The sequence below is a fragment of the Arachis hypogaea genome, chromosome 10 (genome assembly GCF_003086295.3).
Source record: "Arachis hypogaea cultivar Tifrunner chromosome 10, arahy.Tifrunner.gnm2.J5K5, whole genome shotgun sequence".
In the NCBI taxonomy this organism is placed as follows: Eukaryota; Viridiplantae; Streptophyta; class Magnoliopsida; order Fabales; family Fabaceae; genus Arachis; species Arachis hypogaea.
In genome coordinates, this window is record NC_092045.1 from 105939395 (window position 1) to 106011483 (window position 72089).

General features: G+C 34.6%; 4 protein-coding genes across 8 annotated transcripts; 3 read left to right on the forward strand and 1 right to left on the reverse strand.

Annotated features, from left to right (window-relative positions):
• The first annotated feature begins 3015 nt into the window (after positions 1 to 3015).
• LOC112716304 (uncharacterized) lies at positions 3016 to 5070 on the forward strand. The gene is made up of 3 exons (XM_025768183.2): positions 3016 to 3494; positions 3880 to 3934; positions 4583 to 5070. Exons 1-3 carry the CDS (start codon positions 3188 to 3190, stop codon positions 4713 to 4715), a joined length of 495 nt encoding a protein of 164 aa, XP_025623968.1. The 5' UTR covers positions 3016 to 3187; the 3' UTR covers positions 4716 to 5070.
• Positions 5071 to 5708: 638 nt separating this feature from the next.
• On the reverse strand, positions 5709 to 7377 carry LOC112716303 (inositol-tetrakisphosphate 1-kinase 2). The gene is made up of 2 exons (XM_025768182.3): positions 6469 to 7377; positions 5709 to 6219 (listed from the first exon to the last, which is right to left on the reverse strand). Exons 1-2 carry the CDS (start codon positions 7256 to 7258, stop codon positions 5951 to 5953), a joined length of 1059 nt encoding a protein of 352 aa, XP_025623967.1. The 5' UTR covers positions 7259 to 7377; the 3' UTR covers positions 5709 to 5950.
• Positions 7378 to 43162: 35785 nt separating this feature from the next.
• Positions 43163 to 49312, forward strand: LOC112716305 (uncharacterized). 4 transcript variants are annotated; one of them, XM_072205335.1, is made up of 9 exons: positions 43163 to 43485; positions 44760 to 45006; positions 45862 to 46294; positions 46777 to 46869; positions 47066 to 47248; positions 47346 to 47448; positions 47575 to 47757; positions 48034 to 48635; positions 48722 to 49312. In XM_072205335.1, exons 3-9 carry the CDS (start codon positions 46247 to 46249, stop codon positions 49181 to 49183), a joined length of 1674 nt encoding a protein of 557 aa, XP_072061436.1. In that variant the 5' UTR covers positions 43163 to 43485; positions 44760 to 45006; positions 45862 to 46246; the 3' UTR covers positions 49184 to 49312. The 4 variants fall into 4 exon arrangements, with proteins under 4 accessions (XP_072061436.1, XP_025623971.1, XP_072061435.1 ...); XM_025768186.3 differs by having other exon boundaries at positions 45862 to 46038; XM_072205334.1 differs by lacking the exon at positions 43163 to 43485 and adding an exon at positions 44215 to 44625 and having other exon boundaries at positions 45862 to 46038.
• Positions 49313 to 61780: 12468 nt separating this feature from the next.
• On the forward strand, positions 61781 to 65141 carry LOC112716306 (ribulose-phosphate 3-epimerase, cytoplasmic isoform). 2 transcript variants are annotated; one of them, XM_025768187.3, is made up of 8 exons: positions 61781 to 62122; positions 62507 to 62511; positions 63495 to 63557; positions 63669 to 63775; positions 63893 to 63990; positions 64206 to 64298; positions 64418 to 64459; positions 64790 to 65141. In XM_025768187.3, the coding sequence occupies exons 1-8, from the start codon at positions 62006 to 62008 to the stop codon at positions 64943 to 64945; spliced, it is 681 nt and encodes a 226-aa protein (XP_025623972.1). In that variant the 5' UTR covers positions 61781 to 62005; the 3' UTR covers positions 64946 to 65141. The 2 variants fall into 2 exon arrangements, with proteins under 2 accessions (XP_025623972.1, XP_072061434.1); XM_072205333.1 differs by lacking the exon at positions 61781 to 62122 and having other exon boundaries at positions 62506 to 62616.
• The last annotated feature ends 6948 nt before the right edge of the window (positions 65142 to 72089 follow it).

The following is a 72089-nucleotide window of genomic DNA, read 5'->3' on the forward strand; positions in this document are numbered from 1 at the left end:
TATACAAATTGAATTTGTAAATATAGATGTGATATTTGTGATCTGATCAATCAAATTATATTTGTAAATCTGTAAATACGATTTAATTGATGAACACTCCTAATTGATGTCTTTGTTGAGAGTCCGTCCACTAAAAAGAACTATTTGCACCGAGGGTTTTGACAAGCAAATTATGTTAAAGTTATAATTTTTTTAGTGATATTAATATACTATTAGTATTATAAATAAATTCTGACGGAAACAAATAATGGACACTAAAAAAACATTATATCATGAAATGTTTAAATTCAAACATATTACATCATTTTATTTGAAAAAGGTTCAAACACATTCACATTTAAAAATGATGATTCATGCATGGTGGTGAAAAATAAGGTGGAGTTTTTGATGGTGGATAATAGTAACAAAGGTACATACAAAGACATATTATATTTTATGCAAAGTCTTGATTTTAAAAATATTTCATCTAAGCAATGACTTAAAATTTCATAAATAAATATATAAAAGATGTTATATGTGTATAAAAATTAACTACTAAATCAATAATTATAAATCTGTATATAAATATAAATAGGAAAAATTAGTACAAAAGATTATTAAGAGACTTTAATTAATAGAAAGGACTAATTATATCAAAATTATTAAAAAAGACTAAATAAATATTATACTAAAGAACGAAGGATCAATAAATAAGACTTGAAATGATAAAATTATTTTATTATTTTCTTTTTCTTTCTGTGTTATTTATTCTGTGTTTTCTCTTCTTTTATTATCTTCATTGTCACTGTGCTTTTTCTTTTTTATTTTGTTGTTATAAATTAGTAATTATCAGATGTTTTAGATAAAAAATAAAAACAATTTTAGACATGAGAAATCTATTATGCTACTGAAGCAAGATTCATCGAGCAACTTGCGTGCATAATAAACTTCTCCAATATTTGAATTCCTATTAATAATTTTGGTCATGAGAAATTCACTATGCTACTGAAGTGAGGATCAATGTTAACATAAGGTTCTTCATGAGGAAAGTGTTGGTGAAGAACAAAAATGTTTGAAAAAATTGAGGAAGAACAAGTATTTGGACAATAACATACGATGATTGCTGAAATTGAGACACCATAGCCAGTATGTTCTTCGTTGTTGGTTAACAGCACGGCGGCCATGGAGATGACAGAGAAGAAGAAAATACGGAGCAAAAGTTATGGAGAAGAGAAGAGAATAATAGAATAATTTTGTCATTTCAAGTCCTATTTGTTAGTTTTTTTTAGTATAATATTTATTTGGTCATTCTTAATAATTTTGATATGATTGGTCTTTTTTATTGATTATATTCTCTTAATGATACTTGGCATTAATTTTTCTATATAAATATATGTTGTTTAATTTATTTTTAATATATATTTTATATAAATAATTAATTTAGTAATTAAATTTTAATGTATACATATATACCTATCGTAGAGTTTTTTTTTTTTTTTGTTCGTATTCACCTGTCAATCTATCATAGAGTTTTATGCGTGAGTGCTTTAATTCTTTGAAGTGAAATGGACTGAAAATCCGAAAGAGTGCGTAGTGAACCTTCAAACGGAAATACCGTAAGTAAACAAACATATAGGTATGTAGCATATATAATTCATGAAGCCATCCAACCCTAAGATTCACCATTTTAGTTATAGAATTCTTACTAAATTAACTAATAATAAAAGAATATTTAAGTCTTCATTGTTCACGGGAATGGTTGCTTAAAAAAACTATAGCTATATATAATAGTTATATATTTTATGATGAATTATGATCATATATAAATCAATGAAAAAGGTGATATTGGTCAAATATTTTAAAAAGCGGCCAACAGTTGGACGATATAGTATTCATAAGATTTATTTCCTTCATTAACAAATCTTTTAAAAGATCAATTTTGATACAATATTAGTATTTTATATTGGCATTCAACTATATACATAATACTTTTTTTTTAATAGATACATAAGACTTTGAGATAGTAGAATATTAAAATGAAAATTTTTTGTTAGTGTGAGAAGATGTATTAGATATATGTCTAAAGTGTCATTTGGGAATAATTTCTCAGTTTACTATTTTTTTTTTATAAAAAAAAAAACATTACAAGCGGGGTTATGTTAAACATAAAATTTTGAGTTAATCCTAAGTGCAAATACATTATTTTTAAACCACGCCCACATTTCAGTATTTTTTTTCTAAATAATATACTTAAGACTCCCAGCATTTCTAAAGATTTTTTATTTTATCCCTCCATAAAAGTTTTTGACAGTTAATTGTTCGTCAAAATTTATTTTTTCAATTTTATCCTTTTGTTTCTCATATTACAAAACCCTCTCTCTTCCTCCAACCCGCTATTGCCGCCTCCACAAATATTTTTGGACTGCATACACTTGTTTTAAAAAAGAAATTTTTAAGTTCTCCTAAGTGAGTAGTTGGATAAGGTGAAAAAATAATTATCTAATTAAGTTTGAATCAAGGTGTTGAAACTTATTGCACTCAAAGTTACAAATTGATAAACTCTTCACTTTTTTTTTTTTAAGTATCTCTTAATCTGGTAGAATAAAAATTAATTTATTATGGATCCGAATTTTATTTAAAAATCTGTTATTGGTCAATAAATTATTATATATATAAGGTATTATTCGAAAATTTCTAACACTTTTTTAAGTAGACCAGTGAACTGACTAAGTTAGTTAATTTCTCACTTTGTTTCTTTTAAGTAATTCCCTTTTTTTTAGGTAATAAATCCTAAACTCTAAAGTCTAAACTTCTCTCTTTGTTATTTTATCAAATATGATTTTTGGATGCAGTCTTAACAAGGCCGAAGCCCAGTCCAAGCCAGTTTCTCACTTTTTTTTTTGGTCAGTCTATAATTTCGAAATAGGAAATAATGACGCTTCTTGGCCCAATAGAGGTCTAATTGTCCAAAAATTTCATCCCCACAGAATCATAAATCATTAAAAGAAAAAAGAATAAAAAGAAGAAAGCAACCAAAAAAAAAAAAACAGAAGAAAAAAGAAGCATCTGTTGTCTACCCGCCACGTAAACAGAGAAGAACCGCCTTAAAGGGAACCTTTTTATTCCCTTCACCTCTCTTTCGGTCTTTTTGCTTTCTATTATTTCCGAACTGATTAACTGACCACAAACACAAAAAAGTTAAAAAAAGATGCTGAGGCTCGCAGCAAAGAGACTTACCGGTGGAACGGCGTCGTTAGAGGCGGCGTCTCCGGCTGCTGCTACTTCAGTGGCACGGCGGTTTTACCACGAGAGGGTGGTGGACCATTATAACAACCCACGCAACGTCGGTTCCTTCGACAAGGACGACACCGGCATCGGCACCGGCCTTGTAGGTGCACCAGCTTGTGGTGATGTCATGAAGCTTCAGATCAAGGTTGATGAGGAAACCGGCAAGATCGTTGATGCTCGCTTCAAAACCTTCGGTTGTGGATCCGCCATCGCTTCTTCCTCTCTCGGTTAGTTTTCTTTTTCGTTCATATTCATTCATTGATCGATTGAACTTTTGTTGAACTAGTTTGGTGCGAGTATGCGACCTTAGATATAATTATTTTGGTTTTAAAATTGAAACTCGTGATTATTTTTGTTATTTAGAAGAGTACGAAAGGAATATTGGAGTTACAAAGGCAAAAAAGAGAGAGGAAGGGAAACCCTAGGGTTCGTGAATTTTGATATGTGGAGTGATGGTTGTGATCTTTTATGATGTAGATGAATATTACGTAGCTTCAGGAGTGAAAAATAATTGAATAAATAATAATAAAAAAGGGAAAAGATTCGGAGATTACTGGCGATGGTTCTGTTCTGCTCTGTTCTTAGTTTCTGTTTCTCTCTATCCTTCTGCAGCTACTGAATGGGTTAAGGGAAAGCAAATGGAAGAAGTCTTATCCATTAAAAACAGGTAAATATCTTATCTTAATTGCACTTTCCTTGGCTTGTGTAATTGGTGAAGTTTGTGCCGGTTAATTTTATCCTAATACGAGAAATGAATACGTACGTAATTGTGGCATGTTTATGAAATTATTAGTCACAAATAGTAGTAGTAGTATTATATATATATATATATGAGTAAAATGAAGTATTATGTTCATCATCGAGACTTTTTTTAGTCTCTTCATTTTTGTTGAAGGGGTATGTTATTCCAAAGTATGAAGAAAGTTATTGGTCATGGCAAATTTATGTGGTTTTGGTCCCGTATGATAAACATTTTTTTTTCTGAAAATTGGTATAATAGCAAGATAAATTCCATAGAAAATGAGTTTTTGCTTGTTTAATGCTGAAGTTAACATGACTGGTCAAATACATCATATTTTTTGGTGGTTTGATGGTTGAATTGCTAGCTTTAGAGGAGGATCCTTGGTGAGTCTAATGGCTGCGTAATAATATGTGCATCTTTTGCTGATTAGTGTTTTGAACCTTTTGGTCTGATGGATAATTTACCATCTTCAGGAGATTAGTTCTGATTTTTAACATGGTCATGCTTTCATGATTGTTAGTTTAGGATTGTGGTTTGGAGTCTTTTGACCCGACTTATGGTTATTGTCTACAGTGAAATTGCAAAGCATCTTTCACTTCCACCAGTCAAGCTTCACTGCAGCATGCTTGCGGAGGATGCCATAAAAGCAGCTGTTAAAGATTATGAATCAAGGCGTGCTTCCGCAAATGGTAGCGGAAAGGCCTAACTTGAGATAAATCTGCTAGTTTCTTTGTTTCTTCACTGTCTAGACTCTAGAATTATGAATGATGATGGAATCCACCATTAGTGTGGTTTCTTGATGGTATCAAATCAATGAGTTACTTGTACAAGAAGATAGGAGATAATCTTGGTTAGAGCTAGCCACAGCTAGATTGTATTATATTTATAAGAAATAACGCCAAGGTAAATACCTCTGTTGATGGGTATGTATGTTATCTGCATGGTTTGTACGCAATAGAATAAAGTGCATACTCTAATAGTGTGTGAATATTTTTTTGACCCTTAGATGATGGATTGTAGGATTAAATTTTAATGTTATAAAAGTATTATGTTTATTTAAAGTGTTTTAAATAAATAAGTAATATTTTTAAACAAATTTTTTTTATGAAAATTGCTTTTGGCATCTTCGTTTAAGTAGGTATTATAAAAATAAAGTAGAGCTACACAGTAATTACAGCATAGCACCACATTTTGACACTTTCCGGTTATACTGTCTTCCTCTCTTAAAGAAAAGGAAAAAAATGCTGGCGGTGTGTGTATGAAAAATGCAGTATGCTTACAAGATAATAGAGCAAGATTACTATCAAATGAGACTGCCTGTCTAAACAAGACAACTAATTTTGGTTAAGATAACTTCTAATATCTTATTAAATGGGATTATAATTCAACCAAAAAAAAGTCAATTATCCTCGTTCAATCATCTCTTTTTAATTCAATAACTTAGGTATGTGATGCCAAGATAAGAAAGGCATGTGATGCCAATGAGTTATAATTTAAATAACTTAGTCTTTCTATACTCATGCGAGTTCGAGCCTCTCTATTTTAGTAACAAAATCATATCTATTTTAGAAAAAAAATAATTATATGTTTGGGGAAAAGGTGCTTCCCAAAGTGGGGAATTCATTTCAACGGTTGCTATTTTGCGAGCATAAATCTCTGCACTTACGATGATGCTTTTGTCTCTCATATGTCTAGAACATAGTCACCTAAACAAGGGTCAATTAACAATTATTCTTGAAAGAGACATCAATTATGACAAAGGCAAACCAAAAAAATCTGAAACGCCAAAAGAAAGTTCCAAAACTAAGCAACGCTAGAAACACAAGACAACACAAAAGAAGCTACAGCGTTTAACCATCAAGGTATGGTCCACACGGTCTGTAAAAGCAAAAGTAGAAGACCACAACAACATTCATTCCTTCATTCACTTCCTAATTCTTCTCACACAGACACAACCGCAGCCTTATTACGCACACAATCCAACAAGAAATCAGTGATAAAGGACTCATAACATGGCAGCTTTGCATAACCAGGAAAATAGTTGATATCAATTACAAGGTACCTCGTGCAATACTTGGCATCTCTAATCACATCAATATTGAACAGGTTAAGCCCTGTTCTTTCCCTCAAAGCTCTTGCCAACTCCTTTATCAAACTCTCTTCTGGCATTTCAGCTCTCTCAATATTGCTCAAATGATTAGCACCATCCCCTATGTTAATACAAAAGAATACACATATCAGCATTGTATTGTTAGAAATATAATCATTCCTATCTTTTTATCTAATCGTTCGATTTCTTCGGATAAGTCGTTTTATAACCAAAAATCTTGTTAAATCTATAGTTGTGTTTCTGAAAAATTAATAATTGATATTTGTTAAACAACGTAACATATTTGATTAAATTATTATTTAACGATTTTCAACAAGTGACTGCAAGAAACAAATACGTCAATTATTACCATTGTTATCTTGAATGGTGAAGTTTGATATCTGAGAGAATTTGAGGGTACCCTTTAAGGCCTTGGCCTTATCTTCTGGTATGTCAGGCAAGGACGTTCTCTTAACGCACCTTACATGTTCCCCAGCAACATAAACCTTGAACACAACGCCGCCATGGTTTACGAACTCTTGAAGCACCACCGGGGTGGCGGCGCCGCCGGCGGTGTTCTTGTTCAACGTTTCTCGGAGCCCTTGGGCGTCGAAAACCAAGCAAAGCTCGTGAGATTTCATGGTTCCATCAGCATACAATGGCTTTGCAATAACTGGGAACCTCAAATTCGAACCCATTACCATTTCCTCCACTGAGTTCTTAGTTTTCTTCTCATCATCAACGACCACTTGGTGCGGAACACCAACGGTGGCGTTTTGGAGCGAAAGTGGCAAGTGGGACGCGGAATCAAGCATTGAAACGCGGTTTTGGAGTTTTTGAACGAGGTGTGGGGGATCAATGATGATGGTGGTGGTGGTGGTGTTGGCGCCATGTTTGGACAGGTATTCGTGAAAGTTAAGGTTGTTCCAATGTTTGGGTTGGAGCTTTTGAATGATGCAATGGAAACGAAGATGAGGGTGTTGTTGGATCAAGGGCTTGTTGATGTCGATTGGAATGAGTTGGATGCCTTGTTTTTTTGCGTGGTCAATTAGAGAGGGTCGTATCAAGTTCTGGATTTTTTTTTGTTCCAAAGCATAGCCTATGACATAGCTCTCATCATGAGTTTGAGTTTCATTTTGGGATGCTTGTTCTTGTGGCATGTTTGGGAAAATGAAGATCGGAAATTTGGAATGAATGGAGAGTTAAAAGTGGAGGAAGAAATTAAGATTGGAATGTGGGATATAACAAGTGTTAAATAGCGGCGCACTTGTATATGAAGCTCAGAGATGGCTTGAGTTGGATGCAGAAAAAATATTCTATTTATTTTTTAAATTTAATTTTGATGTAATGTTTATTAAATGTTTATTTTATTTTTATTTGTTATCTTATTTTTTTAAACAAAATTTATTATTATTGTTTTTTTTAATTAGTTATGTTTATCTTTTTTAATAGAATTATCTAGAAATTTTAGTTATTTTAATTTATTTTAAAATTTAAAATTAATTTAGTGATTAGTATAAATAGACAATAATATTATATTAAATGTATAAATGATCATCAACAAATCAATGTATTAAAATTAAACTTTTATTTTTTATTAGATATTATTAATCAATTTTTGAAAAACAATAAGCCAAATTCATTTAAAGTTATTCTATTATTTTAAATAAAATTATTTTAATTATTATCTCTTTAATATTATTTTGAGTTTTTGAAATTTATGAGATTACATTACAATATTTTAAATAAAATAAAAATTTAAGTAAAATCATGAAATTAATACTTAAAAATCATTAAATAATCTAATTAATTTGACTAAATTTTTAATATCAAAAGTCGATTTTATCCAAATTTTCACCCCTTTGAATAATGTGCAGTGATAACTGAATACAGTTGTGTGATTCAGTGAAGGTGGTTTTGTTGAACACACTACGAGATTCGAAAATGAAGGGTCGGCGGTGCTAGATCCAAGGAACTTAACCTTGGAATAAAAGTGTAATAAATTTTTAGTGGAGAGTCAACGATGGCGGTGATAATGTCTACGTTGTTCTTTCAATCCGGTAACGTATACAATTTTTTTTATAACTGATGTTATTTTAATATCAATATTTTTTATTTCATTAATTAAAAAATTAAATATATAACTAGTTAATAATAATGTTTTTATATAAATATAAAAATATTTAATGTATAAATAATATTATTATTGTTTTTTATTATTTTCTTTTACCAATATTCATTCTTATTTGCGTTTAGAAATTAATATAAACGATGTTATTATAGATGTTTTGAACGCGTAGTTGTTAAGGATATAAAGGAAAAATATTAGTAGTGATGTATTTATTATTATTATTATTATTATTGGATAACAGATATTAATGAAAATTTCTATCTTTTGGTGACTTAAAAAGATAAAGCAAAGGAAAAATATACAAGAATGTACTTGAAGGGTCTGAGTACATGTTTAGGTGAAGAGGAATAGAGTATTTGTTGGTATGTTAGAATGGCGAGATTAGATTTGAGGAGTATGAAGATAGCATCTGCAAAGACATTCGATACTTAATTTAGAGAACTATAAAAGTAAAGATTTAGTGTGTAAGGTTGAATGAATAACTAAACTTATTTTTTATAGTTGGCATAGGTTATTTTATCAAGTAGAGCTTCTGCTATTCAAGATTTTAATGAATTTGTTGAGATTTGGAATTGTTATAGATGGGCTGGTTGTAGAAGGCTCATGAGAGATCCGAATAGTCAGATCCGTAATAGTTATTCCTAGAGTAGGAGAGCATGCTAGCTTGATCTTATTGCTGATGTTGGTGAGTTCGGTTCCAGTAGATTAGGGTCTTGCGAGTCCATAGTTAGAATGTGGGGTTGTCTCTGTGTCTAATCGTTGCGTTTCTCGATGATGGGATGTGCCTGTTGTGCTTTTCAAGGCATCATGATGACACATAGTGGGAGAGAGAAGAGCTTGTTTTTCCATTTTTTCCCTTCATTCCTCTGCATTTTCTTTTTGAAAATGTCGGGGGTTTTATTTTTACCCCTTTATAATTGCCTTCTTCATTTCCATTTTTCTTTTCCTTTATCTTTTCAAACATTCCTGCTGCTTTCTGTGATCATTCCATTGGTTAACCGTTGCTGTTGTTGAAGGGCTGTGGTGCTGCGTTTTCCTGAGTCTGCATTGTTTGCTGCTTTTTTTTCTCTTTCGGCTCTTTGAGAACAGATTTGTGCTTTTTTCCACTTATTTTTACACTTCGCTCTTTTCATTTTGAGAAGTTTTGGGGTTTCTTTTGCGTTGTGGTAAGAGAAAATTGGGAGGGGTGCCACTGTTTTAATATTGGTTTATAAACTATAGATTTGGTCTTGGGATTGTCTTAGGATTTTGTGTTTTATGCATTTCTAGGTGGCGAGCTAATGGTAGTGCCTCCTTTAGATATAGGTATGGTGCGGCGGATTGCGGTTCAGGAAAATTCGGGTCCTATTTTTCCGACTGGGGGCATAACGGATTGTTACCAATGGGTGACTTACGACGTGTCGGGTACGCCTTCTAGGTTGGGTGAGGATGACCTCCAAAGGCTTCGGGAGGAAGGGGTCGTATGCGGAGGTGGTGAGGCGGAGCGACAGTATGAGCTTTTGCTTGCTGATGAAAATGAGAGTGTATGCTATCTCAATTTAGAATTTCCCTGAGTTCCTAATTGGATGTGGGTGTATGAGCCCTTGTTCATGAAGGTAGGGGTTCGGTTGCTCTTTTCCAAGTTCACTATGGCTCTCTTGAATTGGGTTTTTGCAAGCCAAGCCAGTTACATCCAAACAGCTAGGCTGCTATTCTAACCTTCGAGTTAGTGTGTAACTTTTTGGAGATCCCAACTCGGGTGGAGGTTTTCCTATTCTTCTTTATTTGTACCATTCTTCATAAGGAGGGGAAACATCAGAAGGATTATATCTCTTTCAGGTCTCTGCCGAATCATCGGATCTTCGGTCTGTTCAAGGATTCGTTTCACGTGTTCAAGGCGGAGTATTTCAAGGTCTGCCCTGTTCGAGGTCATCATCCTTTTTGGCTGACCATGGAGGGGGAGTGCCAAATCTCCACTTATTGGAATTTCGGAGCTGGGACTTCCTATCTGACGAGGATAACATATGAGGGTCTGTCTCCCGAGAACAAAGATATCGCCGATGTTTTGTTGGTGGTTTTTGGGGACAGGCCGTTGAATCCTCGAGATGTCACGGGGAATCCCGAGGCGGGCCGGTCTTATGTTTGGTAGGTTATGTTTTTTTACTTCCTAGTTTATATTTTGATTTTCGATGTCATAACTTATAGTTTTTAGTGCTATTGTATTTTGTAGTTGGTATGGCTGATGGTCAGACAACCTTAGCGAGGTTGAAGGCTGCCTTTGTTCTTAGTTCGGGGAGCGGGGGTGATAGGACTTCTCGTTCAACTCCTCAAGCTACCTTTCTTTGCAGTTCTCATACCATTTCTTAGGAGGTTGTGGCTGAAGGAACTCATGGGGATGATGATCACTAAGAGTTCCCGATTCTCGAGCCTGATAAGAAAGGTAAGAGGCCGGTTGAAGGGGGCAGCAGGTCACGATTGCTTACGTGATGAATCGTTCCTTTGATATGCCCGGGTTCATTAATCAGCATCTGCTGCTCAAAACCAAGGACTTTTTAAAGATTGTGGTGTCATAGAACAGGCTAAATCACTGTATCGCGCCCTCCTATGAGTTGATGCTCTCTTAGAACCTTCTTCTGGATGGCAAGCTTCATCAAGCATAGGCACGGTATTCTAAAGGCTCAGTTGGAAGCGTTTGTGGCCGTTAAGTTGAAGGCAGTAAAGGAGGCTGAGGATGCCAGTTCAAAGATTTAGTTTTTGTTTGACCAGGAGACTGAGCTCATGACTCAAGTGGCTGCGGCCAAGGTTGTCAAACTCGCGAGTCTATGTAAACTCGTGGCGCTGACCTAGACTCGACTCGTAGACTCGTACGAGTTTACCTGTTATACATTTTTTTATAAAAAAATATATATCATGTATAAGATATATATATTTACTCAGATATAGACATTCAAAATTAACAATTTCAACATCAAAACACATAATAAATTAACATAATACTACAATTACAAGTTACAACAAGTACTCTAGATCACACATTTAAATCCTTCACAAGTATGTATCTAGTTCAACATAAAACACACAATCACACAATCAAAGCTTTATAAGACACAACCAAAACACAAAAGAAAACAACAAAGCAACAATTAAATGTTCTAATAAAGTCTAAAACTTAAATCCTCCAATATCTTCATCTTCCATGGCATCAACATCATCATCTTCACCATCTTCATTAGAAACATCATTTCTTTCAGGCTCAGGTTCAACATGGCCAACAAAATCATCATCATCATTCACATGTTCATCTTCTTCCTCTATTAAATTTTGTTGTGGATCCCCAATAAACTCATTGTCACCTCCTTCACCCATGTTGAATTCATTACTATTCATACTTGGAATAGCAAATTCATTATTATTTGGATCATCATTAGTATTGTCATTCGTTGGCAAGTGAGAATGCTCAACACTTTCAGCAATATTTTCATTAACATCTTCAGTTATCCACTCATCATCAGAATGCACTACATCAAATTCAAGTTCTGGAGTTTTTCTAATTTGCTTACCCTTTAACTTCAAATTATACATTACATACACTAAATTATTCATTTTCTTTTGATGCAATCGATTTCTTCTCTTTGTATGAACCTACAAACATATAGTGCCAATAGTTAATAAATATACAAAAATTAACATTAAAATGAATAATGAATAGTTCTAACATATAGTGCCAATAGTTCAAATGCACTCCAATTACGTTCACAACTAAATGAACTACAAGTTAAGCTTAGAACTCGGATAGCAAACTTCTTTAGTTCTGGACAACTATCTCCATAGAAGTCCCACTACTCAGCAGGTAGCATGGTCTTCCTACTACTCTTTGTAGTTTCATTACCAAAGAGGCCTCTAGCATAATGAAAGTCAGAAAGCTGTAGACCAACCTTTTTCCTTTCTTCCTGGTTAGGAACCGGTTTTTTCAAATAACTATATAGACCAATCTTAATGTTAGCATCATCAACCATGAAATTAGGTTCGTAGTGATAATGAGGATTAAGATAATACGCAGCAGCATGCAATGGTCTATGCAGTTGGCTTTTCCACCTTCCATCAATAATTTCCCATATAGGTTCATAACTAAAAATAACAATGCAAATGAACAAAAATAAGAAAATTAAATAAATAACTGAATATAATAAAAAAACATGGTAACATGATACATTGATAATCAAATATTAAAGCTTTCAATTAGTCAAGACTCAAGATTACCTCTTTTTAACACAACCGAAGTTAGTCTTGATTGTTTCTTTGGCTTTTCTCATGCCTTCAAAGATGAAACACATGGCTGGTTTTTCATCTGAATCAACCAAGCGAAGGACTGTAATGAGAGGAGCAGTAGCCTTGAGGCATATGACAATATTCTTCCATAGCCTATTATCCAAGGCCATGTTTTGGACTCTTATTCCTTCAGGCGTTGATGCAACCTTAGTTGTCTTCCAATCATCAGAAATAAACATAGTCATCAACGGTTCTTTATTATCATGAAGACAAGTGAGAGTCAAATAGGCAGTGGCGAATCTTGTGGCACCTGGCTGAACCAAGTCCTTTCTCTTTGTAAAATTCCTCAACATGCTAATGAGCATACTCCAGGAGTAGATAAAAGTGGCTATTTTTCTTCCCTTTTTTATGGTTGTTTCATGTACCTTTAACTTCTTTTCAAAATTCTCCAATATCAAATCAATGCAGTGTGCAGCACATGGTGTCCAGTACAAACTTTTTCTAGTCTCCATCATTTTTTCTCCAGCAGCCTTATAATTAGCAGCATTATCTGTAACAATTTGGACTACATTCTCTTCGCCAACAAATTCTACAGCATCTTCTAGCATTTTGACAACTTTATCCGTTGTTTTTGATATGTCAAAAGTGTCCAATGAATAAAGAAAAACTGTTCCTTTAGGGCTGTTCACCAAGAAATTACAAATACTACGCCTTTTTTAATCAGTCCATCCATCCGACATGATTGAACAACCAGTTCTGTTCCACTCTGCCTTAAACTCGGTAAGCATTTCATCAACATTGGTCACTGCTTTCTTTAATTGGGTTTCTCTTAACTCATGGTAAGAAGGGGGGTTTGTAGCCAATTCCATATCTCCCAACCATCTCACTAAACTTTAAAAACTCGGGATTCTTAATAACATTGAAAGGAATAGCACTTTTATAGAAAAATATGGCACATTGTTGATCACATTGTTCCTTTAGATCCTTCTTCATCATTTGATTTATTGTTGATTGAACTTGAGCCCCTTTTCCTTTTGTGATAAAGTTGTGAATATCTTTTCCCTTTTGTTGAGAATTGTCCTTCTCCTTTTCTGTTTGTTCAGGATAATCCTCATCATCATCGAATCTTCTCTTTTTCAATGATGCTTCTTTAGCCTCCACACAGACTTTCAACATCACAGCCTTAACTTCTTCAGGTACTGAAGCACAAGGCTCTGAATCCTCTTTAGTACCGGCAAGATGATGCTTGAATCTATAAATCCCTCTGCTTATAGTTTTTGAGCAATAATTACACTTCACTTTTTTACCATTTCCTTGAACATCAATCCCATGTTTCCATCCTATATCACTTCTATTTCCAGTTGCATTTTTTCTCCTAGAAACAACAGGTGTAAGTCTAGGAATACTAGGAAGCGAAGACCATGTCCCTAAACCAACATTTTCAGACATTTTGTATTTTTATCCCTAAAAATCAACAACTCAGATAACAAATTTAGATTCAAATTATCCACTAACTAAATTGAGATTCAGATTATCCACTAACAAATTCATATTCAGATTATCCACTAACTAAACTAACACAGTAACACTAACATTTCAGACTTTAGAGTTTTAGTCATATATTCAGACACATTAACAAAAAAACCACTAACTAAGTAAGTATTAAGTAACAGTTTAAAGTTTAAACCAGACAACCAGTAAACCACAGTACCACACATTTTAACCATGAAGCATGAAGCATGAAGCAGCATCAGTTTACTAACTTATTAAAGCATGAAGCAGCATCAGTTTAATTTTTTTTTTAACTTATCAAATCTCATTAACCAATTCTGTGTATGATTTAAACTAAACTAAAAAAATTTAAAAAGTTAATATCAAAAGTTCAAAACCAAAATTGCAGAATTCATACCCAAATTGTTAATATTTGAATTTGTTTAAAACAATTACCTTGGAAAATAGGGCAAAATTGAAGCAGATCGGCAGTAAAGAACAAGGGCGACAAACAGGGGAGGGGAGGCAAACGCAGTGAAGCAGAACAGGGGCGAGTGCAACGGCCGATGAACGCAGAACATGGGCGAGTCCGACGGTCAACGAACGAAGAACAGGGGCGGTGAACAGCATGCCGTGAATCGTCGAGTACTCCGACGTGGGTGGTGGGCTGGTGTCGACAAGGAACCTTCACTGCGTGGTGGTGGGCTCTGCGACCCTGTGTGGGATGAGGGATGAGGGATCCGTCCGGTGTTCGGCCTTTGCATGGCGGCGCAGACAACGGTGCCGGTAGATGGTGGCGATTCAGCGAAGTTGGAGAAGAAGAAGAGAGTGAACAGTGAGGGCTTGGTGGAGTGTGTACTGACTTACTGGGTCTGGGTTAGTGGTTGCTGTTGGTTTTTTTGGGAGGGGGCCAAAACGATGCCATTTTGGCAAAAATGGCACCGAATTCAAACTCGCTGACTCGCTAGCAAACTCGCGAGTTTGAGCGATTCTGTCCGAGTCTAGCCGAGTCTACCCAAATCTATCCAGAAATGAGTTTGTGTCCGAGTCAACTCAATTACACTACCTAAACTCGTACGAGTTTACAAGTTAACTCGCGAGTTTGTCAACCATGGCTGCGGCACAGAAGTTGGCTGCCGATGCGGAGAAGGTTGCCACTACTGCCTAATCTGAGGTCGATGCCGCGAGGGCGAAGGTGGAGAATCTGAAGAGGCAGAATGCGAACTTTCTCGCTGATGCCAAGGCTGCCATTTTGCCACCGAGGAGGCCTTAAAGGCTTAGGTCTAAGTGTTTGCTTTAGATGTGGATGTGTCCGTCATGGGAGCCTTCCAAACTATAAAGGATGGACAGATCATGGACCTTGAGTGATTTTGCTTTGTTTTTTTATTTTGTGCAAAAATTTGCTAAGTTTTAAGCCATGTGTTTAGCGTATACATTGTTTTTATGGCCTCTTAGGGCCGTTTGTGCATGATTTGGCCTCGTGGTTGGTCGTTTTTTGATTAATATGCTTTGTTATTTTTGGATATCTATTTAATTGGCCTCGGAGGTTATCGATTGTCGGGGTATTCGCTTTATTTTTTCTCGAGTTTCCATTTTATTCGTTTTTGGATTTCACTCGTTTGAGGACGTATTGAAAAAACTTTGTCGGAGAAATGAAAAATTTTATTAGAAATTGTTTAAAGAAATTTGGGCCTCGTTAAAACCTCCCATTGTTTGTGGTAGAAAAGAATGCCCGAAAATTGGTCTAAAACGAAAAAAATGGCTGCAAAAAGAAAAGAAAACTAAAGCTCTATCGATATTTACAAGTTACCAACCCGAGTATCCCCGTTCATGAGAAGTAGCGTTGCACGTTCATGGTGTTCCACAATCTCGGTAACTCATTCCCGTTGAGTCTTTCTAACTTGTATGCTCCCTTTCCAATTACGAACTTAATTTGGCAGGGTTTCTCGTAGTTGGGAGCTAACTTCCCTTCTCCCAAGATGTGGGGACCCATGTCCTGGCGTCGCAAGACCAGAAGTCCTTGTTTGAACTCACGCTTTATCACGCCCCGATTGTACCTTAGGCTTACTCTCTGTTTTAGGGTTAGCTCTTTCAAGTGGGCTATGCTTCAGTCCTCGTCAACTAGGTCCCTTTTGACTTCTTCATTGGGTCCTCCCACGGTCCTTCTTGGTCTTGGCTTTTTGACCTCAACAGGAATCACAACTTCTATTCCATAAGTTAGTCTAAAAGGGGTTTCTCCGGTTGAACTTTGTGGGGAAGTTTGGTAAGACCAGAGCACGGAGCCTAGTTCATCTGTCCATAGTCCTTTGGCCTCATCCAGCCTCTACTTTAGTCCTTTCAGAATAACCTTGTTAGCCGCTTCGACTTGGCCGTTCGTTTGGAGGTGTTCTATTGAGATAAACTTTTGTGAGATGCCTAAGCCTTCTAGGAACTTGCGAAAGTACTTGTCCGCAAACTGAGTTCTATTTTCTGATATCATGACCTCCGGAATGCCGAACTGGGTTATGACTTACCTCTAGAAGAATTTTTGGCATTGGGGTATTATGTTTGTGGCTATGGCTTTTGCTTCGATCCACTTGGTGCAGTAGTCAATGGATATGATTAGTAACTTTACCTGTTCTGGTGCCGTGGGGAAGGGACCCATGAGGTCGATTTCCCAGGTCCCAAATGGACACTCAGCCGATATGGTGCTAAGTTGCTAGGGGTTGCTTGGAGGAAGTCGGCATATATTTGGCATTGTTTGCAATGTTTTACTAACTGGAGTGCATCTCTGATGATTGTCAGCTAGAAATATGTGGGTTGGATGACCTTTTGTGCCAAGGTTTTTCCTCCGACATGGTGGCCGAAACATCCTTCTTGAATTTCGCAAAGGATGTAGTCCATTTGGTGGGGTTCTAAGCATTTTCAAAGGGGTTGGGAGAGTCCTTATTTGTACAGTTGCCCAACTATCCAATGTACTTAGCAACCTCCCGTTTTACGCATTTTGCATCCTTGGAATTTGTCGGTAATATGCCACCTTCCAGATAGGTCGTGATGGGAGTAGTCCACGAGGGTTCTGTGGAGATTGGCAAGTTTGTTGGGCCTTCTGGAAGAACTGCAGGCGTCCTTACGATCTCTTGTTTCAGGGATCGATTCCTCGTGTATGGCTTAGTGATTACCAACTTGGAAGGTAGGTCTGCTCTAGCATTCTTTTCTCGTGATATGTGTTGGGTTATTACCAAAGTGAATTCAGCGGTAAGCTCCTTTACCTTAGAAAGGTACTTTTACAGCAGGGGATCCCGTGTCTAGTAATTGCCCTTGAATTGGGAGCTTATGACTTGGGATTCACTACAGACTTCCAAATTTTTTATGCCGATCTCCTTTGCTAGTGATAACCCGGCAAGGTGTGCTTCTTATTTGGCATAGTTATTGGATAACGAGAACTCGCAACGAATCAATTACTTAATCATTATTCCATTATGACATTCCAAAATTACTCCAGCTCCGTCGGAGTTATTGTTTGAGGATCCGTGGATATGGAGTTTCTAGAGGTCTAGTATTTCATTTCCTGGGGTCATTTTAGCAAGGAAATTCACCATTGATTGGGCTTTGATTTCGCCCTGGGCTCAAAACGGATTTCGTATTGGGAGAGCTCGACAGTCCATGAGAGCATTCATCCAGGGGAGGTCTGGCTTCTGGACTATTTCTCGACGATCCTTTTTTCATGAATTTAAATAAGGAAAGTGCCTTCTATGCTGAGACTCCAGGAAGCGTGATAAGGCGGCCAAGCGACTAGTTAGCCTTTGGACGTCCTTCAATTTTTTCAGGATGGTTATTTCGAGGATAGCCTAACATTTTTCTGGGTTAGTGTAACACCCTCACTATCAGAATGTCACGCTTCCGGCTGTGCCACTCTGATAGCTTGGATATTACGAAAACTCTAAACATATTTAATACTAATATAGGAGCCTGTTTAAACTTAAAATCGCATAACCTTTCTAAAACACTTTTTCATTGAAAACATAAACATATATGTACATACAAACCAGATACAATACCTTAATTTATATATATACGTAACACTAACTTACAAGCATACATATCATAAATTCCTATCCCTCTTCCAAAATTAATAAAAATAAAGGCAAGGGAAAAATAATAACTAAGATAATACAAAAATACCGAATAACCAGAAAATGAACATAACTCTTCTGAAGCTTTCTTGCCTATATCCTGAAAAGGAAAAACCTGTAAGGGAGTGAGAACATCGTCTTCGCTGGTTCTCACTATAAGGTTACAGAAATTGCTATAACAAGATACGTAAAATAAAACTATTTTTAAAGTACAGTGATCAATATTCGTCTTACGTGCCTTTTTGAAATCTAAAGAATTAACATCCAAAAATCCATTTCAAAAGAGAAAATCAGCTAATTATCCAAGGCTTGGAAAACTTTCTCCTTTGTTATAAAAATCTTAAAATCTTTCCTAGACAGTATGAATGACCAACCTGTCCCCAAACATAGGTTCATTAAGTCTATGCTGAACCAGTTTGATTTTTTGTACTTTACTAAGACATAAACATGAAAGTAGTTACCTATGCAGTATAAATGATCATCTTGCTCCAAGCATAGGTCCATTAAGTTTATGCTAAACCAGTCAAATACTTTATACAGAACTAGACCTCAAACATACCAACCACGGCCACAGGCCCATCTAATCCAACACGGCCCCTGGCCCAAACAGCTCAATCATCAACCAACTCATCACAAACCACCCAATCAAACACAATCATAATTCATGTAGTTCAAACATAATCAAGAGCAGTTACAACAAGTATAATAGTTAGCAGTTAACATAATTATTCACATAGGCAAACCAATTATAATATGCAAACCCAAACAATGTCACATAGATGCAAATGATGAATGTCAGTTCTACTGGCTATGATATCACATTGTCGGTTCAATTGCCAACCCGACACATTTCCATGGAAATGTTGTCTTTCGGTCACGAATAAATGGGAACCCCTTGGGATAACGTGCCCGGCACACAGTCCAGGATGTCAGTGCCTGCACACTCCTGTGATCCGAAAGGATGTGAGAGGGATACTCTACCTCCGACCTCACATCTACACGTAAGCGGGATTAACCACCATCCTTAGGCAGGTGCCACAATCTCGACAAGCAGGATTAACCACCGTCCTTGCCAGGCACAAGCGACTTATCAACATTCTCATCAATATCAAATCTCTCAACATAAGCGGGACGAACCCGGCCCTTATGCCTACCAAATAATAACTCGTCAATCTTGATGATATCCATAATAAATCACGCTCAATATCTTATTTCAAAATCATTCTTGGCCCATTTACTTTTAAATAACAAACGTATTCAATTCACATCTTGTCAGGAATCACTTTTCAAAACGGAGCCACTTTCCACATCTTTCCAAAACTTCCAAATAATCTCAAAACCATGCCAAATTCAAAATCTCTTTTAAATTACTCAAAATCATTCATTTCTAAATCAGAATGTGGTCATAAAATTTCTCAGTGGAGTCTCAAGACTTCAGGGGAGAATAACCTAACTCATTTTCTTAAATTCATTGAAAACCTCTGAAACCTTAACTTCTTGATTTGAACAAATAAAATAGAATTTAAATCAGAACCAAGTCATGTATCCAATTATTCCGAACCAATTTCAAAACCAACTTACTTAAACCAAAACTAAATCATTTAAATCGAAAACCAATTTCAATTTCATTCTTAAATCTGTTTCCAAAGGCTCGGAAATTGTTTCAATTTTACTAAATCAAAGTTTTAGAGAATACTTCAAACTTTTCCTAAAATATTGTAAAGTGAAATTAGTTAATCACAATCCAAGTTTCTTTTAAATCCATTAAAACTCCTCCAAATTTGCTTACTTAATCAAATTCCAAAACATAATTATTTTCATCTTTAAATCGACTTTAAAACATAATTCTTTTTCTAAAATAGTTTACATTCAAAATATAATAATTTTCTTAATAAAAGAGTTCAAACCTAATTCATTTATCAGTAATTCAATTCAAAGCATAATTCATTCTTTTAAAATATCGTTTCAAATAAAGTCTCAAATTTTGTAGAAATTTCGGCTACATTTCCCCTAAAACTTGGACTTTGCCACCCTTTCCGGGTCCCAACCAAACCAATCATCAACCATTCTCAGCGGGTTTAAAACCAAATCAGTTTTCAATAAACAAAACTTAGACTATTAAAGTCATTTCAAATCAACCAATCTAAAAATCTCAAATTTATCAAAATCAGACATTATTTCACTCAACAAGCAACCGTATTCAACCAAGACATAATCAGACAATTCATAAGACTCACATAATTACCGAAAATACATTTCGCACAGCATATCTATTTATAACAAATTCCAATTTAAAATGAATTAAATTTTATAAACAGCCCCTACCTCAACTCGTCAAAACCATAACCCAAAACGTGTCAATGAAACCTTTTAGCTCAACCCGAAACCAACAGCAAACGCAAACTCAATCCCTGATCACTTTTGCAGCACTTACAGCAATTTAATAATGACATGCAATGCTCAGAACACGACCCTACATTAACAGAACCTCAAAGTTTACAACCAAACATAACAGAATACTAATGCAGGGGTTTCTGAAACATATATACTTACCGAACTAAGAAAACAAAATAGTGGTGGTCACTGAACTGATTTAACAGCAGTCCCGACAACCACCTCGAGCGGCAGCGACGACTAGAAGTCCCGTGACAACGACTGTAACAAACATGCAGTGATGATAAAGATCTTGAAAACTCAAAGGAAACGAAAACCAACTTAAAACCCTTACTGGCAGTTGCTATTGGCAACAACAGTTTTGTTCACCGGCAACAGGGGCTTGCCCGGCGGCCAGAGGTTCAAGCAACAGCGGATCTGGCGGCGACGGGTCCTTCAGCGGTGGCAAAACGTGGCAGCTCTTATCTCTCGCATTTTGGCTCCTGACGGTGACGCACTCCACGACGGCAGAGCAAGCATGATCGGCGACGGTGCGGGATGGAGGTGACGGCACGAACGGCGGCGAAGCGGGTTGGAGGGGATGGCACAAACAGCGATGACGCCTTCCTCTTCTCCCCATCGCTCTCCTCCTCCTCTGGTGTGTGACGACGACGCGGCTGCGGTGGCTTCTCCCCTGCTCGCGTCTCTGCTCTATCGACGACGGCCAAGGCGACGCGATGGCATGGCCCACCAACTCTGGCGCCCCTCCACCAGCACTCCCTCACCTTCAGATCTCCCTCTCTTCCTCCCCCTTTCCTTCTTTCCCTCTTCCTTTCTTTTCTTCTTTCTTTCTTTTCTTTTGTCTGAAGCTGATGAATGTTAGGGTTTGAGGAAAGGGTTGTTGTGCTGAGAGAAGAGTGAGGGTGGGTTAGGGTAGTAAATTAAGGTTTGTGTATAAATTGGGGGTTTTTAGGTTTAATTTGAGTAAGGTAATTTTAAATAAAATTCAAGTATAGAGTATTGATTTTAAAAACTAATTGAAATTTCTAAAATATTATTTGTTGTATAAAAATACTAATTGATTCTCAATCAATTTCTCTAATTAAAAATACATAGTAATATAATTAATTTTATTTATCCCTAAAACTTTAAGTATTGAATTATGAAAATGTAAAATATTTAAATTAAGTCATATATAAAATTCTTATCATTTGACGACTACTAACTTTATAATTTAAATATAGGGAATAACTCAATAATTATAAAATTAGATAAAATCCTAATTTAAATAGTCAAATCTCATTATTTTTGAATTTCTAAGACTTAAAATTGTAATTAGGAGAATAATCCATAATTATAGAGTTTGGATGAAAACTTTAGTTTATTTCAAATCCAATCAATCAAATCTACCTTTAATTATTTTTAATAAAATAATTTCTGAAACTAAAACTGTAAATAAATATATATGACTTGAAATTAGTTCGTAATAACTTTTCAAAAGTTTTGGGACTTATAGTTAGCTTCCACACCTCTTTGTGCGGTCAAGAAGCCCAAGAATTTTCTAACCTCCATTTCGAACTCGCACTTGGCTGGGTTAAGCCGCATTCAGTGTTTCCTTAGTATTACGAATATGCTCGTGAGGTTAGAGATCAGTGAGTCATCTGAGTCTGTGTAATCGATGCACATTCGCCATTTATCGTTTGCCTTTTTAACCATGACAATGTTGGCCAACTAGGCAGTGCAAGGTATTTCTTGGATGAAGCCGGCCTCGAGTAGGCCCATGACTTGTCTTTTAACTTTTCCCGCTCTGTCTGGTGACATTCTTCTTTTTCTTTGGCTAACAAGTCTAGCCTTCGGGTTAATGGCCAGACGATGTGACATTAGGTTTAGATCTATTCTTAGCATATCAGCGAGTGTAAAGGCGAACATGTCTATATTTTCTTTAAGCATCTTGATGACTTGTCCTTTCAAGACAAAAGGGAGGTTCTTGTTGACAAAGGTGAATTCCTCCTCTGTTTGTCTAATTTGAAGGTTTTCCATGTCCCTTTTCAACTCCGGTCTCGGCTGGTAAACCTGCTGGGAATCTAGGTCAGCAAGAAAAATTCTAGCCGTATCACGAGATCCTTTTCAAAGCACTAGGCCGGTGTTGCTACATTCTGCTGCTACCATCCTATCACCATAGATGGTTTCGATCGTTCCATCGTCAACCTAGAACTTCATGATGAAGAACTTTTTGAATATGACCGGTGAGAGGTCATTAATGGTCTTTCTCCCGCGGATAATCTTTTATGTCATGGAGTCTTGGAGTACCATGAATTTGGAGAAAAATGTTTTCATTTGGTTTTCGGTTCCTATATATGGTGATCGAAAGCATGATTGAACCGTCTGATTTGGTGAAGTTATCTCCAAGGCCAATTACCCTGTTGAGGTGGTTCGGTAGGTTTTCATTTCAGAGCCCTAACTTATCAAACGCTCCTCTGAAGAGGATGTTGGAGTTAGTTCTGGTATCTATTAGGATGTGTTTCATCGTCCCTATCCTCACCTTTGTTGATATGACGAAGGGAGAGTATTCCTCTGACGTTCCCTTTTGGCAGTCTTCCGGGTGGAAGGTGATTGTCAATGGGTCAGGGATTTTTCTTGGGGCAACTGCTAGTAGTCGAGGGTCTTTTTTTAGTGTGAATTTAGATTTTTCTTACACATTTTTGCCCGTGATAACGTTGACCACTATTGTCGGGTCCTCATCTCCACTATCTCAAGAAACAATTTTTATCACCCTAGGGTTTTGCCCTTCATCTTCTGTGGATTTTTCTCTTTCGGCTCATCGGGGTTCCCTGATGATTTTGGCGAACTCAGGGAGTTTTCCATCTCTGATGGCTTATTTAAGAACGTCTTTGAGGTCGCAGGAGTCTTGGGTTCTATGCCGATATCCCCTATGGTAATCACAGTATATGCTTTTGTTACAACCCGTGTGTTCCTTCAGTTGCCTAGGTTTTGGAAGTATGCCTGGTATACTTCAGTAAGTGGAGCGGGCAGAAGGGTGTAGTTTGCGAATCTTCCTACCTGTGGTAGTCGGTTGTAAGTTAGGGGTCTGAATTGTTCTTTGTTGGATTCTTTGGGAGGTGGGTTGGTTTGAGGTGCCGTGTTGCCATGATGCCATTTATTGGCGGCCATGACTTGGCTTACCTCCTCGTCATTTATGTATTTCTGTGCCATGCTTTGGATTTCATGCATTGACCAGACGGGTTTCGTTATGGGGTGCTTCTGAAAGTCTTCATCCATCAAACCATTAATCAAGCACAGGTTGGTTATCGAGTCCGTTAAACCGTTGATGGTTAGTCACTCATCATTGAATCTATCTAAGTACTTCCTAGTGGACTCTTTCGGGCTTGTATAACGCATAGCAAGTTAATCAGGTACTTTTCTTTGGCTATACGTGTGGTGAATTGTACCAGGAATTTCCAAGAGATGTTGTCGAAACATGATATTGAGCCATTCGAGAGCACGTTGAACCACTTGATGGCCGGGCCGGCTAGGGTCACCGGGAAGGCCCAACATCAGACGGCGTCAACTATTCCTTCCAGGTTCATCTTGGCCTCAAAGGCTGTTATGTATTCTTAGAGATTTTTGGTGCCGTCATACTTCATGTTGGTTGGCTTGTCGAACCCTTTTGGTAGCTTTACTCTCAGGACTTTCTTGGTGAATGGGGTTGCTCCCATTACCACGGATTCAAGTTGCCTTCGCTTAGAGTCTTTCTCCATGGTCCTCCCAATCAAATTCTCAGGATCGATTATGATTCCTACGCCTCTCGTGATGTCGATCTGGAGTTCTCGATCTGTGCTCTCTTTTGGGGGTGGTTCGGGAGGGCACTTTGCCCGTGTGCTCTGGTTGGAAGTGTTGGTTTGTGGCAATCCGACCTTCTAGAGTTTGAACGCGGTGGAAAAACTTCTAGATTATGCGATTTGTATCTTATAACGACCCGTATTTTTAAAAGTCTAAATAAAAAAATTTATTTTATTGATTTGAGCTCCTTATTTTCAGAAACTAATTTATTAAGAATAATTAAATTGATTTTATGAATATTTTGAGTTTAAGTTAATTAATATTTTTATAATTTTATTGTAATTGAATATTTTACATAATTAAAAATAAAATTTGAGTAATAAAAAAAACGATGAAAATTATATAATTTAATTGGAGTAGTTAGTGTTTTGGGTTTAAATTTATATTTTATAAGGAAGATTAATTAGATTATTTTAGATTTTAAATTGGAAATAGTTAGTTAAATTTATTAGTATGTTGATAAATAAAAAATTGTGTTTACAAAATAATTTTACGGTATTATATTTCAATCTTAATTATTATATTATCTCAAAGATTTTGTAAAATTGCTATACTACTAGTGTGTATTTTACTCTGATCCTAACCCGAATTTTATCCTAACCCACATTCACTCACAGCCATTATAACCTTTTACCCCACCCACACCCACACAGAAAGAAAGAAAGAAATTAGATAAGAGGGAAAGAGAAACGAAGAGGGAGAAGAAAGGAAGAGGAGGGGGAAGAGGGAGACGGTATGGTGGGCATCACTACCACCAGCGCTGCCGTCGAGTCACCACAGGGGAGAAAGAGAGAGAAGTAAAATCGCGAAGAGAGAGAGAGATTGATGGAGATGTTTATGCCATTCATCCTCATCACTGTCATGCATCGCCGCCACCACCGTTGGGTCTGTTGCCGTCAAGTTCGAAGGAGAAAGGGAGAGCGACGCTGAGAGAGAGATATCGACGGAAGCCAGTGAAGCGCGTGAGAGAGAGAGGAAGCCGATTCTGTCACCACAACCGCACCGAGTCATCGTCATCATCGTGGGAGCTCGTTGCCGTCGTTGGCGGGTGTCGCTGCCGCTGCTGTTGCCAAAGCCACTGTGTTCATCACTTGCTCAGTTTTACCCTATTTTTAGTTCCCCTTTTATGAGCCGAAGTTGCTGCTGCCATGGTGATGGTCGCGAGGATTGTTTGTGTTTAACAAAACTATTACCGTTGCTTCTCCGTTCCCCTATTTCTTTTGAGTTGCAATTGCTGTTGAACCACCAGAGCTTCGGGCCGCCGCCGTCACTTGCAGTAGCTGTCAAAACTGTTGCCGGATCAATTCAAAGGCTATTGCTTTGTTCTTTTGTTGTAGGTCGAGTTCCGATAATTTTATGATTGAAATAAAAGTTGTTGCTGTTGTTGCGGAAGTAAATAGAGCCGTGGATGCAGCTGCCGCTGTTGTGGGCCGAGGAAAAAAGGGGATCGTTGCATTTAAATTTGATGGTTTCGACTAACTGAGGTAGAAAATTCATTTTTAAAATTAAAAGTTTTTAATTTAAGAATGTCCAAAAAACTTATTAAGTAATTACAATTTTGATAAATGTTTTGTATGACTAATTGATGAGAATTAGTTGAATTGTGGTTGTGAATGGTGATTAATTTGGTGTTATTTGTTAAATTAAAATATGATGAGTTAATTATTTAAAAAACTGTCATTTTGATAATTGATGAATTGAGTTTGGATTATGGCTATGATTGTGACTGGTTTCGTTGTTGCAAGTGATTAACTAATGAAATTGATTTTGGTTTGAGGCTGTGATTGTTATTGATTTTCTGATTGCTTTAAAATCACCAGAAGTTTTGATTTGTAATTGATGGTAGAGTGTTAGTTGATAAACTAAATTATGATAAACTGATTATTGGGAATATGTTGTTTTGATAACTGCTGATGAAAGGTTGGTGAATTGTGAAAAAAGAGGGAACCCGTAAGGGTGGTTTAAGTCCATTTTTAGGAAAAGTTATATCCGAACTTTTTTTAAAAATATAAGGATTTAATTAAAATATAAAGATTAATTAAAATGAATTATGTGAATTGCGTCTTAGATACTTAATTGATAGGTTTGGTATGTTGTATTTGAATTTCATTTGACTTCTTTAGTATAATATTTATTATTAATAGTATTTATGTGATTATTATTACTTGTAAATCTTTGATATATGATTTTAATGAATAAAAACAAAATTTTCTTGAATTTTCTTTAAAACTGGAATGCGATATCGATATAAAGGCTCAATATTAAATAGATAATAAAAGAAAGCAAGTCAGTAACAATTTACTTTTTGTACGATCATGACGTGTTGGAAGTTGGATTGTTACATATCTTCTCCCAGGCCACCGAATGGCCTGCTTCTGTTAGACCGATGATCTTCTTCTCGTGATCGCTGTCTCGATTGACTATGTGTCACGCGGTTGTGGACCACGCTGGCCAACCTTTTGTGGTTTGGGGGGTTACTATGGTTCTAAGGCTCAGGCTGGGTGTTAGGTTCTAGGTTTTGGTTGGGTGGCTCCTCTTGGACATCTGCCATGTTGTCGGGGTGTCAACGCTCCCCATAGACGACACCAATGTACAAAAATGTACCTGAAAGGTCAGAGTGCTTATTTAAGTGAAAAGGGATCGGGTATTCATTGGTCTGACAGGATGACAAGGCTGGATTCAACGAGCGTGGGGGTGGTACCTGCAAAGGTACTCCGACACCTAAGTCAGAGAGCTATGGAAGGAAGGGTTTAGTGTGTAAGGTTAAATGATGGGTTAAATACTTTTTTTGTCCCTAACGTCTTGGGTCAAAATAAAAATTGCCCTGACCTTATTAATATCATCTTCAAAGTTACTGAATGTTTTAAAATCATCCCTTTGAATCTAAAATTATAGTTGATGGTTGTTGAAGTGTTATTTGATCTGAAATTTCTGTTGATTTATTTTGTGGTTGTTGTTGTTGCTGAATTGTTGCACAAAGAAAAGGGTTCAGGTGGAAAGAAAAGGGTTGGGGGTAGTGGGTACATGGTAGTGATTTAGGATGATGAACTGGTAATAGAGAGAAAGAATGTGTGATGGTTATGATGGAAGTGGTGATGACGATAAGGGGAGAGAGAGAGAGAGAGAGAGAGAGAGAGAGAGAGAGAGAGAGAGAGAGATGCGTAGCGATGGTGATGATGATGCAGAAGTTAGTAGTGAAGGTGGAAAGGTTTTTTTTTTTATTTTTGTTTAAGGGCAAAATTGTATGAAAAATATCGTTTATAGACAAAAAAATGAATTTATAATGTTTTGTAACGTTGAGGATATTTTAATAAGAAAAAAAGGTCAGGAACGATTTTGATTTTGACCTAAGACCGTAGGGACAAAAAAAATACTTAACCCTTAAATGATCATACCTGAGAGAGCAACTAAGCTCTCCTTTTATAGCCAGCGTAGGTTGTCTTATCTTAGAAAGTAGGGGTCCCGCTATCCAAGATTCTAGTGGAATTGTTGGAATCTAGAATTGTTATAGATGGGCCCGTTGTAAAAGGCCCATGAGGGACCCGGATGGTCGGGTCTGTAACAAAAAAATTTAGGTAGAATTATATAGATTCTGTATAAGATTTACATAAATACTTGCTAATCAACAGGAGAAATGTCGATAATGATAAATCGAAGGCCGTTATATAGTTGCCAAGATCAAAGGAAGATTCGACACAAAGGGATGTGGAAAAGAATTTAACACTTCTTCATCTACCTCTCTTCTTCTTCATCTTCTTCCAAGAAGCTTGATGTCAACAACAATGACGACACTTCAAAGGTCTCTGAAAGCACATCGTTAGGTTCAGGGTTGATGATCACCAAGCCTACTGCCACCAGAAAAAAGTGCATGGTAATTGTTCATTTTTCTTCTACAACAACAACCGCAACGACAGTTGGCGGCGGTTTGCAAGAAACTAGCGATGTTTACATTTCTGTTTGTTCTTCGTTTGAGTGAAAGGTTTCAAGATCCAAATCTGTTGGTTGTGAAAGCTTTTTCAGTGACTTCTTTAATAGAATCTCAAACGGCTTCCGTGATTGCACTCTTAGAAATGTTGAATGAAGGAAATCATAATAAACAACATGATGATGCCTAATTCTTCTTCTTGGGTTTCTTCCGATCATGCAAGCGTTAGAAGTTGAGTAGTTGGGCATTTGCAAGTCCCATGAGAGCTTTCACCAGCAGCAACAAAGAAAATCGTTTTTGGCTTAGGATTTTGTTTCTGGTTGATTTATTATAACTCCGTACATGAAAGTTCATCAAGGGCTCTTTTTTATTATTATTATTATTATTATTATTATTATTATTATTATTATTATTATTATTATTATTATTATTATTAAATGAGTCTATTTTTTATTAAGATTTTTGTTCATTGTTTATATTTAATTTTTATTCTGGTGTTTAGTTATGTTTTTTGCAATTTCTTCATAGAATTCGGTTCTTTTGAAGGTAATATTTTTTTTCTGTTACTAAAATTCTTGTTAAGATTGTGCCATTATTGATAAAATCGATTTCTCCTTGGTGATTTTTGCTGGAACTGAAAATTATTTTCAGGATTAGAGTTTCGTTCTTGTCAACTACACATTTTTGGTACCTCAAAGTTGATCATTGGCTTTGCGACAATGATAAAGATTTCTTCTTCTTCCCCTCTGTGACGTCGAAGCGGAAGTGAGGAGGAGAGTGTTATGAGAGAAGTAGGTAATACAACGGCGTCGTTTCATTCAATGCCACTCACAGTCTCACCCTAAAAAATAACGTTGCTTTAATGCTGACCTAGAACTTAACGTGGCAGGTCAGCTTTTGTTAACGCCGTTCGTAATAAAATTAACAGAAAGACTAACATGACTAAACTAAAATTTTTGGAGGATAAATTTGATTAAAAAATATTTTGGAGATCAAATTAGAGATCGCGTTATTTTTTAGAAACTAATTTGACTATTCTAACTATTCAAAAGTGTAGAATCTCTTGATGCTAGAAAAGCATCCATATTTGTTATGCATATAACCTCACAAAAACCACAATTTAAGTTAGGACAAGAACACACCTAATAGCAAAGAATTCACAATGAACCATAGAAGTATAAAATTTTTATTACAAAATGTATTTTCTTTTTCAAAATTTAATAGTAAAAAAATTTGTATGCGTGTGGTGAAAAATATATCATAAATTATTCTGAATTAGTAGGTGAAATTATTATAAATGAAATTTATTTGAGATATATTCTCATTTGTATTTTTATTTTTTTTACCAAAAATAAGAAGATTCAAATCTGTAATCTTTTAGGTGAGTATGAGGAGACTATGTTATTTAGGGTGTGTTTGGGGGTTTACGTTGAGAAATAGAAAAGCCTGTTTGAGCGTCTTGAACGTCTCATTGTTAATGTTTGGCAACTTTTTGGAACCCCTAACCCAGAAGTGCTTTCACCTCTGAAGGTACGTTCACGTGAAGCTAAAAATTCTAGCTTTTGCGTTCACGTTGGGAAGGTTAATTATCGTCGGAGGAATTAGGTAAGAAATTTATTCTCTATCTACCAACTGTACCCTTCATTTCTTCTATAAAAAAAATGAACATAACCACATAATTTCACAGTAGTTCTCTATATGTTCTTGTTACAGATCTTTTTTTCCATCAAACTCTTTCAGATTTGTTTCCATCAGATTTGTTTCCATCACGGCCAAGGTAAAGATTTTAATTTTTTTATTTTTTTAATTCTTTCTTTCATATTTTAATTTTTATGTTTTTTATTGTATTTTTTTATTTATATGACAACTATTGTTGATATAAATTTTTATTTTTATTAATTTTTATGATATTTTTATTTTTTTATATAAATTATTTTTTCTATCCTTTATTGTACTATATTTATGTTGTGTATAAAATTTTTTATTATTTTATTTAATTTTATTCATATAAATTTTATTTACTTTTTATTATAAATTTTTTGTTCATATGATATATGTTGTTGGTTGTAATTATTATATACTATGTTTGTATGAATTTTTTTTGTTTTTTTAAATTTTTATTGTACTTCTGACAGTACTTTATTTTTGTTTTTATTATATATTAATTATACGTAACAAAAGAGTTATAAATAATAAAAATTTATAGTCCAAAATGATACTAAATTAAAGAGTACTAACGGCACTAAAATAAATTATAAAATATTTTCTTTTTTTTGAGATTATAAAATGTATAGTACTTTCTTTTATATTTTTATTTTTCATTGCTTTTTAGTTTATATAAATTTTTTATCATTTACTGTTCTTTATGTTTAATATGTAAAGTGCCTTTTTTATTTTTATTTGACTTTGTTCTTTTTTATTTTTTACTTATTTTTATTATTGACCTTTTTTATATTAGTTTTTTCATGGTTCTAATCTCTCATTTATCTTATTAATTTTTTATGATATTTTTATTATTTCTTATTCATATGAATTCTACTTTTTTCTCTTTTATGCACTGTGTTTATATCTTATACAAAGTTTATTTTATTTTTCTTGTTTGATATAGTTTATATGAATTTTTTTATCTTTTATTATATTTCTTTTATTCATATGATGTATATATTGTTGGTTTTATAAAATTTTTTATTGTTTTTTATTTACGTGAGTTCTTGGTTTATATTTTATTATACTTTATTTTCGTTTCGGCTGAAATTTTATATTTTTTATTTGACTATGTAAAATTTATAATTATAATTTTCATATATTATATTTTATTGTAACATTTTTTATAATATAGATTAATTAATCCCATTAAAAAGGACAAACTAAATAAAAAATTATTCATAAGTATTAATAAAATTATGAATGTTGGATGCCAAAAAAAATTTATAAAAATAAAATTATTGTGAGTACGATATAAAAATAATATTAAATTAACATTCTCACGTTATTACTTGAAATTAAAAAAAAAGTAACATATTTGATTAAATATTCTTTTATATATATATATATATATATATATATATATATTTAAAATTTATATTTTTTTAATAGAATAATGAGTAACAATAAATCTCTAAAGACAAAAGCAACATGGAACATGGAGACTATTAAACAATTTATCCAAACATGCATATTTAGATCAAGTTGCTAAACAGCAAGGAACTACTCTTATAAAAAAAGGTTGAAAGGATGATTTGTCTCAATTTAATGAAAAACTAGAAAACAATATGATAAGATTCAATTAAAAAATAAGTGGGACGATCTTAAGAAGGATGGTCAGCATGGTAAAGCTTTTTGGCAAAAAAACGGGTTTAGAATGTGATTATACTAAACATACCGTTGATGCACCAAATGAATGGTGGGAGAAAAAACAATTGGTACATAGTAACTTATTATTAAAGCAAAAATTTTAACTTTAATTTTGGTAATAAATCTTGTGTTGATTAGTTGTACACATGCAGAAAAATTCCTTCTATGAAAGATTCAGAAATAAAGGACTTCCTTTTAAAGATGTGTTTTTGTTTTTTTGAATAAATGAGCTCAACACAGTAATGTGGAGCGACAGAACAAAAGAACTCAAATAATAAAGCAACAAACAACCTGAACACAATCCCTATTGTTATCTTTGGCATTGCCATTAGGGGTAGCAAACGGGCCTAAACCCGCCGGGTCGGCCCGCGTAACCCGCCAAAAAAGGCGGGGTGGGCTGGAAAATCGGGACCGCCAAATAGCAAAAGCCCGCCTAACCCGCACCGCTTAAACCGCGGGTTTTGGCGGGCTTTGGCGGGGCGGGGCGGGCTTCCCCGCCGGGCTAAGGTTTTTTTTAGTGATGGAGTATTTTTACAATTTTTTTCCTAAAACCTAACTTCCCCTAACCTAACTTACAAGAGTATGAAGATAAAAATTGAGTGTTTTGAATTATGTTTATGTTATTTTGGAGACAATATTTATAATTATGTTTTGGATTATGTTTATTTTGCTTTGGAGAGAATATTTATACTTATATTTTGAATGAAAATTTGGTTTATAATTATATTTATTAGATATTTATAATTACAAAGACTTTAATATTTGTGAATATAAAAAATATAATTTTTATGCCATTAGAAATTATAAATTTATTAATATAGTTGTGAAATTATATATATTACTTAGTAGTTAATAGTAAAAAAAAAAGAGGAGCTTTGGCGGGCTAAGCCCGCCAGCCCGCCAGCCCGCAGTTAGGCGGGGCGGACTAGGATTCTAGGACCGCCTAATTAGGCGGGGCGGGGCGGGCCAACCCGCCAAAGGGCGGGCTTCTGGCGGGGCGGGGCGGGCTTCCCCGCTTGCCACCCCTAATTGCCATCAACAACAGAAGGGATCAGCACTACGCCACTTTCTATAATTGGTCAAACATTTGTGAAACACCTCTTGAACACCTGCTTCATTGTTGTTAAATATCCGCCCGTTTCTCTCAAGCCAAACATTCCATATGACTGCAAAAAAACATATGAGCCACTTGTTGCGCTCCTCTTTCTTGCTAATGACTCCCGTCCAACTCTCAAAGTGCTCTTTCAGTGAACCCGGAACACACCATAACCTCCCAAATTTAGATAGCCATTCACACCACACCTGCCAAGTAAACTCACAACCAAAAAACAAGTGGTGAATATGTTCCATATCTTTTTTACACAAGATACACATGTTATCATCGTGGTTAATAATACCTAGTCTATGTAATATTTCTTTAGTATTTACTCTTCCTATTAAACCAAACCAGATAAATAACTCCATTCGTGGCGGAACCAAACATTTCCATATAGTTCTGGTGAAACTGTAGCTGGTAATATCCTCTAGTAGCGTTTCTGACTGCAGTACCTGCACAAAAGAGTTAGTTGAAAAAATGCCTTCTTTGTCAAACTTCCAAACAACTCTATCTTGCGTATCACGTGCTATCTTTATTAGTCTTAAAGTCTCATGTAATTGATCCACTAGTTCCAACTCCCATTGATATAATTCTTGCCTCCACTGGAAGTTCCAAATCCACTCTAGCCCATCCCAAAACCCACAATCCCCTATAACAGATCCTGTTTGGTTTGAAACAGAGAAAAGCCTTGGAAAACGCATCTTAAGCGAACCATTTTGTAGCCAAACATCTTTCTAAAATCGAGTCCTCCTTCCATCACCCACCTCTATAGCTAACCCAACAATCATCTTATCTCTCACATTATTGTCCTCAAACTGCAACTGACAGATATCCTTCCATGGTCCTCCTCGACTAGGCAATGTCTGAGCGGACAATATCCTATTGGGGTTCAAGTTATGACAAGAGCATACAACCTTCTTCCATAATAGACACTCTTCTTTTGAGAAACGCCACCACCACTTGAAAAGGAGAGCTGTGTTCCTCATCACGGCATCACCCACCCCCAATCCTCCCAACTTTTTAGGAGTCTGAACCACTTCCCACTTGACAAGTGCTATTCCATGTCTGCCTTCCTCCTTGCTCCATAAAAATTTTTTCTGCAACGAAATCAACTTTTCTGCCACTGCCTTCGGCATCTTGTACAGACTCAAATAGTACACCGGCAAGCTATTCAATACAGACTTAATCAAGACTAGCTTACCCGCTTTGTTAAGGACTTTTGCCTTCCATAGACTAAGCTTCTCCTCGACCTTATCAATGATCGGTTTCCACGTGCTGACCCGCCTTGGGTTTGCTCCCAAGAAAATGCCAAGATATCTGATTGGAAGGTTCGTCTCCTTGCACCCCAATAAATTGTACATATTGTATGTCCATGGCTGTTCGCAATTGATTGGGATGAGACGGGACTTATCGAAGTTTATACTTAATCCCGACATCATCTCAAAGCACCTCAGCAATCTGGCAAAGTTTCTGATGGTCTCCTCCTCCGGTGGACAGAATAATATAGTGTCATCTATAAACTGAAGATGTGACAGCTCTATATTATCCTTGCCAACCAGCAAAGGCGAAATACGTCTGTTCCTAACTGCCTCTCCCACCATCCTATGCAAAACATCAACTACCAGAACAAACAAAAATGGTGACAGTAGATCACCTTGTCTCAGACCCCTCTCCATCTTAAATGGTCTAGTTGGTGAACCATTTATCAAAATCGACATCGAGGCTGTACCAATACACTCCTTCACCCATCCCCTCCACCTCCAACCAAAGCCCATTTTTTGTAGCACAATATCCACAAAGCTCCATTTTACCCGATCATACGCCTTCTGAAAGTCTAATTTAATGATCGCCGCTTTCTTCTTCCTCGTCTTTAACCATTGTACAGTTTCGCATGCTATGAGTGCTCCATCATGAATTTTCCGTCCCTTCACAAACGCACTCTAAGTCTTCCCTACTAGTCCTGGCATCACTGACCTCATCCTTCGGACCATCACTTTAGAGATTACTTTATACATGCACCCAACCATGCTAATCGGCCTTAGATCCTTAATCTCCTTGGCGCCAATGAACTTAGGTGCTAGTGCCACCCACGTGATATTCGAGTCAGTAGGCAACCTTGACGACCGAAAAAAGTCCAGCACAGCTGATGTGAACTCAACACTAATATCATCCCAACACTTTTTAATGAAATTCATGTTATACCCATCACTTCCTGGAGCCTTGGATGATTCACAATCCCAAACTGCCTCTCTATCTATTGTAGGTATTCTCTCCAATGCTGCTGACTCTTCTTCATTAATCTGATTTACTAAACCATCCCTAAACCCTACGATCGGCGATCTCTCTTGATGATACAAATCCTTATAAAATTCTCTGATAGCAATCTTGATCCGAGCTTGATTTCTTATCAATCTTCCATTGATTACTAAAGCGTCAATTCTATTATTCCTCCTTCTTGCCGATGCCAAGTTATGAAAGTACCTAGTGTTTTTATCCATGTCCTTCGCATGTCTGGATTGAGACATTTGCTTCCAGTGTATTTCTTTTTTCACATACCACTGCTTGCAGCAACTTACCAGCGCATTCCTTCTAGCCTCTACGGTCCCATCATACACTCCATTACCAGTCATGTCATCTATCTTCTTAGTCTCCTCTTCAAAACGCTGAATTTTCTTATCCATGTCACCGAACTTGTCCTTGTGCCATCTCCCCAAAGGCATTGTTAAGGCCTTCAGTTTCTCTGTGAACAGCATCTCGCCAAGATTCCTCCATGCCTCCCTGACCATTCTTAAAAATCCTTCATGTGTAAACCAAGAGTCTAAACTTCGAAAAGGTCGTGGTCCACATCTGACTTTGGAACCCTCGACTATGATTGGGCAATGATCCGACAAGCCTCTCGATCCACCTTTTAACCGAATCTCCGGGAATTCCTCAATCCATTCCACACTCAATAGAGCTCTATCGATTCGACTGCAAGAGCGCCCTCTGAACCATGTAAATTTGCGATCGTTCAGTGGTAAGTCCACTAATTGCATATCTTGGACCCAAGCCTTAAAATCTTCTGCAGACGCTGTTAATCTGTTCTTATCTTTCCTCTCTTCAATCTGTATAACTTCATTAAAATCTCCCATGTAGCATATTGAGACTTGACATAACCCGGCTAAAAAGCTCAGTTCCTCCCACACAGCCAGTTTTTCCACTCTAGTATGAGCACCATATACTAAACAGAAAGCACAATTGAATTCATTTTTTTGATAGGACTCCTTCAATACATAACCATCTCTCCCCTTTGTAACAGTTATTCATTTTAAACAGCAATTCATCCCACATTAATAATAGACCTCCGGACGTGCCTTCCGACCCTACAAACTCCCACACCACAGCATCACTCCCCCAAATATTAGCTATATCAAACTTAGTCACAATTTGCATCTTAGTTTCAACCAAACCTAACATATTCAGTTTTTGCTTCTTTTTTAATTCTTTCACCATACTCGACTTTCCAACACCTCGTAACCACCTAACATTCCAAGTGCTAAAAAATCATTTTAAAATATTATTACACACCTTATTCAGTTTTTTTGGGTCTGCATCTCCGTGCCTTTTCTTTCTGCTTTGCCAACCTCCTCTTTTGAGCTAGTGCTTCGTTTTGCTCTTGAAGAATGGCCATGATGTCATCTTTGTCGTTGTACTGCACTGCTCCTAATTCAACCGCCAATTCCTACGTCTTCCTGTTTTCAAGCATCTACTCCTCCCGTTCCAAATCTTTTATTTTACTGTTTCCCTATTTTTCGGCATCAATATCCACCACTGCCCCAGTCCCAGTACCGCTTCCATCAAGTCCCGTACCACCGACTGTCATACAGTCACCCATGGCGTCTCTACCATCCTTCACAAAGCTTTGTTGAAGGTCCGTAGTACGACTAGTATCTATCCGGCTCACTACAGGTCTGCCCATGGCTTTCTCCCCTGGCCCACGATTCCTTGGGGATTGAAACCTCACTACCGGCAGCACTAGTCGGCTCTCCTCATCCATCGTGCATTCCATGAAGGGGTTCTCATCGCGCGAAGCTCAAGCGCCGCCTTTACCATTGCAGGCCCGCTATCATACTCGCCTTCAGAATCCCATCGCTTCTCCGCGGTTCTGACTCTCCGTTGCTGACCAAATCAGGCACGCTGTCCCGAATTTGATTCGCCTGATCCACCCGATTCTGAGCAGCATCGCAAAGCCCAGGAGTGGATGAGAGCTCTACCCGACTTGGAATGACTCGACCCGAATCCACCAACACCAGCCCACCACGTCGAGCATCTTCAGTATGCAACGGGCTTCTGTTTAAGCTAGTTAGGCTCAAACTTCCTCCATTTGCATAATTTGCACAAAACACTCTATTGGGCCATCCAACAAGCCTTTTTTGCTCTCCTTTTTTCCTCCAAGAGTTACCTGTCTTCAGCCCATCCTTGCTGTAATCCCAAGTAATAGTATTTTCGGATTCAACATCATTTATTAGCAAATCATTGTATCCCTTCAAATCAGCACTTCCTTCTAAATTAGGATCGTCGGTTTCTTTTTATTTTTGAAATTGAATTAAATTGCAATAACTCCATTCATTCAATATGTTTTCAAAAATTACTATCCTACCCTCATCCACTTCTTCTTTCCTTGGCATCGCCGTCATCAGCTCAACCACCAGATCCCTGCTTTCCACCGGCACTATGGTACTCGAACTGCTAGCAACCAAATTCTCGCATGATTTTAAGGGATTAGAACTCCTGACCTCTCGAAACTTACATTCCCGTTCGTAACTCTCCTATCCCACCTTTTTAATTAGGATGTCGAATCCACTAGTTCCAATTGTGATGTGAATCCACTCTTTAATTGTGTCCAAAATACAAGTATAGATTTGTACCCGTTCCACACTAAACGACAGGCATGATTCCGTGGCTTCGTCACACCCATTAACTTCTCCCCACTGGCTTCCTATTATCTTGAACGTCTCTGCTGACCACATGTGCAGAGGGACCCCAAAGCACTCTAACCATAACCTTCGAGTTTCGCTGCGCTCCTCCTCATCCCATTTCCAGACGTTATGAAAAAGTTGCAGCAAGTTATTCATTTTGAACGTGTAAGCTTCTTCTGCACTCAAAACGCTATCAAAGGTCATGAGTGCTTTGTAGGTTCTAAGTTCTCGTACTTGTATAACCTGAGGGAAGTTCTTTCCAATTATAGTCTTTAAGGATCTATAGTCAATAGTCTTTGTCGTTCCGCCTACTAGACTCCTCTGTAGCCACTCAAGATTCTCCTTTGCCACAGGAACCTCCATCTTCTTTGTCCACTCATTGCCACGTGGATCTTCTTTTTTCTCTGCTTCTTCCTGTTTCCTCTGCTCTTTGATATTCTTACCTGAAACCCATGTTGAGATTGATGATGAACAATTTTTCGGCCATCGCCCTCCACTTTATGTCTCTTAACATTTTCCACTTCATTTGTTCATCTATACCTCGCTTCTCTTACTGAAACAACCTTTCCTCGTAGCCTCATTCTATTTATCTCCGCAATAGCTTTTGTGGCTCCACCCTTCGTTGTATACCGGATGAATGCAAAAATGTATATATTACCATCTTTTATTTTCGTGAGAGATAAATATCATTTATTCGATGAACAAGTGATACAACTCCCTCTTTGATATGTCTTCAAGAAGATGATCTACAAAGATAGAGAACGATTCATTTTCCAACCTACAGTACTCTTCTCGATTCCAAACCCTCGGATCTCTACTAAATTGCCTAATTCTACCCTCCTTGTGTTTCCCAACCCCCATCTCTCTCTCTCTCTCTCTCTCTCTCATTTTTTCCCAAATACTCACTCTTTTTGTCACTTTCTTTTTCTCAAATTTTTTTCTCTTATTTTGTTAATTTGCTCACATTACAATGACCCCTTTGAGAATTTTTACACCTTTAATTTTTTCAAGTACACATCTCCACTTATAGCATACTCAACAAATTCTTCCATTACTAGCCTTAAAGAAGAATTGAAGAAAGGGTTCCTTTTTAAAGATGAATTAACTATATTATTTAAAGATGTTATGGCCGATGACAAGTTTGTTTGGGCTTCCTCATCTGGAATGTTACCTAGTGGCATAGAAGAAGATGGTGATGGATAATTGGATATTGACCATACTTTGAGGAAGATCACGTTGATATAGAAGAATGGTTTCTGGATATAGTAAAGAAGGTATAGGTGCTAGTGTGGAAGTTAGTTCTGAATTTCAACACATAAATCTTAGCTCTTCTCAAGAAAATAACAGTCAAAAGAGTATGGAAAAAAGAAAGAGAGATGTGGTTTGTGAAACAGCAATAAAAAAAATTTAAAGTCCCTGCCTCAAAGCAAATTGCAGATGCAATAAGTAGAATTGCCTTTACATCTGAATCACACTCAACTATTGTGTCCACATTTCTAGTACCTGGTGCATCTATTGGGAAAATAATGACTGAGATTCAAAAGATAGAAATGATCACTAGTGATCCCGATTTTCATAGTTGTTGTTGTCAACTAATGATGTTTAAACCTGCTAGAGAAATGTTTATATCCTTACAAGGATACAAGCAAAGATTGTTGGATTGGCTCAAACATGCAGCATATAATCCACTACCATTTATGCAAAATTAATTTTTTTTTTGTGAGTTTTTCATGCAAAACTAATTAAGTTATTATTGTACTCCATTTTAATTTATCCATGAATTTTTTGTTATGCTAGGATAAGACAATAAAAAAGTTTGTGTGTTGTTTATTTATTATTTTATAATATAATATTTGTGGTACTTAATTATTGTTCTTATTATATATAATTTATTTCTTAGCTTGGTATTGATAAGAATTTATTTATATTTTTATGTAGGACTTAATTTCTGTTAATTAATTTGGAATGAACATAGAATATTTATTTGAAGAGTATGAAAAAGAACAACATGAAAAATCAAAATTACTTTCCATTATAAAAGAAGAAACAGATGAAATTATAAATATTTTTGCATTAATTGGTCAATATGTAGTCAATTATCTGTGCAAAAAACCATGCAAAATTAATGAACAAATAGGGTATTTATGGGTGCAAGAAATTTTATGTGGCCATGGTATTCGTTGTTATGAAATGTTTCAGATGAAAAAACATATTTTTCCTATTTTGTGATGAATTAGTTGAACAAGGATTAAAATGTACAAGACAAATGGGAGTTGGTTATAATGTTCTTAAATACGGTTGGTCATGGAGTGGATAATAGGATGATACAAGAAATGTTTTAACATTCTAGAGAGACAGTAAGTAGACATTTTTATAAGGTATTGGTTGCTTACTTGAGATTATCTATTAGATATATTAAGCCATTGGATCCTAAGTTTCAGAATGAGAATGTTCATAGCAAAATAAAAAATGACCAATGATATTGGCCATTTTTTAAAAATGCTATAGGAGCAATTGATGATACTCATATCCCATGTGTAGTTAGCCCAAGTGATCAACCCAAATTTATTGGAAGAAAAGGATATCCAACGCAAAATATAATGGCTGTATGTGATTGGGACATGTGCTTTATTTTTGCTTTACCTGGATGGGAAGATACTGTGCATGATGCTCGTATATTTGATAATGCTATTACAACTCCTACCATGAATTTTCCGCATCCTTCCCCAGGTTAATTTTTATCATTTTCTTACAAATAAGCTATATTTACTTGGTTATCATGTAACTAATTTTTTTTTCTCATTAGGTAAATATTATTTGGTAGATACGGGTTATCCAACACCGAAAGAATATATTGGTCCATATAAATTTGACGTTATCATCTTGCAAATTTTAGACGTTCTTCTGGATTTACAAATCATAATGAAGTATTTAATTATTATCACTCAAGCTTAAAAAGCACAATAAAAAGGACTTTTGGAGTGTGCAAAAATAGATTTGCTATTTTGCGACATATGTCCAAGTTCAAAATTAAAACTCAAGTGCAGATAGTGTGTGCAACAATAGCTATTCATAATTTTCTTAAAAGACATTCTGAAATAGATACTGAGTTTAATCAATATGAACATGCAAACATTCTTGATGGAGAAGATAATAGTTATGTTGATGAAAGTTCAGATCAAACTCTAACCATTAGCTCTTTTGTAGAAATAGATCATGTTCGAGACTTGATTAGAGATCAAATTATTAATCACATGCAGTAGAAATAATAATGTTCTTATGTACTAATTTTGTATAAGATATTCTTTTTATGTATTTCATTAGTGTTTTATCTTTTAATTTAATATTTATTAGTGTTTTTATGTATTAAAATATATTTTGTTAATTTTTATATGTTAGTTTAATTTAGTAAGTAAATATTAATTTTATTATAAAATAAATTAATAAGATATATTTAAATATTTAAAGTAAAATAATAGAATAATATAAAAAATTATTTTAATTGATGTCTCTTTTTAGTAATTTTTCATATAAAAGTAATTTTGAGTAGTATAATCCAAACAATATTTATTTTACTATAATCCATTTTGATATAAAGATTGTTAAACATAAATCACGTTAATACAAACTTACTTTTCATCAAAATCAAGTTTACAAAATTAATTTTATGCAAACCTCATTTACAAATTGTAATCCAAACACACACTTAAGCGATAGCTCATTGGTCTTTTGTATTTTTAATTGATGCATTGTTATTTGGAAAAAAAATCGTATATTTAGTTTTATAATCAAACTTTTTAAGTAATTAATTAAATTTTATAAAGATATAATAAACTTACATTTACAACTAAAAATAAAATGCATATAAAAAATATAAAAATAAAGTGATTACATATTTAATGAATTTTTTATTTTGATTATTATGTTTAAAATTTTTAATTATTTTAATGGTTGATTAATTTGTTAAAAAAAATATGTAAAACACGTTTCACACACACGAATAATAATAATAATAATAATAATAATAATAATAATAATAATAATAATAATAATAATAATAATAATAATAATAAATTTTAACAACCAATTTAATTCATGGAAATTTTTTTAATCACAAATATTGGAAGGTGTTGATACCTTGTCCTAATTTATAAAGTCAAATTCAATAAAAACAAAAGGTCCATTCTAAAAGATGATTTTTACTGGATACCTACTTCTTTGAGAGATTGGATACGACTAAAGGGATCGGCTTATATTTATCTAAATAAGTAATTATATTTCCAAATTTTTCCTACTATCTTTACTCTTCTAAAAGATAAGAACCGAACAAACTTCCAAAATATAAGATAAGATAAAAGTACTGCCACTGCCAGGAAAATCATCAAACTTTACTATAAATACACTGACATCTGCAGTATAACTCATGTTCTAATATACTGAAAATCTGCTTAAAGTCCTTGTTAACTTAAGCATCGGAGTCTTTCACCCCCTACTTCCTCACGAGGAACTCGGACAGGCAGGGCAAAGAATTCGATGGTTTCAGAACGACCATTAAATAGTCCCATAACAAAATATATTTTTTAAGTTTTTAAATAACTGCTAAATAGTCGGTTTCTAATTTTAATTACAAATTAACCCCATATATTTTATTTAATCATAAAAACTATTTTTTATTTTATAAATTATTATTTTATTATTTATCTATTATGTTTATTAATAATAAAAAACAAAAACAATAACGAATTAGATCTTCTATTGAACATAATAACTTTTTGGCAATCCAATCGATTAAAAGTTTATCTTTGATCCATTACATATGTCGAGGATTTTGAAATCGTGTTTCTTAGAAAATCAATCGATTGGATTAACAAAACAATCGAATTTCAGGTTTATCACAACTCAATCGATTTATAAACCATTAGTCACGGCCCGATTCAAAATTTATAAAAACGATTGAGTTATGGAAACCTGAAATTCAATAAATTGTTTTGTTAATCCAATTGATTGATTTTTTAAGAAAGACAATTTCAAAATCCTCCAATGATGTAATGGATCAAAGAAACTTTTAATCGATTGGTATTGCCAAAAAGTTATTACGATTAATGGAAGATCTAATTCGTTATTGTTTTATTTTTTATTATTAATAAATATAATAGATGAATAATAAAATAATAATTTATAAAATAAAAAATAATTTTTATAATTAAATAAAATATACGAGGTTAAATTATAACTAAAATTAAAAACGGACTATTCAGCCGTTAATAAAAATTTAAAAAACATGTTTTGTTATGGGACCATTTAACGGTCCAAACGTTTTGTGACTATTGAATTCAGTGCCGACAGACGGTATCTTGATATCAACAAGTCGAAAAAACCTAAATCTCATGTTACATTTCAAAAAATAAAGAATTATTTTCACGTGAAATTAATAATTTAAAATTGTTCATTTATTTTAATGTGAAGTTAATAATTTAAAATTGTTAATTCTCTTAGCAAAACCTAAAATATAAAAACAAGAAAATCATAGAAAAATAAATAAATTAATTAATAAATAAGATACATAAAAGAAAGAAGAAGAGGCAAAGTGAATGGCCAATTGCCGTAAATGCCTCTCATCAGAAACAAAGCGCAGCAAGACACGGAGGAGAACGGTGAGGCGACGGGTAGAACGCCGGCGGCGCGACGCAAGCAGAGGAAGGCCGCTACCGCGGCGGCGCTGGCATGACCCCAAGCGGCAACGACAGCGACGCGAATCCAAGGCAGCGGCGGCGCCAGCGAACCGCGGTGGTACTGGTGCGACGACGGAGAGGAGAAGCAGCGGTGGTGGACGCTGGTTCCGGTGGTGATTTGTGGCAGGTACTCCTCCTCCTCCTCCCTTTCTTTCCATTTTGCTCCATGTGTTCATGTTTGTGTAACTGTTGCGAAAATGAATTATATGATATGAATTTATCACCAATGTTTTTACTGCAAGATTTTGTTTGAAAATTATTGATGAGGATCACATCTTTCAATTATTTAGGACATTTTTTATTTAATTGATTTTTATCCTTGTTCCATTTTTTACTTTTGAAGTCTTCCTTTTCGTTGAATTTCTTTAGGGTTAAGTATACTTTTTTATCCTTGAACTTTGGCAAAAAGTTTTAAATATACCCCTAAATTTTATTTTGTTTCAATTTTGTTTCAAAAGTTTTCGATTTATATCAAATATATCCTTGGCGGCTAAGTTTTCAAAAAATTTAAGATCAATTCAACAACAATTTCATAAGAATAACCCTCAACATAAGCAAGTCAAACATAATTTTCATACATTATTATTATTAGATTGATCTTAAATCTTTTGAAAATTTAGGTGTCAGGGTATATTTGATGCAAATAAAAGATTTTTGGGACAAAATTGAAAGTTTGAAACAAAAATAAAACATAGAGGTATTTTTGATATTTTTGACAAATTTTAGTGACAAAAAATATACTTTACCCATTTCTTTAACAGATAACAATGAAATTAATAAAGTTAAATGCTTTGGGCGTTACAATATGATGGTAAACTGTGATATAAAAGCTTGTGCTTTCCGAAAACTTCATCTCATTGTTGACTTTTCTCATGATAATTGTTTTTCTATATTTGTCATTGCTCTATTTGTCATTTTTTTCTCTTTCCATTTTGTCTTTGAGCAAGCATTTGGGTTGGTGAAGAGTGATGGATAGTTTGGCCATAAAATTTCAGATCATTTCCTTTTAGGATAGAAGTGTTTGGACTCTTGAGACCAAATCTTAGAAGAATTGTTCTTATCTGGGGATAATTCTTAAGATAATTTATCTACTTAAAAGACAGAGAGACACAGGAGACATGCCTTGGGGATGATTTTCAGACCAATTTTTGTACCTCCGAAAAGAAAGAATGCCGGTGATGCGTCTCTACAGTCTCACTGGTTTTTCGATTGCAGGATAGGAACTAAGTGCTACATATCTGTCATCTTAGCATTGGTCAAAACGAATGTATATTGGCTAATTTATTTCTGTTTTCGTAACTTTTCTTATGAAAGATCTTCAATTTCGGGTACTGTTTTGCTGTTTTATGTGTAGTGATTGTATTCAATACTGATATTTTGTGTTTTTCTGGTTTTGTCTAGGTTTCATTAGAAAGATATCTGAGTTCTGGTATATGCAGCTATGATGGAAGATATACAAGAAAATTTGTTTCCTTCATCCTTGCCTAATGAACAACCGCTATCAATTGATGAGGAACTGTGGCTGATGGCTGAAGAAAGGGCCCAAGAGATACTGTGTATAATCCAACCAAATGTAATTTCTGAGGTGAATAGAAAGGAGATTATTGGATATGTCCAGAGGCTGATTACTGGTTACTATGGAGCAGAGGTTAGAATATTTTGAATTTTTTTTACCGAATTTATATATTTGTGATTTTTATTGGTGTAGTACCTTTGGCCATTTCTTTTAATTTATTGCTTTATATCCTCATAGTTAGTTGGGTCTCTTTTTTAGTGCTTGCTGCTCTAAGTGATTCGTATGCGTCAGATCTATTTTGTTTGTCCTATGAATGTTCTTTGATCTCTGTTCTGTTTAGGGATGTTCGGTTATCCTATCTTTTCCTTTTAAGAACAGTTACTTTCTATTATGATTGTTTTCTACATCTAGAAGTCATTGTACATTTTTTTAATTGATTATTATTATTAGGCTACGGCAACCTTCTTTTTCTTTTTGCCCTTGTATGCTGCTATCTTACTTTAGATCACTAGATTGACTTCTCTCCCGTTAGTTTTCGATATCTAAAATAGCCTTTAAAACCATGGAAGATAAAGTTGTAGTTTGCAAATCTGATGATCAATATGAACCCACTTCTCTTCAACTTTCCATGCTATTTTTGTTCAGTTCCCCTTAAACAGTACACTTCCTCATTAAAAGAAATTTACCATTTCGCAGCACGCCTGAACATATTTTTCCCTATCAGCCTAAACTTTGCATGTGGATCCTAAGATTATTTGTTGACTTGGGGATTAGAGTCATTGGACCCAATTTCTTAAAAGATTTCCCTTTAATTCCAAATATAGATGATTTTTTTAACCTACTTTTTGGTTCTGGTTGACTTGTCATTACTTTTAATTTAAAAGCTTCAAAGCTTTTAGGTATTAAGTTGATTTCATCATGATTATAAATTATACAGTTATTATAGCAGTGACCATATGAATGTTTTACCCCTTTTATGGGCTACAGGTCTTCACATTTGGTTCAGTCCCACTAAAAACCTATCTTCCGGATGGGGATATTGACTTGACAGCTCTCGGTCATGAAAATGCTGAGGAGGATTTGGCCCAAACAGTATTCAGTATACTTGAAAGCAGTGACAACACTGAATTCCAAGTGAAAGACGTACAGCATATACGTGCACAGGTTTAGAGCAAGTTTTCTGATTCTTTTCTGGTTCATTTTGTATGTATTGATATTGCTTTAACCATACAAGGTCTCTATTTTCTGTGGCTTGCTTGTGAGGTTCAATTATCGAGGCCTTCATTATCTTCCCCACGTCAGTCTCTACTGTCTACTAATTAACTGTGTTCATGGAATAAGCTTAATAAGATTTTAAGCATTCCTTTTATAGATGGATGCTATATGTGAGGCTTGGTTCTATTTGTCTGAAGAGGGAATGGTAAACTACCCTTTGTTTCTTGCTTTTGCTAAATATAAATGCATTGACACATGAGGAAACTGATAATAACTTTGTACCTTTGCCTTAGAGAGAGCAAGAGATGCAGGGTTTAACTTAGAGGTGCCTTTGCCTGTTAGATAGATGCTAGAATACCTGTACTGTTTCTTACAGTTTCATAGGTAATCCATTATTTCTGGAGTGTTACATCATGTTGGTAAGGAGTATCTGCACTGTCAGTTTTCTGTCTCTCTTAAGATATTAAAAACTAAAATTCTCCATGTTAGATGTGATCTCGTTTCATGAGTCTTTTACCTAATGCCTTATGCTTTTAGGATAGTTGGTCCTCAATATGGTATCAAAACCTCTTTTGACCTAGTTGGTTCTGTTCTTCATTTTTCTAAAGTTGAAATTTGCACAAGAAAATGAGGGTGCGCTTGTACAATTCCCCTACTTCATCTTGATGTTTGGATGATGGACTGCAGGTCCAGGTTGTAAAATGCACAGTAAAAGATATTGCGGTTGATATCTCGTTCAATCAGATGGCTGGACTCTATGCTCTGCGCTTTTTGGAGCAGGTAAAGTCTAATTTAAGCCAAGTCACGACTATTCATATTGTTTGATGTCTTCATAATATGGTCTATATGATAGTTTCATGGTTGCGCGTGACTGTAAATTTTTACAGTTATGTAAAAGCTGATCATTAAGGGAGAACTTATCAATGGCTTATCTTTCTAGTGAATATGAAATTTTATGCCATACCGTAAATCTCAGGTTGACCAACTTGTTGGGAAAAACCATCTTTTCAAACGAAGTATTATCTTAATCAAAGCTTGGTGCTATTATGAGAGCCGAATTCTTGGTGCACACCATGGCCTGTTATCAACATATGCATTGGAAACACTAGTTTTGTACATTATCAATCGTTATCATTCATCAGTGCGTGGTCCTCTAGAGGTATGAATCAATCTTGCATCAGTTTTGATTTGGTCCTTTCACCACTTCGATTTGCATAAACGTGAAGAATAAACCGACTGACTGCTACTGCAAGCAGGTGCTGTACAGATTTTTGGACTACTACAGTGCATTTGATTGGGAAAGTTATTACGTCAGTGTAGATGGTCCTAAGGCCTTATCTTCACTTCCAGAAATTAATGGTAAGTCATAAGTGTTATTGAAGCACATTATCAATTGGATTTATGTATGACTTGATGGGATTATTTATTCTTAATCTTCAGTACTTGATAATCCCAATTATGGGATTTTAATTGGGATTTTTGCAGAGACACCAGACTGTGAGCGGGGTGGTTTTTTGCTCAATAAAGAGTTTCTGAGAAAGTACAGAGATATGTGCTCTATATCAGCAAGAACATACGAGACTACAACCCATGAATTTCCCACCAAGCATATGAATATTTTGGATCCTCTAAGAAATGACAACAACCTAGGCCGTAGCGTCAGCCGAGGTAATATGGGCCACTAAAGCATCAAGTTATTACAAGGCATACTTTTGCTTGCATTTATTACTTGTGGGCTGATTTCATCCTGCATGATATTTTAAGGTCTTGGCATCAACACTCGCTCAAACAACTTTATAGATGTTCACATTTATTGGTGACATAAAATTTTATATATGATGCCTAAATAATTATACTAAATTTCATGAAGGTCTACATATTTAACTATTACTCTTTCAAATTGCTTACTTCTTTTCGCTTAGTCGTCAACCTTATTACCTGCAGGAAACTTGCATCGAATTAGATTTGCTCTATCCTTCGGTGCCCGAAAACTTAAGGAGATCCTTACACTACCAGGAGAAAAGATGGGTGCAGCACTAGAGGGGTTTTTCATGAACACTTTGGACAGAAATGGGAAAGGACAAAGGCCAGATATAGAAGTTCCTGTTCCTGCATTTGGTACTGGAAGATCTGAAGAATCTGTCCTCCTTGGAGATTGTGAAAGTTACTATGGTGCTCTACGCTATGTTCATTTGCATCGTAAGCATGCCATGCCATTTGCTGCATATCCAAGCACACGATTATCAGCTGCTCAGGCTGACATCCATGCGGTATTGATGCAGCAAAACTGGAACGTGTCTTATAAAAGGAGTAGTAACGTATATGTACCAATACACACCGATGTATATGTCCCGAGAAGCACAGATGTCTATGCCCCAATTCAAAATGATGTATATGTCCCTACAAAGATTGATGTATATGCCCCAGCACAGACCGATGTATATGGCTCAACACAGACATTCTATTGTCCGAAAGCTTCACAAGCTAGTTACAGCTTTGAAGAAACAGGAAAATCACGAGGAACTGGCACATACATACCTGACGTGGTATATACTGTCGTGTCAAACTTTTCTGTATCTGTTTACATTATGATAACTGACTATGTCGTCTCCAACATGGTTGAATCATGCAGGCTCATAACTCCCAATGGGATACGCGCATAAAGGGGAACAAATCAAGGAGATATCGTCCTGCGAAGCATAGTGTATCACCCAAATCACCTCAGAAAAAGCAACCATCTGAGGAGGTTCATTCCGACGAGACACCTGATGCAAATGGCAATTCAAGGTCATTTGAGCTTGCAAATGAAGAATTCCCAGTTCTTCCAAACATTTGCCAGGAAAGCATGTCAGAAGCCCAGGAGCCTGTCTCTTTCAATATCTCTGAGCAGGCCAGGAGTTCTTCCTCATCCGAACTCATTCTGGAGTTTGGAACTTACAGGAATTCAGAGGCACCTAAAGAATCAAGCATGCCAACAAAGGGTAAGAAAGAAAATTCTGATGTTCCATCATCTGAGGGAAGGTCGGCTGGTTGTTCCGGGGTGGCAGTACAGAGTAGAAAAGAATATATTGAGAATGATAAGAAGAGAGATTGACAGTATCTAACTTAGAGACAAGATATATTTTGTAGAATATACAGGATAACATCAGTTGAGTTTATATTGCACAGCTTTGTTACTGCAACTCTGATAATACCAAATTTAAGGTGATAGTCAATTTCTCCATTTCTTTTTAGAATTATTTCTTTCTCCTATTGATAGTTCAGGCTTCAAAGCCCAAGCCATTGGTATGTTGGTAATCTTGGAAATCATTATGTTGACCCAACAAATAACTCAAACAATTACCATTTTATATATCTATATATTAGAGAAATATTTGACGCTTTTAGTGAAACCATACTGACACGTGAGACAGTTACACTTGTGAACTGTGAATGTTCTAATTCCATTGAAATTTGAAGTAAATAATATCAGAACACTATGCAAGTCTGTAACAAAATAAAAGTACATTAAAGTCAAGTCTCAAAAAAAAGGGAAGAGAAAAAATAAGGTTGATCATCACCTAACCTCATTGGCTTTCCTTTTGGTTGAGGAATGTGGACAAGTTTTGCATCCTCCCCTTTTAGCCTTTTACCAACCACCATCCATCAAGGCATAGTATCAACACTTACAAGTTTCAACACGCTATATAATATTCCAATTTCAATAAATTTGAAGAAAATTACATATAACAAGTTTTTTCGTCTGAAAATTTGAATGTCATGAAAGATTTAGCCTATATATAAGTGATTCATGTTTGGCAATGAGATGAGTTTTATTTAAAATAAAATAATTAAATATTCTTATTCAGAAGGAAACATGAAATCTGAATTAGATACAATCACTTCGAATGTTTTGAATGTAATATTTTGGTTTATCGCCTCACCAGTTGACTCTTATAAAAGGTGTACCGGTTATGTTACCATGAAGTATTGATTAATCAAATGGGTTATGCAATGGAAAAGGTACACAAATTGGGTAATCATGTTATTGAATACATTATATTAACTAGTAAAAAACAGGTGAAGTGGTTCTAATACTACGCATAAACATGATACCCAATAACCAAACTATTTCATTTAGGTTTTAAAAAAGACAATTTTCATTAATTGTCTCATTTTTTATGACTATTAACAAATTTTAGGGTCAAACTTTAACAACTACTAATTTATATTTGTCTAATTCTATTTTTACCTATGATAAACTTTATGTTGCTCTTTCAAGAATAACATCAAAATTTAAGTTAAGAGTATTAATTGAGAATAATTCTTTCAGGTTTAAAAGTACAACCATCAACATGATTTATAGAAAACTTTTTTAAAATGTTTGTTGACTATGTAAGATTTTAAATTCTATTTAACAACATGTATTTTTTAAACACTTATGTTCTATGAAAGTTGTTAATTTTTTGTATGAACTGCTTTATGTAAAGATACGAAATTTTTTCTTCTGAGTTGTTCTGTTAAAAAAAGTCATTATATGATTATACTATAACGTGTTTATTACAATTAAGCGCCACTTTAAATCCTAACCTATATGCTCTTTCAATGTTAACAAAAGGTAATGATATAAATATTTTTTGTTATTGATCCAATTTATTATAAAACATTCATACATATGTTCTTAACATAAAAACACTTTAATAATAAATGGTTTTCATTAAACTTACCATAGTAAACTACCAACCCGACTCCTATTCATTTCTTAGAATGATAATGTGACCCTTCACCATAAAAGTGACCTATTTCGGTCTCTGTCCTATACTTCCGTGACTCAACGCGGTCTTTGTGGGTGTTTTTCTGTCAACTTTGAACGAAAAATGCTAACATGTCAGGTTCAAAAACCAATAGAAACCTAATTGTCTCTAGATTTAAATTGGTTAGGGATTTTTTTGTCCCTATTCTTTAAATGATATTTTTTTAAAAAATTTTATTCATTATATTAATATTCTTTTTTTAATAAATTATTGAATATATGATATAATAAGTACAAACTAATTAATAAATTATTTAAATTTAAAAATATTGCTTATTATGAAACTAAATAAATAATTTTCATATATAATTTTTAAATATATAAATAATAAATATTAAAATACGGTTAATACATTAATAATAATAATCCTATGATATAATATTAGTATTATAATCTAGATAATTTTCACAGTAAAATAAAAAATAATAAACACATTATTTGATATATAATATTTTTTTTGAGTTTTTCTCTCTTTAAACTAAATTAATAATTCTATTTGATATCTTTACACTAAAATACACTATGAGTAGGCTACTAATACTAAATAAAATAAAACATAATATATATATATATATATATTATGAATACCATTTATAAACTCAACAAACTCAAAGCATCAATAATATCATTAATCTATCAATAATACATATTCTCATAAGGTACAGATCCATAAAGATTTATCAATATAAGAATAATGTGGATTAACTAAAATTTTATGTATATTAAAATTTAATTAAATGTTACATATATTTTATTCAAAATATTATTCATAGATTAATAATATTATTGATATTTTGAGTTTGCTGAGTTTATAAATGGTCTTCATATTATATATATAATGAAGACCGTTTATAAACTCAACAAACTCTGAGGGGGAAGTATGAATATAAATATTATCATTAAACTATCTCTGAGGTTTATGGATCTGGGAATGTACTGTTTTGATTCTTACTTACTGTTCATGTTCTTAATTTTTGTACATAAGAAACATTACTTTAAATCTGGAAGTACAGGCTGTTTAATCTTATCACTCAAAGGGGCTGTAGCAGTAAGGCCCTGGAGTTTGGGCAGTAAGGCTAATTTGTCGATGTCCTTGAAAGTGATAAGATCCAAACATAAGAACTCCTGGTGGCTATGAATTTAAAAAATAAAAAAAAAAGAGTTAAAAACCCAGATTAAAAAATTTGAGTGATAATTTAGTGATAATATATATGTTCTCTCTGAACCAAAGGAGGGCTATGATATCAGATTTTATGATATTATGTCTAAACTCTTCCGCTCTCTCTCTAGACGCCTTTCCTTTTCTTCACCGTCTTCATCCTCCTCTCCTATACATTCTTCTTCCAATCCTCTTACCGAGAAAGTTGCTCGTCCTGAGGAACTTTCTCCCAAACACAATATCTTTGAAGAAGAAGTTTGCTTCGAAGATATCAATCAAACTTTTGACAATTGGGAAATACCCAAAATCCCTCAAGATGAGTTATATGTCCCTGATGACAACAAAAGAAAATCAGACTATATCATTAAAACCGCTGAAAACAACATTCCTCTAGGACCAGATTCCGGTGAGGAATTCCATCTTCTGACCAAACAATCTATTAGAGAACATGCCCGTCACTACAGATATCTTCACATAGGGTGTGTCCAAGTTGCAGTCAAACCTCTCATCCGAGAAGGTTTGAATGCCTCTATCCTCATGTGTCTTAGAGATATTAGACACAATGATTTTCAAGACTCCTTAATAGGAACAGTTGAAACAAGTCTAGGACACGGTCCAGTTTACTTCAACTATTTTTCGAACAAAACGGTCATCTTGTTAAACCTTAACATTCTTGACTCTCTTTTCCTAGACATCCGAATTCATGGTCTCAACATGAAAGAAGGGTCCATTCCAGCCGCTCTAATATATAGGATTCAATACAAGGTCATGAACACTTGTAATTCAAGAGTCCTTCTTAAGTCCCAAGATCGTGAAACTACTTTGTTTGTCACAGACATGACAAAGGCCAACGTCATGATCCCAAGGCTCATAAGGTGGGATGAAATTGACCTCCCCCAGTCATGGTCAATTGACCGAGCCATCCCAACGTAACCTAGACAAGCACCTCTCTTACGAGAAGTAAAACAGGATGAATCAGGAAAAATAGAGATTTTTTTTGACAGACGAAACTCTTTTTCCTCTAGATCTGAAGCAGGAACATCTAACTATTTTGCCTCAGCAAGAAGATATTTTTCAGTAACTTCTCAATCTCAATTTTCAAAATTTTGAGACAAGTAAATTCTGAAATGCATATTTCTGGTTTACAAAATAATTCAAACATTTCTCAAGCAGTTTACCAAGAAGATGATGATGATGTGGAAGTTGAAGTTGAATCTTCTCATCAATCTCATCAATCTCCAACATACTCTTCCTTGAATGATAAATGAATAGCACAGAATTTGTTATAAATAGAGAAGCTCTACGTAAAAACCTATACTCTGAGGAATATGACCTCTACAGAGAATGGTATTTACGTACTTACATAGCTGCTCAAATCTCATCATTCAAAGAAAAGTACTACAATTTTCTAAATGAAGTTAAAATGCATATTCCTTTTTTTGAATGGTTTCATGCTTATTCCATCAACAACAACATTGACTATCCTTTCAAAACCAAACAAACTTCGCTTTCAGCAAATGTTATTTCAACTTGGAAAGTCAAAGATGGGAACTTAGTCAGATCTGAGTTTCTTCCAAAAGGAGCTTTTATTATTTCAAATACGGAAGGACGTAACCCTGTTATGGCTTCTCCCTTTAAGTCAAAGAATGTGGATGAAGCTGTCGCCCCTAAAGATATTAAAAATCTCATTGAGCAATCAAATTATACCAATAGATTTTTACAATGCTTGGGTGACAACCTTTCATCTTCAGGATCTACTTTCTCTTTGAAAAATGTTTCTGAAGCCTCTACTTCTAAAAGTATTGAGAAACCCCTTTTTAAACCTTTCAAAATGAGTAGCAGGGCAAAGCAAAGTCTTAAAACCTCCATTTTAAAACAACAATCTGGTGATTTAGAAGTTATTCAAAAGATTGACCAACTTTTAAATCGTTTTACCACTGTCCCTGAAACCTACAAATTCTGGTGAGTCTACTTCTCGTATTCAAACACGCTCATCTAAAGCCATTAATGCCCTCGGCCATGAGTCCAATGAATCTTGCTCCGAGCAAAGCGATGATTCTGGCAAGTCATCCCTCAAGGTCAGCCCTATTATGACCAACTCTCTAACCAAGTGGAAGGGTTTAACCAAACCCTCTGCGTATGGTTATAATCGTGTATCCGCTCCGGATCTAGCTCTCGAAGAAAGAGAACTAGGTTTTGTCAGCTTCAATGCCAACAATGCCTATGAATGGAACATAGACGGCAAAACAGAATATAATATCATGAGTATGCTTCAACATATGACAATGGTAGGCACAGCCTATCAAGCAGCCCATGAAACCTCTGAAGAAGCTATAGCCAATGTTATTGTTTCCAGGTTCAGTGGCCAACTAAAGGGATGGTGGGATAACTACCTCTCGGATAACCAAAAACACTCTATCTTTTCCGCCATAAAATTCAATGATCAGAACGAATCCATCATTGGAGACGACGGGGAACCTATCCCCGATGCTGTCAATACCTTAATCTTTACCATAGCAAGCCACTTCATAGGTGATCCATCCATTTGGAAAGACCGATCTACTGAGCTTCTTTCCAATCTCAAATGCAAAATTTTGTCTGATTTTCGATGGTATAAGGACATCTTTCTTACTAGGATTTATACCAGAGAAGACAGTCAACAACCTTTCTGGAAAGAAAAGTTCCTTGCTGGACTCTCTAAATCCCTGGGAGTTAAAGTAAGGGACAAAATTCGTAGCTTAACCCAGACGGGATAATACCCTATGATGAGTTAAGCTATGGCCAACTTATTTCTTTCATCCAAAAGGTTGCCCTGAAGATTTGTCAAGATGATAAAATCCAAAGGCAACTTGCTCGTGAGAAAACCCAAAATCGTATCGATCTGGAAACTTTCTGTGAATAATTTAGTCTTCCTGCTTGTCATCCAAGGAAATCTAAAAGACCATCCAATCGAAAGGTTTTTAAACCTAATCCTGAAAAGAATTTCAGAAGATCCAGAAAAGGTTTTCAAAACCCAAAATATGAAAAAGGTTTCCAAAAGTATCCCCAGAAAAACCCCATTATTTGTTATACAGGTAAAAAACCTGGACATATTAGTAAATATTGTCGGTTAAAAGGAAAGATTAATAATCTGAACCTGGATCCTCAGATTGAGGAACAGATTAATAATCTTATGATTGATAGTTCAGATGATAACTCTGGACCAGAATCTTCGGATGATAATATCAACAACATCCAAGTTGATGATATTGAGTCATCCTCAGATTCAGATGTCAAACAAATTAATGTTTTATCCAAAGATCAAGATCTTCTATTTGATGCTATCGAGGCTATTGAGAATCCAGAACAAAAGAAAGACTTCCTTTTGAAATTGAAAAGATCTTTGCAAAAGGGGAAAATACCCAAAAATTTGGTCCTTAGCAACAAATATGATGTCAAACCTATTTTCAAAAAATTAGAAAAACAAGTTATTCATCCCATAACCATTCAGGACCTCCAAACTGAGGTTAACAATATTAAGAGAGAAATCCAGGAAATCAAAAGAAATCAAGACAATCATCATCTCATTCTCTCGCAATTAATACAAGAGGAAGAATCTGGTGATGAAGAACTTGGTTCTCTTTTAAACCAAACTGAGTGCTCTAAGGAACAAGAAAATAAGATCTCTAACGACAATGAGGGAAAAGAAATTTTGAGAATAATAAATGTGTTCTCTTTCATGAAGCATCGCGTTAATGTCCGAATTGTCGTTAAAGATTTTGTTTTCGACACCATAACACTCTTTGACTCAGGTGCAGATTCAAACTGTATTAAGAAAGGTCTGATCCCCACAAAATATTTCGAAAAAACTACTGAGCGTCTTAGCTCAATAATGGGCGAAAGGCTAAGTATCAATTTTAAAATAACCAATGTCTTTATTGAAAAGGGAAATATCAGAATTTTCACCGATTTCATTATAGCAAAAAATATAAAAAATGATGTAGTTTTGGGGACACCTTTCATAAATTTTTTGTTTTCATATCTGGCAGATTTTTCTGGACTAACCTCTTTTGTGGGAGGACAGGTAACTTTCTTTGAGTTCTTAGACTTGCCAAAACAAAGATCTCTAAACCTAATTGAATCCAAAACCAAACAGATTTGTTTTTTAGAAGAAGATATCTCTTTCAAAACACCCTTGAATCACAACTTACTCAACCAAAAATTCAAGAAAAAATAAAAAATCTTTCAAATCAAATTGAAAAGTCTATTTGTTCTGATTTGCCTCATACCTTCTGGAATAGGAAAGAACACATTGTTGATCTTCCCTATGAAAAGGATTTCAAAGAATAAAAAATTCCTACAAAAGCCAGCCCCATTCAAATGAATGAGCAGATTTTGCAGCATTGTCAAAAAGAAATTAAAGATCTTTTGGATAAAGGGTTAATTCGTCCTAGCAAGAGTCTTTGGTCTTGCTCTGCTTTTTATGTTAATAAACAAGCTGAGATAGAACGAGAAACTCCCATGCTTGTCATCAATTACAAACCTTTGAATCAAGCTTTACAATGGATTCGTTACCCCATCCCAAACAAAAAGGATTTGCTTAATAGGTTAAATTCAGCAAACATTTTTTCAAAATTTGATATGAAGTCCGGTTTTTGGCAAATTCAAATCACTGAATTAGACCAATATAAAACGGCATTCACAGTTCCATTTGGACAATATGAATGGAATATAATGCCTTTTGGTCTGAAAAATGCCCCTTCCGAATTTCAGAAAATCATGAACGATATTTTCAACCCATACTCAAACTTTGCAATCGTTTATATTGATGATGTCTTAATCTTCTCCCAAAATCTGGATGATCATTTCAAACATGTTAAAACTTTTATGTACATCGTCCAAAAAACCGGACTTGCTGTTTCTAAGTAAAAAATTGTTCTTTTTCAGACAAAAATCCGCTTTCTTGGTCACATGATTTTCCAATGAAAAATAACTCCTATTGAAAGATCAATTTTGTTTGCAGAAAAGTTTCGAGATTATATCCTTGATAAACCTCAGCTCCAGAGGTTCCTAGGATGTCTCAATTATGTTTCAGATTTCATCCCGAATCTTAACAATCTCATTAAGCCCCTTCATGATAGGCTTAAGAAGAATCCTCCACCTTGGACGGAGAAATATTCTGATATTATCAGATTTCTTAAAACCAAAGTCCGCAATCTTCCTTGTCTATACCTACATGTTCCTCATGCATTCAAAATAGTGGAAATTGATGCATCAGATTTAGGATATGGTGGTATCCTAAAACAAAAATTGCATGATAAAGAATGTATCATTGCATTTACATCAAAATATTGGAATACTACTCAACAAAAATATTCCACTATCAAAAAAGAAATTTTAGCCATTGTCTTATGCATCACAAAATTTCAATCTGACTTACTCAATCAAAAATTTTTAGTCCGAGTTGACTGTAAATCGGCTAAAGATGTTTTACAAAATGATGTTAAAAATCTTGCATCAAAACAAGTTTTTGCCAGATAGCAAGCTATATTAAGCGTTTTTTATTTTGATATTGAGCACATCAAGGGCAACTCAAACTCTCTCCTTGATTTTCTCACACGTGAATATTTGCAGGGGAACAAGCAAAGAAACGATGCCTAAAAAGGCAACTTTAGCCTCAGCAAGAGGCAGAGGCGTTCGCCTAACCCTACCCGGGCCAACCAGAAGATCTAGGTCTAGCACCCTAACAGGGTCATCTACCAACAGCCTACTCAACAATCTGGGTCATCTACCCAACAACCCACTCAACAATCCATTGAACCAACAAACAACCAAGCCAAACAAACTAAGGCAGACTATGCCTTCCCAATTGAAACCCTCTTGGCCTTACAAGACTAGGGTCTCACTAAACTCAACAAAAAGTCTTGGGCTGACATTTGCAGCGAGTCAGATGAAGAAATTGACTTAGCTCAATTGATATCCCAAATGGCCAATCATAAAATAATCATACAAATACCAAAAGAAAAGGCTATCGTCCAGACACCCCAAACATCCTCAACCTCTACCAAAACACAAAAAGCCCAAACCAATTACATGTCTACAAACAAAACCTCAAACATTATCCATATAGAGCCTGAATTCTGGGATAGCTCGCCAAACAAAGTCATCCCAAAGATTTTTTCTACTGGGTTCCACTTTAGGCCTTTAGCACCCAACAAAACCCGCCAATTTTACAAATTCATCTTAATAGATACTGACTCAGTATCTATTAAACATTACAAAGATAAAACTAATCCTGAATTTATAACCCATTCAACTATCCAAATCCTCAGAATTTTGTCCCCAAAGCAATTTGGGAACAACCTAAACAAAATTCAAAAATTTTCTCAAAATTATGACCCAATAGGTTTTAATTATTGGGACTACATAGAAGCCTGGACTAAAGTATTTTGGTTTCAAAATACTCAGTACAGACATTCATGGTTAATCTATTTTAAAAGAAAAACCAATTATGTTTTTCCAAATTGGTTCTACCAATGGTGGGACTTCTTTGGGCCAATGCCAGAAATTCTACTCTCACCAACAGATGAAGGGTATAAACTTTTTCAATCAAAATTTAACAGTCAGGAATCATGTATTCCTGTAATGTTAAAATTTTTCTCAAATTTTTCACTAGCATGAGTATTTTTCTGGCAATACAAATATGCAAACCAAACCACTGCAAATCACTTCCAATCCTACAAAGACATGGTTACATAAAATGGTGGTCTCAATTTGATTCATCAATGGCCTATCCAGATAAGATCAGAGAATGGTTCAAAAATAATCCACACAGTCAGAAGATTTCAGATCCGGAAATGGCTTCGTTTCTCAATCAGAAAGCTCAAATAGCTGCAGCCCTTGCAGGAGCTCAATCAAAAGAATCCTTGGCAAAACACCTTCAGCAAATCATGCAGATAATAGAAGAAGATGGAAAACACAAAGAAAATCCTACTTCGTCAGCAGAATCCTCAAGCGGTTATAATAAAAATGAAGATGACTGCTTTGGAATTGACCTCGGAGAGGATTAGCCTTTAATCTCAAAATTTATGTAATCACTTAATTCAAAATCATATCAACCTGTACTGTAGAAATAGTACCGGTCATCTTCACCTGTATTATAGAAACAGTAGTATCTTCAATTATAAAAGGAAGCCTTGTTCTCATTGTAAGGCACCCTTCAGTTTACAAACACATAGAGAGAAGTTAGTGAGAGAAGCTTTGAGAGTTTCCTTGTAAGCTCTCCAGCTCTTCTTCTTCCCTCTTCTTTCTTTTTCAATCATTCAATAAAACTTCAGTTCTTCATTTTCGTATTTATTTATTTACTTTTCTGCATTTGCATATGTGTGCGGACTACCGTTACATCTAACCTCATACCTAACATGCATATGCGTGCGGACTACCGCTGCATCTAACTTCATATTATGTTTTATTTCATTTAGTATTAGATTACTGGTAGTCTACTCATAGTGTATTTTAGTGTCAAGATATCAAATAGAATTATTAATTTAGTTTAAAGAGATAAAAAAATTAATTTTGTTATTACTCAAAATTTTTTTATTATATATCAAATAATGTGTTCATTAGTTTTTATTTTATTGTGCAAATTATTTAGATCATAATACTAATAGTATATCATATGATTATTATTACTAATGTATTAGCCGAATTTTAATATTTATTATTTATATATATTTAAAAATTATATTTGAGAATTATTCATAATAAATGATATTTTTAAATTTAAATAATTTATTAATTAGTTTGTATTTATTATACCATATATTCAATAATTTATTAAAAAAAGAATATTAATATAATGAATAAATTTTTTTAAAAAATATTATTTAAAGAATAGGAATAAATAAACCCCTAACCAATTTAAATTTAGAGACAATTAGGCCCCTGTCCATTTTTGAACCTGACACGTCAGCATTTTCCGTTCAGAATTGACGGAAAAACACCCACAAGGACCGCGTTAGGTCACGGAAGTAAAGGACAGAGACCGAAGTGGGTCATTTTTATAGTGAGGGATCGCTGTCATTCTGAAAAAATAGATAGAGACCGGAGTGATAGTCACTCAACTTACCATGGCCCATGGGCACTTCACTAGTTTAATTTTAAAATAGACATTTTAGTTATTTTTATTGATTTATTTATATAAAATTTCTTTTGGATGAAGTATCAACAATAAATTAGAATGACACTATTAAAGTCTTATAAATTATAAATTTAATTTTAATATACTATCAGTATAAAATAATTTTAGCCGTGCATCTAATTATAAAATGCCATATAAGTAAAAATAATAAAAAATGCCCTACAATCAAGTAATGTATCTAATCAAGTCCAACCAAATTGTATAACTGTTTTTCAAATTTACGCACACTTCTTCTTATTCTTTCATGCGCCGCTGGTTTTTCTTTTTCTTCTTCTTTTCCTTTTTTTTTTCATATTTCTCTTTCGTCATTGTTGTTGTCGTCACTATCACTGTCGCCACTACTGCCACCTCCTCTTCTTCCTCATCCTTCTTTTTTGTTTGAATTTCTTTTCTTCCTTCCTTTTCTTTCTCTTTCGTCGTCATCATTATCGTTATCGTTAGAGAGTAAAACAAAAAGAATTATGAGAAAATAAAATAAAGAAAATGAAAAAGAAGAAGAAACAACATGTTCATTCAAGTTTAATATAAGAAACAATACTCCTAAAAAAAATATAAGAACAAAAGAAAAGAAAGAAAGAAAGAAAGAAGAATAAGAAGCAAAATAAATGCAGTATTAAAGAAAATATTTCTATATTTTGTAACAAAATTTCGATGTTAAAACTATGAAATTTCGGTGCTATTTTTGTTTATGCAAGAATTCAATCTAATAAGTGTAACTTAAAATTTCTATGTTACCGTAAAAAAATTTTGCTGTTATTTTCTAATAAATTTTGCATAATTCAAAACTCCTCCTCTTCTTCTTCTCTTTGTTTTAACTTCTCATAATTATTTTATTTTATCCTCATAATAAGAATAAAAATCATATGATATACTATTAGTAATAACAATAGCAAAGTAATAAGGCAGCATTTGTTTATCGTTCCAAGACACTAAGACCGGATATAGACATACAAAATCGTGTTTGGCAGATGAGACATGGACAAAAATATTGTATTTAGAAAAACTGAATTAGTATATTTTGTATTTATCAGAAATGACACAGAAATACTAATAAGAAATATAACATATTTTTTTCTTTTATTATATTTATTAATTTTTATAATTATATATTTTTATTATTATACTTTTTCTTAAATTTTTTTTAATAAAAAAAATATAAATAAATTAGACTTTTATAATTTATTCTAATTTATCACTAAACAAAATATAAAAATAATTTTTATATTTTTATTCTTTGTATTTTATTCTTATCATCTTGTCTTTTCTATTTTCAGAATCAGATACAACCTAAAAGAACAACAAAAAATATATATAAAAAAAAAAGAACACGAACCGGAAAAAAAATACAAAAAAAAAAGATCGCAAAAAAAAAAAAACTGCAACATATGAAAAAATAGCATGTTATTGGATTTGAATCAATTTGTTTAACTTTAATTACCAAAAAAATTTAAATATAACGTTGCTCACAAATAATTATCTTTAACATTAATATGGGGAATAATCATTTAAAATAATAAAGGTGATTGTATTTTAGGACATGAGAAAATTAAACTAAAAAATGAAATGAAAAGCTATAAACTTCAACCACCCCCAACACCAAACACAAATACTAACCCCAACAGCAACAGCACAGCAGCCGCAAGTACAACCACGCGCCACCCTTCAGCGTCCTCTTTCTCCTTTATCAACCGCCGTCGGCACCCTCCGCCCATACACCATAGCCTTACCGATAAATCCTCAGAGACGAAACCAAACAAATTTTGAAAAAGAAAAAAGTAGTAAAGAGATGGAAGTGAAAGCAAAAATCGCTCCTTCGATGCTGTCCTCTGACTTCGCCAATTTGGCCTCTGAGACTCAACGGATGCTCAATTCCGGCGCCGATTGGCTCCACATGGACATCATGGTATTGTTTCATACTCTTTCTGACTCAATTCAACTTTTAGTCAGTAACTTGCTGCGTATCATTTTTAACCTTAGCTTAAAAATTCGATTGCTTCTGAAACAATGCGCAAGATCCACGCTATGATTGGCTGCTCTTAAAAGAACAACCTTTAGTTGTTTAATTATGGTTGTTATTGTTATTAGCCTCAGTTTGATGTATTTTATATGCCATAACTTTAGGATTTTCTAGCAATTCAATAAACATATCATATTAATGTTCTTATGGTGGATGAATAAGACATGTGTATTTGTTACTATAATTAGTCAAGAATTGATGAGATTGTGCATCTTTTGTTTCATAAGTTGATCATGATTTCTCATATTTCTCATTTTTATTCGTTTGCAGGACGGGTAAGGTGTCTTTGTTTTTCTTATGCTGCTATCTTTGTCCTGAATCAGTGAACCCTGAGGTTGTTGCTACGCTGGCCTACGCTGAGTTGACTACTGGCCACTGGGGTTTTTTTCTCAATTCATTTTTATTTCTGTGCTTTCCAAATCCCACCCCGCGGCGGGCAGGGTGGTTATTGACCTCATTGTTAGTTTGTTATAGTTGATTGGTTTTGTTGAGTGTCTCTACATCTGTGGAAAATAAGAAGGTTTTGGTCTTTTGGAATTAAGAGCGATTGGTAATTTTTCGTGCAAATAGTACCTTTATTTCTAAAAACTGCAATATATGTACATGGGATGATTGGTTAGATGTAACAAGTTCGGATCATATTCTTGTTCTCTTTTTTTTCTGGTACTCTTTCAAAAGGTACATCTTTTTTTAGCGTAGCTTTGGTCTTTGAGGTATTCATCCCAGTTCATTCAAACAAGTATTTTTTCTTAATAGTGATATTTTAGCAGTAGGGATAAGAATTATTGTTCAGTTGTGGAAGGTCATGCTGTATCTGTTCAGGTTGTTTATTGACTGGATTATCATCATTAAGGCTTTCTTTTCACTACATAGGTACTAGGAAGTAGATCTTTGTTCAAGTTAAATAACAGCAATAACAGGATCCAAGCAATGTCAAGATCTCATTCTAGGTTCTGCTAGGGCTTTCAGTGCTGCATTCTCTATTCTGAATTCCCTCTAGTTGTATAAGTGACATGTAGTTTGTTCATTTCATTAAACAGGCATAGAGTTAGATGCTTTGAATATTAATATTTAATTGTAGCTGCTATGATCTGAAGCATAAAATCTTGTAACTATTTTGGGTGCTAGTTCTTTTCATGATTAATTTTGTAATAATAGGAGAAACTTTATTTGTCAAATTGACTTTGTTGTTTTGGATGAATTAGAGTCAGCTCATGGTGCTTTTTTCTATTTCCCCTTCTTTTTCGATTTCATGCAGGCATTTTGTCCCGAATTTGACCATTGGTGCTCCAGTTATTGAAAGTTTGAGAAAGCACACAACGTAACTATCTTCCTTCCATACTGGTCTAAATCTTTTTTAAAGCCGAAAATTGTATTTTTCTCATAACATTATAAAGTGTGCATTTAAATCATGATTCATTAACCCTTGCAGGGCTTATTTGGACTGTCACCTGATGGTTACAAATCCTATTGATTATGTTGAGCCTCTGGGGAAAGCTGGTGCTTCTGGTTTTACATTTCATGTAGAAACATCTAAAGGTTGGTCCTTACGCTTCCTTCTTTTGGTTATTCTTCATGGTATGCTATTTTCTTATTCACACATTTATCTATTATTTATTTACTTTTCACTTTCTTATTCATGTATCCTACAAACAGATAACTGGCAAGAACTTATTCAAAGAATTAAGTCACTGGGCATGAGGCCTGGTGTAGCATTAAAGCCTGGGACACCTATTGGAGATGTTTATCCTCTGGTATGATCCCCCTTGGTTCTCATCTTGTCATATCTGTATGGATTTTATTATCATCATTATCTTTTTGAGATTGTCCCAAATCAGTGTTCATAAATCTGGGGAACATGCAATATATCCACTCACTTAAAGTATGTTCTAATAGATATTTATATTCTTAAGTATGTGTTACTTTTCCTTCTTTTTGTGCCCCCTTTTTATCTTTATTCCTTTCTCAGGTTGAAGCTGAAGCCCCTGTTGAAATGGTTCTTGTGATGACTGTAGAGCCTGGATTTGGCGGACAAAAATTTATGCCAGAGATGATGGATAAGGTATCGTTACGTTTAATTTTCGTATATTATCATGTGGTGTTATTTTCTTCTAATGGTGGGGATCTGTTTTTGATTAGGTATTTTGCTTAATTTGTTTTCCCTTCTAAATTTGTAACCAGGTACGGATACTGAGGAAGAAGTATCCATCACTTGATATAGAGGTATTATCTAATTTTCTTTCCTTTAACTTCCTTCCATCACATGTTGCATGCATATTCTTCGAGACTCTTTCGCTTTGCCTGATTTTCACATTTTACCCTCAGTTATGTTCTCACTCTTCATCGAATGACTCTGGTCGTGCCAGTGAACTTATGTTTATTAGTTGTTGCTTCTGCATGTTTCCATATCTTGTATAAGTTTGTCACTGAAACTTTCCTTCTACATTTTTCGTTAAGTGCTCACTTCTTGAGTTCACGGAGGAGGGTGATATTCATGAACACTAGTGATACTTTGTTTTACAATGATCAAAACATGCTCAATTTCAATTGCAGGTCGATGGTGGTTTAGGGCCTTCGACCATAGAGATGGCTGCGTCTGCCGGGGCAAACTGCATTGTCGCAGGAAGTTCGGTTTTTGGAGCCCCTGAACCAGCTGAAGTAATATCCTTACTGAGGAATTCTGTTCAGAAAGCCCAGCAAAAATGTTGATAAAGTATATAGATCCTCCAGTTGTGTTTACAGCAGAATCCACGAATTGACATACACTTATCAATCTACATAATGTGCCAACATTTTGATGACTCGAATAAAAGCCCATGTGATTCATTGGTGTTAATGTCTGTATCTAGTGTACCTTTATGAATTGTGCAGGCATATATAATACTAAATCTTCAAGTTTGGTTTCGATTATCTGTATTCTTACATTATCCCGGGTATAATTGTGGGATTTTGTAAGCTTCTACACAAGGGTTATGTTTTGGGATTTCAAAAAAGGTTTTATAAAACAGGTATCGGCAAAAATTACCCACTGCTGGGACGAAAACAAAGATCTGCGAAGTTTTTACGAGAATGAAGACCTGTCCCTACGAATAAATTGGGATGGAGGTCGGGAAAGAAATCGGATTTTTTATTTAAATAAATAAATTAATTATAATAATGATCGAAATAAATAATTTAAAAAATATTTATCAAAATAAATATCATTCTCTTATTGCTTGTACGAGATAAACGGATAGACGTGAAACGTGTATTATATGTCGTTAGCGTAAACGAGATACATGTATTTAAAAAAAATTAAAAATAATAAAAAATATTAATATTATTAATAATCCAAACTTTTAGTATGCAATTAGTACTTAAAATAGATATGTTTGATCAATGGGTAACGGTTATCTCTCGCGTTGATAACCGTTTCAATTCTTTCCCCACTATTTCATCAATGTCTTCTAGTAATTGGCAAATAGTTATTTTTATTTTTTAAATTTAAATCAATCCAATTGTTTCATAATTTAATTTTTTTTTTTTTAAAATGGATATGATGAGAGAGATTGATAAATTTTCATAACCATTTAAGTGAATTATATATAAAGAAATCCACAATGATCGTACCCCTCACATGGAGGCACCAACATAATTTTTTATGGAAAATAATAAAATAAAATTATAAAATATAAAACATATATTAAAAATAAGGGTTAACTACCAAAAACATTTTCGAATTATTCAAACGCTGAGAAAAATGTTCCTGAATTTTATTATCAACAAAAATGTCTTTAAATAATCTAAAAACACAACAACAATACCCAATAGTAAATATATATTTACAAAAACGGGCCTGCTACACATACAAGCAAAAAGCCCTACAAGTCATACAAGTCCCCCAGCCCACAATCCTTGCACACGCGCAGTGAAATACATTGAATGGCGCGTCATTTACACACGCTCAACTCAAACGGTTGCACTTCGCGTAAAGCGCTCGTTAATGGCGCAATCTTCCAATTCTCAAAACCATTCAAAGAAAACACATCCGTTCCATTTTCAAGCAACATTCGAAACTGAAGATATACAACTCGTCGCTAAGATTCGAATTCTGCATCAACAAAACATAGTTCTCGATCAAGAATCTCCAGAAAAAAAGGTACGTTACGTTACTATTTTATTCATCCTATATATTTTCCACATTTCGAAATTGAAGAACTAGGTTTTACGGTTCTTCTACGTTGTTATACATTTTACTGTTCTTCTTGTTCTACGTCTCATTTTACAGTTTATAATGTTCTACTTGTTCTAGGTTTTACTGTTATTCTTGGTTCTATGAAATACTATTCTTCTTAGTTCTTCTAATTGCTACTGTTCTTGTTGTTGTAGTTATTCTGAAAACCGATTTTTGGGGGTATATTTCGTAGTTTGGTAGGTGTATATAGAGTAAGTAATCTGTTGGTTGTATATGTCATAAATTGTTGGGTGTATATTTCTAAACTGATATACTGTAATAGTGAGAAGTTGCAACTGTTCTTATATTTCCTTGTCCATGGGTGTATATTGCTTGACATTGTAATGTTGCTTGACCTTGTTTATTAATGCATTTTTGAGTGATATCTGACTGATATATATATGTGTATCTGAATCATATCTATGGGTGTATTTTACTCATATCTATGGGTGTATATTACTGATATCTATGGGTGTATATTACTGACATATATGGGTGTATTTTTCATTTCAGAAAAAATGGCAGCGAGAAACCAAGCTGAAAAAAATGTAAGAAGAAATATATGTCTTAGATGAAATCAGTTTTATATAATAGAAATATATCTGACTATAATTTTGTTTTGTTTACAGCAAACCAAAGACCTTAAGTGTGCAACACATATATTAAGTGAGAAATTCAGAAACATGAGCGAGGAGAAGAAAACGATGGTGAGGAATTTGGGATTCGGTGGCTTGATGCACATCCCACTACTAAGGGTGCATCACCAAGTATTAAGGGAGTTGGCTAACAACCTCAAATTAGGGGAGAACAGACTGGAAACCGGATACGGTTCTTTTAAAATAACACCAAAAAGAATAGGTGATGCGCTTGGCATCAAAGCATCAGGTAACTCGCTAAAAATTATAGGTGTATATTAACTGATGCTTGGGTGTTTTTGAACTGATTTTCATACTATGTTGTTTTCCTTTTTGTAGGAGATCTATTTCCTACAAAATTCAATTATAAGAAACTTTCTGAGGATAATAAAGAAATTTTTAGAAGATTCCAGGGTAAGACCCTCAAAAGTCTTACAGATGAGATGATGGATATTGGCGTTGGAAACGAACAGGATCATCTAATGTTCAAGAGGATTTTCATCCTCTATATACAGATGGCATTCCTTTTACCAACGACAATAAACAAAATCTCACCTGTGCACCTGACCCCAATTTTTGAGATGGACACCATAACAGAGAGAAACTGGGGAGGACATGTATTGAATTTTATCATCAAGGGCGTAACCGATTACAAGGAGAAAAAGAAAAAGGTAATTGATGGCTGCCTCTTTGCCCTGATGATAATTTACTTTCATCTCTCTACAAATAAAGACAAGAAGAGGGCAGAAAGACCTCCAAAACCCTGGATAGTGAACTGGAGTAAGGAGCAGTTGGTGGAAAGAATGAAGTCAGAAATAGAGGAAAATATGGTATGTGAACATAATATGTGGGGTGTATTTTATTTACCTGAATGTTGTTAACTAAAATTTCTAATGTTTCAGGGGATTGTAAAGATGGGGGAAACAAGAGAGAAAATGAAAAAAATAGAGAAAAAAGAAAAAAAACAAGAAATCAAAAAAACAAAAAAAAAGGAAGGCAAGTTCAACATCGTCTTCGGAGACAGAAACAACTGATAGTGACAGTTCTACCTCTGACTCTGAGACTCAACAAGACTCAGAGGATTCACCAAGAAAACAACTCAGCAAAATAGGAAAAAAGTAAGTACCATACTTGGATGTTTTTTATTTATCAAGTTGGGTGTGCGTTATTAATTAAAATGGGTGTATTTTGTTTATTGTGTTGGGTGTATATTGTGCATTCATTTGGGTGTATCTTGTGCATTCATTTGGGTATATTTTATATCTTTACTATATTTTAAATAATGATTGTTTGCCTTCCAGAATCGACACCAATAAAAGAAAGAAGAGTCATGAAGATTCTGATGTAGAATCTGAATCAACTGATGAGTAATGTTCTGAAATTATTACTCCTCTCTTTTGGCTTTATTATAAAGAGTTCATGTATTAACAGAAGTGTCTCTTAATAACTTATAGAAGCGAAGAATCATCACCGGTGAAGAAGCAAAAAAAAAGAAAAAGACACAAAGAATACCAAAAAAGTAAGCACTTCTTTAGATAATATTTTGTGATAAAATTAATTTTTTATTTCTGATTCATACTTATTTTTTCCACCCAGAACACAATCCAAAAAGAAAAAGGTTGTTGTTGAGCATTCATCTCCTGAAGAAGATCAATCCTATCATGGGTACAGTACTTTGTAAGTTATATTACCGTCTATCATCATGATTATTTTTGTTAACATGTTCTTTTATGAATGTACTGACAGATCTGAAATAGGAAGTGAAGATCTAGATGAATTCTTAAGGGAAAACAATGAAAATTCTGCTGCACAGGGGTATGTCTTGTTGGGGTGTATATTTCAGATTTTAGCGTGTTTTCTTTGTTAATAACTGTTTCTTGTTTCGCAGGGAGAAGGAAGCTGACCTGCGATCGACGGAAGGTCACTATGTCTCCTCTGAAACGTAAGAAGCTTTATTTAATAAAATCTTGTTATCATGATTTAACTGTATGATATTTTGTCTGAATAACATGAACTCTGTTTAGAATACCGGACGTAAACTTGGGAAGTGATGATCCTTCCTCTCAAGGACATACAACACAAAGTAGCGTAAACAGACCGGCAGACAGCATGTAATTTCTCTTTCAAATAACCATTAATTTTGTTCTTTTATTACCTTCTACTTCTAATTCTGTATATTTTTTTAGAAAAAAAAGCCCTTTATTGTTTTATTCGAGAAAAAAAAGGCAGGAAAAAAAACCAAAAACTGCAATTATGTAAGTTCTCAAAAAACAAAGCCTGTCTTTCTTTTGAATTGTTCCGGTGTATTTTTTGACTTTCTTTGGGTGTATTTTAGAATGAGTCTGGTTGAAGATTCACACAGTAAGCCGGTTGATTTGAATATGATAGTTGTGAGGAAAGAGACACCATCCGAAGCTCTTGCAATGTGAGTTTTTCAAGAATATTTCACTCTTATAACCTTTTTATTTTCAAATGCATTGTTAACCTTTCATTTTTCTTCTTGTTTAAAGTTCCGATTCAAGTTTGTCTACCAGTGTCCCAAACAACTGCTGTGCCAGAATTTGAAGAAACACCTGACACAAAATATGAACCAACTCCTCTGCTACAAATTGAAGAAACTACAAAAACGTAAGAAATATTATTGGGTGTATACTGGATTACAGTTTGGGTGTATATTAGGTTACAGTTTGGGTGTATGTTGCCCCTGAATAGTTTTATTTACATCATGATTAATTTTATGTGCCGTGCAGCACTCCTGAACCCCCCAAGAACTTGTTTCAAAAGCACACCAACACTTCCCCCAACTCCATCTAAAATGTAAGTTCATTACATTAAAATCAATGTTTTGGTTATCATCCGTATATTCTTATTGTTATAATATGTTATAAATGATCACGCAGTAATCCAGCCCCAGACGACGCTGCTGCGTTGATGATGATGGCACGGACAGCATCGTACGTTCCTAAAAAAGATCCGTTGCCATCCTTTAGCCTTGACTTCACTGATTCGAGCCAAGAAGAAACAACAACGCAGGAGGGGGCGTCAACGCAAGATGAACACGTGGCAAAAACTCCAAAAACCCCAACGCTGCTAGAACAATTAGAGAATCTGGTACATAAAATTGCAAGTGGTGGGGTGACAAAAGAAGAAAAAAGTCCACAGGTTCCAAAGGAGAGTGCGGCAGAGAGTTTCGAGAAGTTTGAAACTCCTGTCAGGCCGAATTTAGATACTACTGACATGAAACAGAAATGCTACCACTGGGCTATACGAGTGAAATCCTACTCAAATGAGCAAACTAATGAGTTTGACGACATCGGCAGACTCCAAGTCGGAGATATATACACTCTGTCAAAATTCCACCTTACATCACTTGCGCCTAAAACGCATATAGAAACTGAGGTAATATCACAACAATATTAATTTTTTTTAATCACCCAAATTAAGTACAATCCTGATTGATGTGTATTCTGTTTTTCTAGATTGTCTCTGCCATGTTCTTCATCTTAAACCAACAAAATATTCAAAGGTTTTAAGAAGAAGTATATTGTCTCCTCCTGATATTGTGGTAAGGGTTACTTCAACGAATTTTGGGTGTATTTTCTGCATTCCTTTGGATATATTATTTTTCTTACATTGGGTATATTCTGTTTATTCATTTGGGTGTATTTTCTGTGTTCAATTGGGTGGGAGTTGTTTATTCGTTTGGGTGTATTTTCTGTATTCATTTGGCTGTTCTCAATTTTTGCAGAACATGGCGATTGTAAATTATCCAAAGGGGGTATTCTTAAATGCTAAAACTAATAGGTCATTCAGGATGGAAGACTACCCAATGTTTATACCCTTCTTGGACCTTAAAAAATTAGCATCACATCGTTATGTAAGTTTTCATTTCAAAAACTTCTTATTACGAATTTTTACTTATGTGCTGAATAAATTAAAACAGTGTTCAATCTGAACATATTTTAGATTTTTGCACCTGTTTGCCATTCAGACCATTGGTAGTTATGGATCGCTGATACAAGAAAGAAAAAATTTTACATAGTCGACCGAGTACACAACAAATCTCTTACCGAAGAGAGAACTGTGCTGAATACATTTGTTGTAAGTTGGTTCTGTATTCTGTATATATATAGTTGGGTGTATTTCTGTTTAATATAAGGGGTAACTATTAACTCCTTTGGGTGTATCCTTTTATTAAAATTATTCATTTATTACTGATTTGTTTTGTATTTTAAGGGATACGTAATATCACGACTTAAAGTATATGCTGGGGGGGCACCTCTGAAATCAAAGGACAAGGACAGGGAAATTGTAGCACCATACCTTCACATCTCGGGCCAAAAGACAAGGTATAAATCTTTCACTCTGAAAATATAAACTTTCCTATATGTAATTTATAATTTATTTTTCTGTTTTCAGCTATGATTGTGCTATCTACGTAATGAAGTGGCTTGAAATATTTGATCCTACAAACATTAAGAGGCAAAAGTATGAGTGGGAGAATTGGAGTCAGGTAAATATGTTTAAAACTAAATAACTCTGTATTACATTACTCAATTAACATGGTTGATTAAACAGAATATTCTTTTTTACTGTAGGACAAGGTGGACCACTTTAGAGTGGAATATGCTTCCCGAATTCTATTCCATGACATGAATCTAGACAAACATGAAGCCATTAGGGGAAGTAATGCAATAAGACTGTCCAAGCCATCCACGTTGTTATTGAGTCCATATTGTCAGATAGATTCTGAGGATGTTGACACTGCTTACTGTAATAGATTCTCAGGATGTTTACACTGCTTAATGTAGATGTTATATAGTCTTGTAACAAATGGAAGACATGTTGTAAATATTTGGCAATTATAATGCATTTTATTGTCAATTTTCTTTCAATTATTAAACTCTGTGTGCTGTGTTCAAAATGTATGAATTACAGGTACTATAATATGAAGGAAAACATCAAATCAAATATACACCCATAACCTGCCATTTTTTACATCCAA

Excerpts from the sequence above, each read along its gene's own strand:
- LOC112716304 (XM_025768183.2), top strand. The coding sequence starts at position 3,188 with ATGCTGAGGCTCGCAGCAAAGAGACTTACCGGTGGAACGGCGTCGTTA. Across the intron at positions 3,495-3,879 it reads CATCGCTTCTTCCTCTCTCG|CTACTGAATGGGTTAAGGGA; the intron begins GTTAGTTTTCTT and ends ATCCTTCTGCAG. Across the intron at positions 3,935-4,582 it reads GTCTTATCCATTAAAAACAG|TGAAATTGCAAAGCATCTTT; the intron begins GTAAATATCTTA and ends TATTGTCTACAG.
- LOC112716303 (XM_025768182.3), bottom strand. The coding sequence starts at position 7,258 with ATGCCACAAGAACAAGCATCCCAAAATGAAACTCAAACTCATGATGAG. Across the intron at positions 6,220-6,468 it reads CACCATTCAAGATAACAATG|GGGATGGTGCTAATCATTTG; the intron begins GTAATAATTGAC and ends GTATTAACATAG.
- LOC112716305 (XM_025768186.3), top strand. The coding sequence starts at position 44,800 with ATGATGGAAGATATACAAGAAAATTTGTTTCCTTCATCCTTGCCTAAT. Across the intron at positions 46,870-47,065 it reads CTCTGCGCTTTTTGGAGCAG|GTTGACCAACTTGTTGGGAA; the intron begins GTAAAGTCTAAT and ends CGTAAATCTCAG. Across the intron at positions 47,449-47,574 it reads TTCACTTCCAGAAATTAATG|AGACACCAGACTGTGAGCGG; the intron begins GTAAGTCATAAG and ends GGATTTTTGCAG.
- LOC112716306 (XM_025768187.3), top strand. The coding sequence starts at position 62,006 with ATGGAAGTGAAAGCAAAAATCGCTCCTTCGATGCTGTCCTCTGACTTC. Across the intron at positions 63,558-63,668 it reads AGTTTGAGAAAGCACACAAC|GGCTTATTTGGACTGTCACC; the intron begins GTAACTATCTTC and ends TAACCCTTGCAG. Across the intron at positions 63,776-63,892 it reads TCATGTAGAAACATCTAAAG|ATAACTGGCAAGAACTTATT; the intron begins GTTGGTCCTTAC and ends TCCTACAAACAG.